The sequence below is a fragment of the Camellia sinensis genome, chromosome 13 (genome assembly GCF_055761805.1).
Source record: "Camellia sinensis isolate YWXY chromosome 13, ASM5576180v1, whole genome shotgun sequence".
Taxonomy (NCBI): domain Eukaryota; kingdom Viridiplantae; phylum Streptophyta; class Magnoliopsida; order Ericales; family Theaceae; genus Camellia; species Camellia sinensis.
Window position 1 is genome coordinate 20,627,340 of NC_138973.1, and position 72,089 is coordinate 20,699,428.

General features: G+C 34.3%; 3 protein-coding genes and 1 long non-coding RNA gene across 8 annotated transcripts; 2 read left to right on the forward strand and 2 right to left on the reverse strand.

The window, feature by feature from the left end:
• The first annotated feature begins 15,402 nt into the window (after nucleotides 1–15,402).
• On the forward strand, nucleotides 15,403–21,281 carry LOC145805240 (subtilisin-like protease Glyma18g48580). The gene is made up of 4 exons (XM_082900330.1): nucleotides 15,403–15,497; nucleotides 16,071–16,165; nucleotides 19,896–19,960; nucleotides 21,039–21,281. Exons 1-4 carry the CDS (start codon nucleotides 15,403–15,405, stop codon nucleotides 21,279–21,281), a joined length of 498 nt encoding a protein of 165 aa, XP_082756456.1.
• Nucleotides 21,282–37,718: 16,437 nt separating this feature from the next.
• LOC114321810 (uncharacterized) lies at nucleotides 37,719–40,007 on the reverse strand. Its single transcript, XR_003650410.2, has 3 exons — nucleotides 39,870–40,007; nucleotides 39,171–39,783; nucleotides 37,719–38,117 (listed from the first exon to the last, which is right to left on the reverse strand). It is a non-coding gene; the product is annotated as an uncharacterized LOC114321810 (long non-coding RNA).
• Nucleotides 37,788–43,780, forward strand: LOC114321807 (phosphoinositide binding protein). The gene is made up of 8 exons (XM_028269038.2): nucleotides 37,788–38,081; nucleotides 38,343–38,408; nucleotides 39,206–39,274; nucleotides 39,354–39,726; nucleotides 39,885–40,040; nucleotides 43,142–43,191; nucleotides 43,299–43,356; nucleotides 43,445–43,780. Exons 1-8 carry the CDS (start codon nucleotides 37,788–37,790, stop codon nucleotides 43,639–43,641), a joined length of 1,263 nt encoding a protein of 420 aa, XP_028124839.2. The 3' UTR covers nucleotides 43,642–43,780.
• Nucleotides 43,713–49,284, reverse strand: LOC114321808 (putative lactoylglutathione lyase, chloroplastic). Of its 5 annotated transcripts, none has more exons than XM_028269042.2 (10): nucleotides 49,057–49,284; nucleotides 46,801–46,892; nucleotides 46,435–46,639; nucleotides 46,197–46,321; nucleotides 45,964–46,028; nucleotides 45,354–45,566; nucleotides 45,186–45,233; nucleotides 44,883–44,990; nucleotides 44,575–44,715; nucleotides 43,713–43,983 (listed from the first exon to the last, which is right to left on the reverse strand). In XM_028269042.2, the coding sequence occupies exons 2-10, from the start codon at nucleotides 46,880–46,882 to the stop codon at nucleotides 43,942–43,944; spliced, it is 1,029 nt and encodes a 342-aa protein (XP_028124843.2). In that variant the 5' UTR covers nucleotides 46,883–46,892; nucleotides 49,057–49,284; the 3' UTR covers nucleotides 43,713–43,941. The 5 variants fall into 5 exon arrangements, with proteins under 5 accessions (XP_028124843.2, XP_082757824.1, XP_082757825.1 ...); XM_082901698.1 differs by having other exon boundaries at nucleotides 46,801–46,926; nucleotides 49,057–49,282; XM_082901699.1 differs by having other exon boundaries at nucleotides 46,801–46,923; nucleotides 49,057–49,258.
• Nucleotides 49,285–72,089: the final 22,805 nt, after the last annotated feature.

Sequence of the window (72,089 nt, forward strand, 5' to 3'; positions counted from 1 at the left end):
CCTCTTCTTCGGCTAAGCTCGAGCCGAGAAGAAAGAAGCATTCTTCATCCCCATCCTGGATGAGGATTTTCTTCAGTGCCTCTTCGTTCTTCTCGGCTGGCTCATTGCCGACGCCTTCTAGGACTTCCACGTCCTCATCTTCAATTTCTGCCTTCTCTGGCTCTCGTATGTTACAGGTAGATTTCATTGCTGTCATGGAGCAATTCTACGCCTACAGCTGATCGCCTCTGACTTCCTCTATCTTATGCTCTGTTGGGAATCGCAATAGTTGATGCAATGTTGAGGGAACTGCCCCCATTGCATGCAACCATGGCCTTCCCAAGATGATGTTATAAGGGGAGGGTATGTCGATGATGGTGAATTCTGTCTTGATCTTCCTGGTGCCAGCCTGCACCTCCAAGCTTACTGTTCCCAGTGGCCATGTCGGCGTTCCATTGAACCCAACCATTGGGCCATTGGATTGTTCCATATCATCTGGGTGAAGGCCGAGCTCCTTGTAACATCGGACGTACATGATGTCGCAAGAGCTGCCTTGATCAATCAGGATGCGTTTCATTTGGCACTCCCCAACCTGGAGGGATACTACCAAGGCATCATTATGTGGATGCTGGACCATCTCTAGGTCGGCTTCAGTAAAGGTTATCATTGGTCCCTAGTACTCTTCTGCCCGATGTCTTTTTTCCCCGACTTGGTAGACATGTTGCAGGTGCTTCGCTTTCTGGGTCTCTCATCGGATTTCATTTTCGTTGACCTTCGAGTGGATTACGTTGATTATCCGGGGTCCTCCTGCCTGCGACTGTTGTGCTTGGGGAGGTGGGGCTGCTGGTGCCTGAGGCAATCTTGCTCGTTCTTCCCTTGTCCTGGTCTCATCGACAAGGTCTCTCAGATGCCCTTATCTCACCAGGTTTTCCAAATATGTTTTCAGGGCTCTACAACCCTGGGTTGTATGCCCATCTTCATTGTGGTAGGCACAATGCGTGCCAATGTTTCTTCCCATGAACTCTCCTGGAGTCCTTTCCGGCGTTCTGAAATAGGGCTGGTTCCGAATTTGATCCAGGACTTTGGGAATTGGGATTTGGAACACAGTTGTTACTGCTTGTGTGGCCCTCAGTTCTGTTTGGTGCCTGCTCGTTCTATTGTTACCTCGGCCTCGCTTCGACCATCCGTTTCCTTTCTCTTGTTTTATCTCCCTGGTTCCCGATGTGTCTTCTTCGGCTCTGGCGTACTTCTCGATTCTCGCCATGAGCTCTTCCATACTCTTTGGCAATGTCTTTGCCAAAGACTTTCATAGTGGACAGTTGTCCTTCAGGTTGTTCTTGAAAGATACGACCGCCACCTCTTGATTATATTCGGGTATTCGATTGAACACCTCATAGTATCTTTTTGCATAGGCCCTAAGGCCTTCATCCTTGTTGATCTTCAAAGCCATCAATGCATCCACCCTTAGTGGCTGTAGCTTGTTTGTCACAAACCTGGTCACAAACATCTCAGCCAGGCCTTCCCAAGTCTTCACGCTTCCCTTCGGTAGTTTGTGGAACCAATCTGATGCAATCTCTCCGAAGGATGAGGGGAACACTTTGCAGAGCAACGACTCGTTCCCACTATACAATGCCATTGAGTTCAAATAGAGTCCAACATGGAAGTTGGGGTCTGACTTACCATCGTATATTTGAAACCTCGGCATACTGAATCTTTTCGGTGCCTCAAACCTGTCTAATTCCACCGAGAATGGTGTCCTTGGCTTATTTGGGGAGGTTACCTCGGCGTAAGCATTCTGTTGCTTCCTTTTGAGGTAATCTCTTAAGTCTTCTTTGCTCCGTCCAGGAGCCCGGCTATCCTTTGACTTTAGTCTTTTCGGTATACTACTCTCGGCCTCGTGGTGAGCCCTTTTCGACCCTTCTCCGTGAGTTGTGTCGAAGCACAATGCCTGCCCCTGAACATGCCGATGTCCTTTGGGTCTGCCTCCCTTGTGTGATGCGTCCTCCGTGATTCTTCTCTTCTTGATTCTCTTTGTTCGACCTCTTTAGAAGGTCGGTGAGAGTGTATTTCGATTCCGTTGTGCTGAGGGGCTATGGGGATTGTTTTCTGCCCTCCCTTCTGGGTGTTGGCCGCTGGAATCGGCGTGTCCTGTAGCGAGTGTGTTGGTTGCATGACGTTATTTTGCATCATGAAATTGACGATCGACTGTAGGTCCGCCAATTTGTTTGCCATATCTCTTACCTCTTCGTCCCTCCGCAGGCACATATCCTTTCATATCTGGAGGTCGTCCTCGTTGTAGTACCTGCTTTGATCAAGTTTCTTTGGTGCGTCGCTAGTCTGGCCTACGTCTTTCGCTCCGTGATTCTGGTCACGAGTTTCTACATTGCATTCGTCTTCTGTGATATCAAGGTCAATAGGTCTCTCACTCCCAGCAGGAGTGTGGTCCCCAACTTTTTCTTTCTGTCCGTTACTGACCATCTATTTTCCTTTCGTTCCCACAGACAGCACCAAATTGTGTGAGTGATTTTCTGACCACACTGTCCGCTTAGTAACCAGTTGGAGAGCACCGGCAGAATAGATGGCACATGGCTGACCTGCAACAGAAAGAGAAGATTCCGGCAGTGGTTCATCCACCCGGGGGCACTCCGACGATCAAGTCAGTATATCTCTCAAAGATAAATCAAGTGCTAAACTCACAAGTTTGAGTATAAAAAACATACCTTAGACCCATGGGGGTGCCTCTCTTTTATAGCCAACATAAACCTAGTCCCAATAGAAGCCTAACTTCTATGGGCTCAAGAATACTGCTAATCTTGGACTCCCAGTAAGATTAGGATAAACTCTCTAAGAGTCTTATCTTAATACAAACTGAAGTCTTCTCTCATCCTAGGACTCTTGCCCCTTATCCGCTTATCTCGGATTCCGATATCTTCGAAGGTAACCTCGGCCTATCCGAGATGACCTCGGCATAACAACCAGGCACGTGGCACCTCGGCTGACACGTCGGCGTCACCTTGGCCACGTGTTGGTACTCAGAAAATATATCCCCACACATTTCATTATTCACTCTTTTCAAATAATTTCCATATACATTCCCTTGCCATATCAAATTACACATCAAATAGTAATTTCACAAGTTTATCACAAGTCACACATATCATCAAAGACCTCAACACACGTCACAACACATTCCACCTTTTGCTGACTTGATACAGCGGGATAGCCGGCACCCAATTCATAGCACATTCCACCTTTTGCCGGCTATTATACGACGGGAAGTGAACTCCCAAAAATCATTTTCTCAAAAATCATGTCTTTTTCCGAAAACCACTTTCAACTTTTTAAAATCATCTCCCACATTTGCCGACTATTATACGGCAGGACGTGGGCACCCAAAACATTTTCGAAAACCATCCGTTTTTTCACTTTTGCTGGTTATAATATGGCAAGACTATATGGACACCCAAAAATCATTTTTCCACTTTTGCCAGCTACAATACGGCAAGACTGTGTGAACACCCAAAAACACTTTTCTCACATTCGTCCAGCGATAAGCCTAGATAGGGCAATTGGGCACCTTGAATTCAAACCACCCCCACATTTATCGGCTATTATACGAACGGTCGTGGGCACCGAAAAACCATTTTTTAATTTTTAAAACCATCCCCCACATTTACCAGCTATTATACGGATGGTCGTGGGCACCGAAAAACTATTTTTCAACTCCCCGCGTGGGTACTAACCCCAACACAACCCAACACAACTCAACTCCACACAACACAATTCAACCAAGCTCAACACAACCCAACTCAACTCAACACAACATAACCCAATACAATTCACATAACACACAACAAAATTCAATACAACCATTTCAATACAAAGCTTGTATCATCCATACCATTAGTAATTTCTTTTCCTCTAAGTTTGGTTTCATATTATAACATAATTTAAAATATCAACATTATGAGTTCAATTGCCACTTTTACACAAATTTCTCAAATTCTTTAAAATTTCAATTAAACTTGTACATATGTAATTTAACACATCAATTTCATGATTTTACTATTAATTGAAGCAAAACCATTAACCATCTTCATGAGCTGAACTAGGATTTTTAAGAGAAATTAAGACTTTTCACAAAAACATATTTTATTCCAACCCTTCTATTACTTTTACACCCAAACTTATGACCCAAGATCATGACCCAACAAATGAACCCAACTCTTTTCAAACCCTAACTCCCAATCTCATGATTCATCACAATATGCATAAAAATATAAATTTTTGTATTTATATAAAGAAAATACCACAAATCTATCCATAAACGGGGGTATTGAAAGAGAACTAGAAACCCCTACCTCTTGAAGCCAAGAGATGACGACCCAAAAATCAATGGCGACGAAGCCACTTACTAATCAGACCAAAAGGAAGCCATTGTCGAGATCTATAATCTTTCTCAAAGGACCAAGATGAAAAGATCACCCTAGGTGAGTAGATCTAAAGATCTAAGTGAAAAAGTTTGAGTTTTAGAGAGAGAGAAGAGAACTCACGGCCTTGAGGAGAAATGAGAAGAAAAAATAATGAGAGAAGAGTAGTTAGGGTTTATTTATAGTAGTAGAAAAGTAGCCCTAAGGTCAATAAAATAATAGGCCCAAAACCCCCTCCAAAATGTAGGGCCCATTTGGACCCATAAATCTGAAAATAAACACGCAAGGGTCGACCCTTGGTGTGGTGGTGTCAACCCTTCAACAAGAAAAGACAATGCTGGCAGCAAGCAAGGTGTCGACCCTTGGACAGGAAGGGTCGACCCTAAATTCCAGCAACTAATACCCAGATTCTACAATATACAAGGGTCGACCCTTCCCAAACTGGTGTCAACCCTTGTGGATAGCAACAAGAGGCAGGTGTCGACACCACCAAGGCTGGTATCGACCCTAAATTCCAGCAACACTTCCAGAAACTTCACCAACAGGTAAGGGTCGACCCTTAGGAAGGCTGGTGTCGACCCCAGAAGAATTTCTAAGTTTCCAAGGAATTTTTTTAACAATAACAAGCAAAAACAAACAAACCCAATGAGTTTAAATCGGATCATACTCCTCCAAAACCAACATTTAACAACTCCAAAGACTCCCAAAAAATGAAAAAAATATAAGGGAATTAAATACACTCTCTAATGGATTAAAGGATGCGGGTGTTATAAAGCTTAACTGCAAATGTGGCGTAATGGGACTGATTGTGAGAGAGCATATTCAGCAATCATGGAAGGACATTTCGACGGTTATCATTGAGAACTATAAATAGTAGAGAAGGCCCCAGAATAATGACCCAGACCCAGATCAAAAAATCAATTTTATTCACTTTGTTTTCCCTTCCAGTTTTTACAGGTTTTTACATTTCTGTACTTCAAATTCCTGTACTGCACTTCATTTATAGGAGTAGTTTCAAATAGCTTGTTGCTGTAAACCTCTATGAGGCTGTGTCAGATCATTGTAAATTTTTCATTTTACTTAATGAAATTCTGAGATTATTTTTCACTTAATTGTTATTTACTAAATTTTCTTAAACAAGCCACCAGTAAAAGTCCTCTTCATTGAGGCTGAGAGAACTAAAATACAATCGTTTGATAATTGGTTGGCAATTAATCTTCTGTAAGGACTGATTGATCCTTATTGACACGCTTAAAATTATAATATTAACCTTCAAAAATCAAAAAAGCCAACAACAATTAAAATATATATTTTTTTGTCGATTTTATTTAACGAAGATATGCATAATTTAAATTGAAAACAAATTAAAGATTAATGTTATGGTTTATTTTATTGCCATAGTCAAATTTTAGAGTCTTTTTTGTAATTTTTTTTAAATAAAAAATTAATTTAATATAAAAAATAAAAATATTCATCATTTTTACATGATTTTATCTTTTTGACAGATAGAAATATATTTTTTTTAAAAATAAAAATATCTTTTAAATGTTTATTTTGTCAAAATAATTTTTATTTTAAAAAAATTGAAAATAGATTCTAAAAATGAAACTTTTAATTAAGAATTTGGTAAGAGAGAAAATTACATTAAAAATAAAATAAAATAAATGTTAAAATTGAAAAAATATATATATTTATAAGAATGCAAATGCCAATCCTAAAAGTTTACACACAAAAAAGTGAGTTATATTATTTTAAAACATAAATGTTGGTAGGTCTTGAACCTTTTTCATTTTGGTGCTAAGAGATGAAAAAACATACCTTTTTCTGGGCTGCATTTACATTGACTGGGCCCGTTTAAAGCGTACCGGCCCATTTTAAGTATTTGGCATAATGTTGGGCCAATTTTTCTGGGGTCGACACTGAATATTTTGGGCCTTAGAGGAATAGTTTATTTTTGGGCTTATTTTGTTAATTTTTGAAGCCTTGAAAGAGCATGATTTAGAGGTGCAAGGCTTTACTCAAGAGCCATATGAGGAAGAAGTTATATGATATTTGCGAAACACCACGTGGCGATGTGCGTACAAAATTGCTATTTTTCAAGTAAAATATAGACAAAGCAATTGTGATAGAGACCCCACACATATATAACTTTCACAATCTTCACTTTCATCTCAATCTCTCACAATGTGAGGTCCACATATATATGAATGAATCCTACACACACATCAAGAGTCAAGATCAAATTAGGGGTCATAAAACCTCCGAAAAATGGGTCCCAAACATTTCTCTAAACCAAGTCTAGATTAAAATACATATAATTGGACTAGCAGTATTTCCAAATTAGAGTATATCCCACGAGTTAGAGTATTTCCAATAGTTGTTGCTATAATACTATTGCTATTGTTATAATTTGGTAATGAATAGTGCTATTTTGCCAAATTATAGCAATGGTGCTCCAATGGTCACTTGTTATTTTGGCAAATCTCAACCAACTTTCCCTTCAAATTTGTAGATGTTGTTTGGATATGAGTTTTTTAGTGATTTTTTTTTTGTTTTTTTTTTTTTTAGTCTTTTGTGACCTTTTTATAACTGTTTCTAAAAAAAATTATGTATTTATATTATTTCCGACTAGACAAATATAAAAAATGAAAAAAAAATTAAATATAATTCACCCTACCAAAAAACATATCACTTATTAAATTTTTTTTTTTTAGACAAACAGAGCACAATGGCTTTTTTCACTTCCAAGAATGATCACCACCATCCACGTATAAACCAACGGTTGAGGTGATTTTTCTAGAATCATCCAACCCATTATCTTCATATTCATTCACTGTCTTCACTCTCCTTCTCACTTTGACTCTCACTCTCCTCTTCTTTTTCTTTTCCATCATCGAAACGCCTCTCTCTCTCTCATACTCTCACTATCCTCTTCTCTTTTCCTCATCCATTATGGAAACGTGTCTCTCTCTCTCTCTCTCTCTCTCTCTCTCTCCCTCTCTTTTTCTCTCTGTGGGTCTTTGAGCTCAAGAGCAATATACTCTCTAATTTGTCATGGTGTTGTCTCTGATCTCTTTCTTTGTCATCAAACCTCTCTGATCTGTTTCTGATATGTCTCTCTCTCTCTCTCTCTCTCTCTCTCTCTCTCTCTTTCTATAGTCAAACCTCTCTGATCTGTCTCTCTCTCTTTCTATTATCAAACCTCTATGATCTGTCTTTGGTCTCTCTCTCTCTCTCTCTCTCTCTCTCTTTGTTGTTAAACCTCTTCGATATATATATATATATATATATATATATATCTCTGTGTCCTTAAACTAGTATACTCTCCGATCTATCTTTCTCTCCTCAAACCGATCACCGAGCTCTAATCTCCAAAACCAGTCTTCTCTCTCTCTCTTAAACCAGTCGGCTGAAGAAGAAGCCCTCGAGGTCGATCCAGGTATTTATCATCTAATTTCGTTTATGAAATTTATATAAATTTGTGAAATTAATTCTGAAATTTGATGTGTGATTTGTTTGTGTGATTCTAAAATTGATTCTGAAATTAAAATTTTTGTGATTTGTTTGTGAGATTTTGAAATTTATTCTGAAATTTGTGTGATTAGGAAAATCTCAAATTTATTTTGAAATTAGTGAAATATATTATGAAATTGTGAAATTTATTCTAAAATTTGTAAATTTGGCAACTCCTTTGAAATTTGGGTTTGATTCTAAATTTAGGAGGTTTTCTACTGTTTGAATTCTATTTTTTCAACTGAATTTGGAGCTAAAAATCTGTTGATATTTGTTGATGTGGTATGTTTGGCAGCTGCTATTCAACCTGCCAAATTTGATAACAGAAATGGCATCTGCTATCTTTGGCAAGTAGAATAGTAGGCCATTGGAGACTTTCTTTTTGTCACTCTTGTCAAATTATAGCTTTCGTTCGACAGCTCTATTGGAGATACTCTTAGAAAGTGCCAAACCCACTTAAGCAGTTGGAAACTAGCAGATCAAGGGTCACTCTTGGCAAAAGATTAAGATTCCCATTAAATTTAGGAAAATACTGGAGACCCTAAACATTTTACTAATATTTTTATCAAATGTCTTATATGAGTATGTGATCCATACCATGTGAGTCTCACACCTATGTGAGACATTTGGTAAAAATATTAATAAAACATTTATGTTGTGTTTGGTTGAAGGATTTGAGAAGGAATTTGAAAAAGAAAGAGAAAATATGTGTGAAATTAGGTGCAATGTAAGTATAATTTATTTATATTTCACATTCTTTTTTTATTTTTCTTTTCAAATTTTTTTCTAAGGCTAGATTTGACGTCCCTTAAAAAAGTCAAAAAGACACTATCGTATTTAAGTCACATCACCTTTCTACCACATCATTTTAAACTCAACTTATATTTCATAAAAAATCAAAAAGTATACTTTTTAAAAATATCTCAAACAACCCCTAAATCTCTCGTTCAAACACAACGTTAGAGTCCTACTATTACTCTTAAATTTAATTACAAAGCACAAGTGGAGTTAGAGACTCCATTAATGATTTATGGTCACATAATTTTGAAGTCCAAAAAATTGGTCTTTGTTTGGGTCGCAAAAGTCTTTTTAAAAGATAATTTGGGCTACGTGAGATTCATCAATTTTCTCAGTAAATGAATGCTATGCTGCTTTAATTCTTGCACGTTGGTTTGGTTTATAATTTTTCTTCTTGCTCAACTGCGGAGCTGTGTGTTCGTGAGGGTCAGAAATAACCAACCCTAAAGTGGGAGCAATTATTTTTATTTATGAATTTTGATAATGCGTGCCCGTAAAATACATGTTATGATATTTTGTCTATTTATATGTTATGGGAGATTGATCAATAAATTTTATATTTTAGAATTATAATTTATACAGTCTTATATTTTTTTTTTTGTGATCAATTTAGTCCTTTTAGATGTGTAATGACTCGTTTGCCCATCACATTAGAGTGTCACATTTAGAAAAATTATACTAAAGAGTTATTTAGTGTCATATCATACCCGCCACGTTAGAGTGCTACATTTGGAAAAAGTACACTAAAGAATTTTTAATTTTTTTTAAAATATCACATCATACTCACTACATTGGAATGTCACATGTCACATGTCACGTTTGAAAAAAGTAAACTACAGAGTTTTTAATTTTTTTTAGTGTCACATCATACCTGTCACGTTATCACATTTGGAAAAAATACATTAATGAGTTTTTTTTTTAGTAAAAGTTTTGGCGTGTCACATCATACCTGCCGTGTTGTTACATTTAGAAAAAGTACATTAAAGAGTTTTTTATTTTTTTGGAATGTCACATCATTGAAAAAAGTATGTTAAGAAATTTTTTTTGGAATAAAAATTTTTGAGTGTCACATCATAACCGTCACGTTGTCACGTTTAGAAAAAGTATATTATTGAGTTTTTAAATTTTTTTTTAGAATATCATATTAATATTTATCACATTAGATTATCACATCATACCTGTTACATTAATAAAAGAGTATAGTTGTTCACCAAAACATTACCAAAATAAAAAATAGGACCATACGGAAAGAAACTCTCCACTAATAGAATTTAACAAATCAATAAAAAAAAAAAAAAGGAACTAATTGGAGTACTTTATTTGTAGGATGGGATTTATTGATAAATATCTCTGGGTCCGTTTGGCAAGTTAGTTTCGAGCTATTTTAGTCATAACAAACAAAACATCACATCCAACCCATAATTATTATACTATTCTCTCACAAAAAAAGTCAAAAAATCAAAAAGTCCTTTCCAAACTAAACTTTTTAGCCCAGGCTAAAATAGTCAAAAAAGTCGCCCAGGCTAAAATAGTCAAAAAAGTCAAAAAGTCAAAAAGCTAACCCACTTCCCAAACAAAGGCTCTATATGTTATGTATAAAAGTAAGTGTAATAAAAGATATACAATATTTTTAAACTTTCTTATCATATGCCCTTAAAATACATGTTAAAAAAAACTATTATTTATTAACACTAACCCATCTCAACCACTAATATATGTAGATTTAACATTAGTCCACATGGATCAATGATTAAGATAGAATTAAAATATGTTTCTGACATGAAATTGTGCTAAAATGGAGTATTGGACTATGTATTAATTCATGTATTAGTAGAGGCACTAGTAGTTAAAACACTAACTAATTTCACTCTTTTTAGTGATTTTATTATTATTTTTTGAATCTGCTAGGTAGCTTGAATGGCTTTTGGCCTGAATGGTTTTTTTTTTTTTTTCCCTGGTCTTCCTTCCTTCCTTCTCTTCTTCGTTTCCCCTACTGAAAAATTAGAGAAAAAAGAAGAAAAAGAATAGATTCATCATGATTACAATTCTCAAAATTATATTCAACAGTAGTTTAACAAAATCTAAATCTAAATCTAAATCTAAATCTAAAATCAAAACCAAATCCAAAACCAAACCCACAGTTTAACAAAAATCAAAATCAAAATCTAAAATCAAAATCAAATCAAAAACCAAACCCACAGTTTATCAAAATCAAAATCAAATCTAAAATCAAAACCAAATCAAAAACCAAACCCACATATTATTTTTTTAATATATTTTTTTTCTATTGGATCTTTGAAACAAAGGCAAAGAAGAGATAAGAAGAGAAAGCATAGAAGAGAGATGAAGAGAAAGAGAAAGAGAAAGAGAGAGAAGAGAGAGGAAGTTCTATTGTGGTCCCAATTTCTCTTCAGATCTTGAAATTATTTTGAGCTTCTTCTCTTTTGTACTCATGTATGTATGAGTACAGTTGAATGAAACAGAGGAGAGGAGAGAGAAGATGAGAGGAGAGGAAACATAGATAGAGATAGAGAGGAGAGAAGAGGAAAAAACTGATAGAGGTGCATTCGGGCCATTCGAGCTCATTTATTTTGAGCTATGGCTCATTTCTCTTATTTTTTTAGGGGCATTAAGTTGAAAAGTCCATTTTATAAAATTATATGGTCATAGATCCAAGCCTTAAAACATTTTTTCCATAAAGACATGAGGAAGCAAAAAGACTAAAATAATCCTGTGTATATATAAGGTATACATATGTGACAACCCTCACCACTGATTAGTGCTAATCTATGATTAATCATGTTAACTGATTGAAATTTTGAACTGATTGATTGAGTGTATTAGTTTAAATGCATGTCTATCTGTTGACTACTAAATTATCTGTTCGTGTATTATGTTTAAACTACATATTGAAGGCCTTATCGGCGGCCGAATCTGAAATTGATTAGTGTTTTGTGCTAATTAGAATTTATGTGATTTTATGGTATATTTAATTGAAATTTGACTTTGTATGTTTAAATTGGATTAAATAATGCTAATTTATAAGAGTTGGACTTATTTACTAAATTGCCATGCTTAGTGGGCCACTTTCTCCAATACCTTGAGGCTTGAGTACACTTAGACATACCTTTTACTCAGCCATTTTGAAGACACAATCGACTAGAGAGAGAGAGAGAGATAGGAGAAATTGAGTTCATCTAGGCATTTAGCTTAGAGACTTGAAGATATTGAAGGTTAATTGCATAATTGAGCCTCTAGACCTGAAATTGAGGAACCTAGGTAAGGATTTCATCATTTTAATCGTGAAACCAAGTTAGTTCTTGCATGGTTCTTGGAAGATTAGAGTTTTAAAGCCAAGAATTGGCTTAATATGTTGAATTGAGTAGGAATTTATGCATGCATGTTCATATTGTTGAATTTTGAAGTTGTTTCATGAGGATTTCTTAATGCATGTTCATATTTTGAGTCTTGATCCATGAACTCACCATGTTTTGAAGTTAAACATTGCATTTGATCTTGTTTTGTAGCATTGGTGTTCCTAGGAACCCATGCATGTGTTGAATTTGCATTGTTCTTCATGTTCATGAAAACCTCTTTGAAAATTGTGTTTAATTGAACTACATTTGGGCTTTGATTTTGCAAATTGATCTTCAAAACATGTCATATTATGAGTTTACAAGTATTTTTCAGAAAATTAGCCCAAAAGGATCGATTTTGGTACATTTAAAGTTGAGTTTTGAGCTTGAGGTTCAAATCTGGAAATTCCAGATTTTGGACTCACGCTCGAGCGGGGAACTCCACGCTTGAGCGAGGAACTACACGCTCGAGCGTATGAACTGGGTTCATGCAATCTGCTCGAGCGGGGAAAGTGACGCTCGAGCGAGAAATGCGTGTATCCAGTACTTTGTATGTGTTTATAGTTTGCTCGAGCGGGGGATTACACGCTCGAGCGAGGACTTGTGTCTCACGCTCTAGCAGGTATCGAGCGCCCATCGAGCGTGAATTTCGTACATACAGTACTTTTACTGTAGTTTACAGTCCGCTCGAGCGGAGGAATCCAAGCTCGAGCGGATCCCTTTTGTCTGCATGTCCGCTAGAGCGGAGAAAGCCATGTTCGAGCGGGACCCCTATTTCAGCAAAATTTTGAAAAGTGTTTAAAAGTGCATCTTTGCATCCTCATTCCATCCTAGGCATTCTTAGGCCTAGTTTAAGACATCTTAATGAGGATATTGATGTAGAACCACACCGAGGCAAATTAGGGATTAAGTTATTATTTCCCAACTGTGTAACTTAGTGTGTGTTCGCTCTGTAACTGTGTAGGGTTGGCATCTGAGAACGCGTACTAGCTTATCTGTAGCCCAGAACTCTGTGAGTAACAATGTTGTAAAGATATGTTTAATTGAGATTATTTTCTGAACAAATGACTGTACTGCTTTATGAAATGACCCTGTTTACTGAATGAATGTTTGTCCTATTTGTGAATTGTATTCGTGGCATCCATAGCAATTTACTATTACTGAACTGTTACTGCTACTATTACAGAGATCTCTGTCGGTTCCCATGTTGGAACCGCTACTGTTTACTGATATGATGACCATCGACTGACTGTTCGGACTGTTAAGACCTACTATACTGTTTGCTATGGGATGTACCACTTATGACTGCTATGATCGAATAATTGATATACTGTTTAAATGACAATTTTAAATACTGAAAGGACATTCATTCTTAACCTCTTTACACAACTGTTATTCACTGGGCTTTAGTTCACTGTTTATATATATATGTAGGTGTCTAGGCACCGGATCGGAGCTAGGAATGTTGGGTTAAACTCCCTTTTTGTCAAGCCAACCACTGTGCCTCACTATGAGGTTCCATGTACCGCCAAGCCAAGGCTGCTTTGGGGCGTTTTAGATTTCCCCCTTTCTGTCTCTGTATTGTATAGACTGTATAGACTCATACTGTACTGTTATGATAGGGATTTGGTCCCTAACCCGAATGTTTGTATATGTATGTATAGTACTGTTTTGTTCTGAATGTGAATATGTTTTAAAAAAGTCTTTTTGCATACAGACTGTCACAGCTCATTGGACATCTTTTAATTATTATTTTGACTTTCGCCAGCCCCTATACTCTGTATTACTGTTTTACTGTTAAGCAAGCCTTCGGTAATCCGGATTACTGGCCGGTTACGGAGCTAAACCCATAGGGGCGGGTTTGGGTCGTGACAACACACTGACATTTCTCAACAAAGTTGCCCCTCTCTCTCTCTTTGTCTCTCCTCTCTCTTATTTTCTCTCACGCCGTCGCCTCCTCCTCCTTTTCCCTTTCACACCGACGCCTCCTCCTCCCTTTCCTTTCACACCGATGCCTCCTTTTCTACCATCACCATTGTGACTTCTGCGACCACCATAACTGCCGCAACCACCTTTGTCATTGCCCCCTCTCTCTCTTATCTTCTCTTTTTCTCTTTGCCTTCCTGTCGATCTTCACCAATCTTCCTTCTGGTCGTAGATCTGAGATCACCACCGTGGTTCGGCAGTAAACAGAGTTCAACACCGTATTAGCGTTACTGCTCCAACAAAGTCCAATCTAGATTTGTCGAGTTAGCATTGGTTGTGTATCCAAGATCTCAGATCTGCCTTGAACATGTTTGTATATATATGTGCATATATATATATAATATTCTTTGTTCTTTTTGTAAAAAAATTCCAACTTGTATTATAAATTTGATGGCCTATTCTGAGGCACACAATTTCATCCAAGTCGTATACCATCAACAAGGTCGACCCTGACTTATTAGGGGCCTAAGGAGAATTTTTTAAATTGAGCCCTTCATATATCATTATCTAAAAAAGAAAAAAAAATTGTTTAGATAAAAGGATAAAAATTTCAACAATGATAGAGACCACTAATTTTGAAACTCTAAAACGATCACTAATGACATGGCACTCAATAAAAAAAGAAAAAAAATACAACACCAAGGCCAAAATATCAAATCATTCATGGTGGGACCCACTGCCACATCATTAGTGGTAGCACTAATTAGTGCTCTCCCTCATTTTCCTAAAAATTTATTTCTATTGCATTACAATTTAACAAAATTTAGATAACAAATATATATATCTATATAATAAGGCACAAAGGTTTTTGAAAATATGTTAGAGACAATTGTCCTACTAGGACATTTTAATGGTCTTGATTCTTTTCTATATTTAGATGGACAGCTGAGGTGAAAACCTTCTCTCTCACCCTACCTGAATTTCCCGTCCAAGAGCCACAAACTTTGCAACCACCCATCCTTATCTTATCTGTCGCACCTTACCTTTCTACATTTTAAATTTCAAAACACACTCATCCACTCCCTACAAAAAAGGAATTTTGGATTAAGAGAAACCAAAAATGTCGTTTTCAAAACTCTCATCCTTTCTTGTTCTATTCATTCTTTTCTTTCTTTTCTTCTAAACGCCGGCTTTTGCAGCCAACTGGTAATTTGGCTTCCTCTAAATTTTGAAACCCAGTATGGTTAAAAAGTTTTACCTCGCAATTCAATGTATATCCTACAATTATATTTTTTATTGTTTCTTTTAATATCCAATTTATGGACAGCTTTTTTTCCCCTTCTTTTTTTCCATCTAATTGATGCTTATTAACATATCAAATACAGTCATATATAGTGTACATGGGAGTGCATTCACATGGACTAGAAGATGCAGAGGCTACTGTTAGCAAGGTGAAAGATTCACATTGCCAGTTTCTTGCATCCTTATTGGGAAGGTATGGAATTTGGTATATTATATCTCTACTTCTGTATATGGGAACAACTATACAAGTCACATTTTTTTTTTCAAATTTAAAAATAATAAAAAAAACAATAATGACTTGGGCCCCATTTTTTTCCCACCCCCTTGACCCGCTTTTCACTTGATTGGTCACTTTCTTTCTTTTTTTTCTTTATTCTTTTTTTTCCCTTCTCCTCCAATCACCACCCGTCACATGTGTGTGTGGGGGGGGGGGTGGAGGTGGTGATTGGAGGGGGTTTCAATCATCACTCTTTTTTTTTTGAATTCTTTATTTTTTTTTTAATGAATTCTTAATTACGTAATTTTTTTTTAAAATATTTTTGGTCAATCTTGTGTAGATGAATTTTTAAATAAAAAAAAATTGAAAATGCCAAAATAATTAATTGTATTTTCTGAATTTTTAAAAAAATTTCAGTTCATCTCATCAACTAAAATCTAAAAATTTAAAACTTTTTAAAAAGTATGAAAAAAAAAGTCACAAAAACAAAAATAAATAATTAAAAAAAAAAACTAAACTAAACATCCCCTTATAATGTTGGTGCAATAGTGAGACGGCCAAAGAGGCAATATTTTACTCTTACTCTCGAGATATCAACAGTTTTGTTGCAACTCTTGAGGACGAGGAAGCAGCAGCAATTGTAAGTATGTACAAACATGATAAACTCTTGATGATGACGACGAGGCAGATGTATTTGGAGGTTTTTTTTTATGATGATGATGGCTTTTGGTGAGAGAGAATGAGTGGCATCAGAGACTTTTTGGGTTGTGTGTTTCTAACCTTAAGATGTGCTTGGTTTTTTTTTTTTTTTTTTTTTTTTAAAGTTCTGTTTGTTCTTTATTTATATAGATTTTTTTTTAATGTAGGGTTTGGATTTAATTTTTTAAAAAGTTTTGGATCTAAAATAATATTTGATCTTCATAAAATCGGTTTTGATTTTAGTTTGATTTATGAAATGGATTTAATTCCTTAATGGAAATGAGTGTTGATTTTTTATGATTTTGAAATAGGGTTTGGAATGGGTGTTGAAAATATATTTGTTTGGTCTAATTTTTCAGACATTATTTTTAGATTGGTTTTCGTTTGTTATTACTCAATTTTTTTTCCCTCCATATTTTAGTCATTTTTTTGGGGGTGCTTTTTAGATATATCAAAATTAGATGCATTTAAAAAGTAAAATACGAAAAAAATTCATTAAAAAAAACAAAAATCCAAATAAAAATGCACAGATTTTTGTTTGAATTTTTTTTATTGTTAGAATTTTTTAATATTTTAGTCAATTTGTTTTACTTTTCAAATATATTTAGATTAGGTGCATTTAAAAAGTACAAAAAAATGAGTAAAATACAAAAAAAAAAATCCAATAAAATAAATGAAAATACCTTTAAAACAATTTTTGAAAAATCAAACCAAACAATTTACACTACAACAAAAATCAATTTTGGCGACGTTTTTTAGCAACCAAATTGAATTTAGTTGCCAATTATATGTTTTTGGCGACAATATATGTGTTGGTTGCCAAAAAATACACTATTAGCAACAAATATCTCAATTGGTCGCCAAAAATGGTTGGCGCCAATTTAATTTTGTGCGCGGGAGCGCTAAAAAAGTTTTGGCGACGAAATTAATATATGGCGACGAAACTGTTTGTCGCCAATTGTGACTTTTTGGCGACAGAATTAAAATAGTTGCTGAAAGATGAGTAATATTTATGGCAGCATAATTATTTTCGTCGCCAATAAATATCTTATCAAAACGACGTCGTTTTGAATTTGTCTTCTTTTTTTTTTTTTAATTTTAAATGATAAACAAGATTGACCTAAAATGAGTCTCCTTCGTCTTCTCATTCCACGACCTGAAGCGGCACAATAGAAGACAAAGAGGTATGTCTTCTCTCCCTCTTCTTCGTCTCTCTTTCCCTCTCCCTCTCCTTCTCCCTCTCACTCTCACTCTCTCACTGTCTCATCTGCCTCTCTTTCTTCTTTATCATCAATTTCATTCTCTTGTTCGGTATTGCAAAACACAACACAACATTGATGTTGGGATTGATTTTTCCCTCACTCTCTCACACTCTCTCATCTTCCTCTTTTTTGTTCTTTGTCATTAATCTAATTTTTCGGACTGATATTCTGATTTTTCGGACTGATATTGTGATTTTCGGGTCTGATATATTCTAATTTTTGGACTGATTTTGGAACTGATTTTCGGGACTGGTATATTCTGATTTTCGAGACTGGTATATTCTGATGCCCTCTTCCAATGATCAATTAAATTGGTTGGTTGCATTGGAAGAGGGCATACCACTCTGGAAATTGGTTGGTTGTAGTCCTATTAAGTGTTTATAATTAGTTCTTTTCTCGTCACATTGTCCAGGAGGTAATAACATTGAGGATCTGGCTTCTATTGATTCACTAAATTATTTTCCTAACTTGATGGTAAGGTTTTGTAATGTGAGCTGTTTGTCATGTTCTTAAACTTTTGATCAATTATTGGATTTGACAAAAATCTGTTTTGCAGTGGTGTAATGTTGAATCATATGAAAATTTAATAATGAATATTGGGTCCAAATTGCTGCCTGCTATATCTACTTGAATTATTCTTTTTAATCCAAGTATTTTGAGTTGTTATGTGTTGCTACAGGACTATGTTATTTATTAATTACAAAACCATGTTTCCAATTCAGAGTAAAGTCTGTGACTAACTTTGTAATGTTTTCAAATCACCTTTTTCTTCTAGCAATCTATATGTTTTTTGATGACCCTTGTTTTGTCTGCTGTAACAAATATTTGCCATGTTAGGTCCATCTGCAGGTTGATTACCCATTTAGTGGACTTCATCTGTTATTTGATTTTTTTCCCTCTTAAAGAAAGAAATGTATGATTTAAGAATGTTGAGTTTTACAACAATACTTGTTGCGGGGGTATGAGGTGCTCTAGAGTTAAGTTGATTGGAAACTTAAAAAATACAGATTTTTTTTTTTGGGGGAATACTTACATCTGGTTAACAATATTTCTTCTTCTTTTATTTATTTGTTTTATATTATATATACAAGCAACTGAGAATCCTGTTATAGGTCCAGTTAAAATTGATTAGGAAAATGATGTAAATTTTGCGACACTGTTATCCTCCATCACACTGTGGCATGACACATTCCATATTATATGCTATTTATTTTTATTATTTTTTGGTTGGTGGTCATTTCATTGATTTAGGCAAAGCTATAGATGAAAGAACTTCTAGAAAGTAAGGGATATTCCATTATTCCTATAATTGAGCACTAAGATATTCTGTAATGTTCACCCATTTCTGACCAAAACCTTAAAACAACTTTACCTAATCAAACGTGAAGGACGTTTGTGGTTGACAATCAGCTATTGCAGCCAGGTACATAAGGTTTTGCCGAAGCCTTGCTTGGTTCTGTAGTGAAGGAAAAAGGTTGTAAAAACCCCCTTACGCAATTATGCAATGATTGTTGGGAGCATCTAGAAAAAAGAACATGAGAGGACAAAAAGGCAAGAAATTTGGTAGTAATGTCATTTCATGACAAAGTTAAGAATCTATTCCAAAACAGAGTCATAGTCATTTAAATTTAAGCTGGGATACATACTCTCCATTTTCACTCAGTTTCCCAGAATTCTGGTTCTCAAGAATCTTCAAAATCAACCATTTGTTCTCGTCCAAATACTGCACATGCAAATCCAGCATGTGACAAAATGCAGAAGTTTGGTAGAGTTAATTAAGTAAAAGTAATATCCTATTTATGAATTTGATAAACAAAAAGATTAATACTATAATGAAAACGTCTAGCTAAACAGTTGATCGGCTAAAACCGTTAGATATTCTGTCTTGTGTACAATCATCACAAAGAATGTGAAGCTAATAATCACTAGCATACTTGCAAAAAGTTTAGGAGCATAGAAATTTTTGACAAAATCAAACATAGATATCTGAGTTTGATTTTGTGAGTAATGAATGCTACACTTGTCACTTTTTTATACCACATTAATGTGCCACTTCATGGTTCTATACTGTATTGAAAATAAACATGAGTGGTGAGCAGTGGCAAAGTAAGAATTTCAACTTAGAAGAGGCACAATTGAATTAAAATCTTGGTAAAAATCGCAATCTAACTTAATTTTTATTTGATGGTAAGACTAAAAATTAATGAGATTGCAAAGATATATTTAAATATAAATTTAGGTTAACTGGTCATTATCAGTATTATTATATTTAAATATAAGTTTAAGTTAATTGATCATTATTTGTATTATTAATAATTTGATCATATAACATTAATTTCATGTCCACTCTCCATTAATTTAATGTATAGTGCGATTTTAATTTAAACTTTGATTTACAATTCAAATGTTATAGGTTATTGGCTAATGCAAAGAGATAAAAAAGCTGCAATCATTTGTTGGGGGCAATTACTACATCAAGTAAGCTTTGACTATATTTTAGGGCATTTTTAATTTATTTATCAAGCTAGTCATTTTAGTTTCTACACCTATGATCTTGAAACTATATAACCTTATTAAATTTAATAAGTTTGGTTGCCAAAAAAATGGGTAGAATTATTCATAGTTTAAATAAGTTGAAACAAAAATTTGATTATCTCAAAGTTTAGGAAAGTTGTTTTGACTTTTGTTTTTATTTTTAGTATGCAATAAATTGCACCAAACACTATATATATTTTAACTAAACATTGTCTATTTAAATTTTAATAAAAAATTCAAAGTGCACAGTGAGACCTATCAAATGTGTAAGTCTCACCCCATATGTGAGTTGTGCCTTATTCTGTGATCAAATTTTATGTATATAAAAGAGTTTAAATCCACTTTTCTGATTAGTTCTGTTTATATAGATAATAATTGTGTATTTCGAAAGCATACTATGTTTGTGGTGATGCTGTAAAAGGGTATCCTTTTGTTGCACCAAATGATAATAACCTCACATTAAAGGCCATTAATTGGTGCATTAGCAAAAGTCTTAGGTTATTAAAGCACCAGAACATGCATTTGGACTTTTTGAGTTCATTGCCCTGTTCCTAGTCACTTTCCAACATTGAATAAATTAATGGTATGTGGTATTTAAAACTGAACATGCATTTGGACTTTTTGAGTTCATTGCCCCGTTCCCTGTGGTACAAATTCTTACATTTTAACCCCTTGTGGACTGTCACTGTGTATTTAAACACGAAAATGTCATCCAAGTGGTTGATTTTCATTATAAGATTCTTGTTTCTAAGGTTAGTGGTAACACAATGCTTGAAATGTACACAAAACTACACAAAGGCATATTGGAGTTCCTACTACATATGGAAGGGCTTATTATAGTTAGTTTTTGGTTAGTGTTGATCAATTCAAAATTTTTGAACTGTGTGGCATGATCGAAGTTATCTAGCCCCATTACTATCAAGTTATCTCTTGCTTTAGCTGAATTTTCAGTGTTTTTTTTTTTGTCTATTAATTGATCATTTTCTCGAGTTAAGTCTCTATGGTTATTTTGTGTTATTAGCTATTCACCCTTCATGAAGTTTCTCCAAATTCTAAATACAAGCCAAGATATAACTCTGGTCAATGTTACATGGACCCTTCAATTCTCCCTAGTGTACCTGTGTTCACACTATGTGACAAGGACAAGGGTGTGGGAGCGTCCAACCCCATAACCAAATTAGATACTTGGAAGAAGAAGCAGCAGCAGCTTACATTTGATAATAAACTACTAATAATTGTCATCTCACCCAAGTGGGAGAGATAAATTCCCTTTGTCCCCTAAATCTCACTTAATTTCCAGTACATTGTCACATAAAAACATCTTATGCCATAACATTATATACTACACAATATACTTAATTTCCAGCAGCAGTTTTCTGATTTATTTCCAAAAATTGAAAGAAGATTTTCCATTGGCTAAAAAAGCTGGAACTAGAGAATATAAGTTTAGTGATGTAATTTCATGCACATACACCATGCACCTACACACTCAACACTCAGACACACAATGTTATCCCTCTCTAAACACAAATTCAATTATTGATTTTTGGTGTTGTCCATGAATCATGACGTGTTTAAACTTTTGAAGAAAAAGTTGGACTTATCATACATGCCCACAGTGGTTAGTTTCCTCCATTACCTAGTGATCTTACTTATACCTACCTTCCTGTAGTTGTGTTCAAGTTGGTCATCTATTGCCCTAATTCAGTTTGAATGTGTAGGTGAACTTTTTTTGAGACCATTTCTGTTGACATGATTTATATACGTACGGAACTCCTGAACTATTTTTCCTTGTGTAATGGTGTTTGGTATGGTTTCTTGTATTTTTAGGTTGTTTTTGTTGCTATAAAACAAATATATGTATATACATATATGTTGGTTTTTATTATCATCCGTGAGTCGAAAATCTGTGTGTGTGTTTCTGACAAGGATGATCTTTGCAAGGGTAAAGCAAACAGCTGATTGAGGGAATGCATTATAGTTTGTCTTGTTTGTTATTTTAAATATTCAATATCTTAGCAATATTCTTAATACATTTAATTTACAGATTTCTTTGATTGGTTACAGACTACCATATCTTAGCCTGGAACCTTGCCTAAAGACTTTTTGTTCAGACTAATAACCTTTTGATTCAGTTGCTTAATTATTTTGCTAGCTAGGTCCAAATGAACCTTGGTAATACTTGTATGATTATATCAGTTTCTCACTTTCTCTAGCTTGTTCTGTTTGCAGATTCTCAATTTAAATAATCTTCTTTTGCTTTTTGGACCAAAGTCACTTCTACTCACTTTTCTGTCTATTAAATTTTACATGTTTCCTTATGCAGAATCTATTCCAATCATGATCCACATAGATTAGGTGAATGGCTGTATTTTCTATACTATGCAGATGGCATTTTGTGTCCTAAAACATATGCAGGCTCCCAATTATTTGCTAGTCAATCATAGAGGGCTTCACTCAAAACACTTTTTTTTTTTTGGTATTAAACTCTTTCTATCATACTATGAGTCTCCCTAGTTGCGATATAGATTAGGAATGTCAATTTGTCCTGCTCTGCTCCTGTCTCAACCTTATATCCCCTATCCCAATAATAGAACGGGGAGGGAATGGGATTTGTTTCTCCCACCTCACTTTCCCCACTTCTGTCCCAATTTTATTAATACCAATGACAGCTGCACAGGTTGCCCCGCATAGCAATGACAACTGCCAGTCAAAACGAAGTTGTTTTCCTTTGTGGAAGACCACCATATAATTTGACTTATAGTTCCTTATACTATACAATGTGATCATGTGTACATGCAGCATCTTTAAATTAAATGTTAAATTAAAAAAATGTATTACAATAATTATAAAAACTTCAACTTTCATTAAACAAATAATTAAAATACATAAACATACTCATCATAGAGAAGTACACACAGGAACATAATCTGAATTTCATGATTCTACCCTTGTAGGCCCTATCCCAATAATAGAACGGGGAGGGAATTGGATCTTCGATTAGAAAATTAGAAGAAAAATTGTAAAATACAAGACTTAAAAGGCCCGTTCGGGGGCCGAAATTGCGAAATGATCACTGAAACCATCGAAACTTGGCACAGACAGCTTGTTCAAGCCGAAATAGACTTGTAGGAACAAATGGGACCTCGATTGAATCTCTGGCTAGAAAATTAGAAGGAATATTGTAAAACACAAGACTTAAAAGGCCCGTTCGGGAGCCGAAATTGCGAAATGACCACCGGAACCACCAAAACTTGGCATGGACGGATTTTTCAAGCCTAAATAGACTTGTAGGAACAAACGAGACCTCGATTGGATTTCCAGTTAAAAAATTAAAAGGAAAAATGTAAAACACAAGACTTAAAAGGCCCGTTCGGGGGCGAAAATTTTGAAATGACAACCGAAACCACCGAAACTTGGCACGGATAGCTTGTTCAAGCCTAAGTAGACTTCTTGGAACAAACGGGACCTCAATTGGATCTCCGGTTAGAAAATTAAAAGGAAAATTGTAAAACACAAGACTTAAAAGGCCCATTCGGGGGCTGAAACTGCGAAATGACCACCGAAACCACCGAAACTTGGCACGGACAGCTTGTTCAAGCCTAAATAGACTTGTAGGAACAAACGGGACCGTGATTGGATTTTCGATTAAAAAATTAGAAAGAAAATTGTAAAACACAAGACTTAAAAGGCCCGTTCGGGGGCCAAAATTTCAAAATGACCACCGAAACCACCAAAACTTGGCACAGGCAGCCTTTTCAAGCCTAAATAGACTTGTAGGAACAAACGGGACCTCTATTGGATCTCCGGTTAGAAAATTAGAAGGAAATTGTAATACACAAGACTTAAAAGGCTCGTTCAGGAGCTGAAATTGCGAAATGACAACCGAAACCACCAAAACTTGGCACGGACAGCTTGTTCAAACCTAAATAGACTTGTAGAAACAAACGGGACCTCGATTGGATTTTCAATTAGAAAATTAGAAGAAAAAATGTAAAACACAATATTTAAAAGGCCCGTTCGGGGGCCAAAATTGTAAAATGACCACTGAAACCACTGAAACTTGGCCCGGGTAGCTTGTTCAAGCCTAAATAGAGTTGTATGAGCAAACAACACCCGATTGGACGTCCCATTACAAAATTAAAATCAAAATTGTGAAGTTCATATCGAGGTTTTTTTTTTTTTTTTTGTCAATCTAATATTGTTTTTTCTCTTTTCATGTGATAGATTGGCAATGGTGGAAAATAGTTTGGGCTGCATCAGAAGATTTGATTTTGTGTTATTGGAAATATTTTGACATAGGATTTTGGTAAATGATTTATGGATTAAATGTTTAGTCTCAAAATATTTGGTGTTGTGTTTTTGCAAATATTTTGACATAGGATTTTAGTAAATGACTTGTTGGTTAGATGTTTAACATCAAAATATTTGGTTGTAATTTTGAAAATGTTTTGACATAGGATTTGGTAAAGTATTTATGGGTTTGATGTTCGTAGTTTGTAAGTACTTTGGTATGCATGTTTTAGATTGCCAGAGAATTGTAATTATGTTTATTGGGATTTTTCATAGCTATTAATTTTGAATTAGTATGAATGTCTTGCACATGTGTATTATTATTTACATTACATTTGTATATATATTGTGTACAGGAAAACAGGTGTTTTGGATTATTTTGAACAGGAAAATTATTAAAATCAAAATTTGTGTACTGAATCTTTAGTGACAGGTGGTATTTTGGTCGCTGTTAATATATTTGGCGATAACATATTGTTTTTGTCGCTAAAAGTTAGTAGTTATTCCAAGAACTTTTAGTAACCAAAATTTACTTGTCGCTAAAAACGTGATTTTTAGCGACCAAATTAGTTTTGTCGTTAAATAGTACTTTTGGCGATGCATTTATTTGTCGCTAAAACTACATAGCCTATCCAAATTTTAACTTTTTAGCAACAAATTGTAATTTTATAGCGACAAAATATATGATTTTTGGCGACAATTTTGCTTGTTGCTAAATGTCTACCTACGGTGACAATTTTTGATTTCGTCGCCAATACTTTTAGTGACAAGCCTTTGGCAACAAGTTGTATTTTTGTCGCCGATTCTTTTGGCAACGGAATTTGTACTTTTGGCGACAAATTTTTGGGCCACCAAATGTGTTTTTTGTTGTAGTGTTATTTTTGTCAAATTAATTTCTATTTTTTCAAAAAAATCAAAAAATAATTTAAAAAATCAAACGAAACCGCTATATCATGTATTATTTTTAATATAAATTCAATAAAATTAATAATTTTAATAAAAAATATTAACTTTGATATTAGAATAATTTGAAGACATTTCATCATAAAATACTAACATTTAATTTTTTAATAAAAATTTAAATAAATTTAATGAGCTAAATTTTTAATACATATAATAGCATTATAGTAGATATTAAAATTTACTCACAAAACTTAAGAAAATTTGAAAAAGTTTTTGAAATGGGTGTTGAACTAAGGGACTCATCGTCACTTTCGCTCTGTGGCTGTCCACTACCTTTGAAAAGGAAAATCTTAACATTATGTCTTAATAATTTTATTTTGATTTATATTTTAATCTCATTATTAATTGCACCGTACCTTCAGGCACGGGCATACACTAGTATATATATATAATAGTTGAATTTCAATTAGTTGAATCGAATTTTTATTTTTTAGCTTACCAATGCTATAAGAACAAAAATTAATTAGGGGTAAGGATGTGAATTTTTTACACAACTCAAGCAATATATAAAATTAGCAAGTTAAGGTTGACTATTTTTCAACATGAATCCAAGTATGACACGACTCAATAATATGAATTATTAGTTATATATTTTAATGTTCACTAAGGGAAGCCATGATAATTTTTTAATCTTTTATTTAACTCCATCTAACTGAATAAAAAAAATATGTAAAATAATAATTAAGGCTAATATCTTTTTTTCATTTAAGATATTTTTTTTGGTTACCTATTTTAAAGTCAATCTAGTAAAAAAATATAGTAATAAGGTACAATTTTTTTTAATTAGAAAAATGCAATTGAATTAAAATCAAACATTCTATGAATAATTTCATTTAGTAGAAATAAATTTTTATAAAATTCAACTTGACGTGGTTAGGCCCACAAAGGTCATAGCCCACTATGAACAACCCAAGCCCATCACTTAGAGCCCAACACATAACCCAACTGATAAGATCCTGAACAGTTGGAAGCCAACGTGGCACGAAGAACCAATGATATTCAGACATGTGGCAGGTAAAGGACAAGCCACATCAGCAGACAAAGATCTGCAAAGTTATTGCCACTGCACATCGTAATAAATGCACTTTTCTTTGATTTGCTAGGCGCGCAGTTCCTCATTGCTAGTCATAGCCTCTTAATGCCGCTCAATGGCGACCGCGTAGGCCCTTTGAGCCTCCCACAACTTCTTCTGCTTGCCAGCCAGCTGGAACTCGAGCGACACAACCTGGCGGCGTTCGTCTTCTAGCTCCAACTTGACCTCGATCAGCTTGGCTTGGGCTCAGTCGGCAACATTGCGGTGAACAATGGCCAACACTTACATCTTTTTAGCTCTTTCAGCTTCCTGCTAACCTCTGGAGCACGCGCTTTACGCAGCCTTCTTCCACCCTACACTCTCCCTTGTGAAGTTTGCAAGTTGAGCCTTGGCCTCATCCGACTTAACCTTTGCAGCCGCCGCCTTTCTTAGCAGAGCCCCAGCTAAGGTGGTTACCTCCATTTGGGCAGAGCATAACCCCCTTAGCAGCTCAGCCTCATTGAACCTGGCCACCGAGCGAACGGTTGCATCATCCACTATCCCTACAAGGCGATCTGCAACTGCCTTGGCTGAGCCTTTTTCTCCCTCCAGACGCCCAGACACCGTGTGGGCGTGGTAGATAGCAGTCGTCAGCCTGGCCCCCCTCCTTGGGGTGCAGGACCCCTCTGGGGCTGTTCCTCTACCCTTGGCTCAGGGCCAGTTGCCCCACCCTCTACTTGAACTTCTTGGGCGATCGACACCACTACGGGGACGACCTTCACGACCTCTGAGGCGACCTCCACCATTCCTGAGGCAACCACCCCTCTTGGGACCTCCCTCACTTCCTCCTCATCTGCCTCCTAGGCCATAGGGGTCTTCTCTGCCGTCATCTCCTTCCTCATCTTCAAGGTAGGCTCCCCTTCACTCATCCCCACCTTTCTTTTCTTATTCCCCGCACTGCCCATCTCCTTGGCCCTTTGCTTCAAAGGATCAATCGGGGGCGGTCGTGGCTCAGATTTACCTAAGTCTTTTTCCTCCAGCAATTTTGGGCGCGGTCGGATCCTCTCCCACGCAATCGGCTTCTGCGATCGGTCTTCTTGCGCCTCCTTGAACTTACTGGCTTGAGCGAGGATGGTCTTATCCTCCGCCTCTTGTGCCTTCCTTCTCGCCTCTAATTCTGCCCGGTCGAGGTCTCCACTGTTCGGTTCAGGACCCAACCCTGCCACAAACAAGGCTGACGGCTGAACAAGCTCGTCCCACTTGGCCCCTTCCTTCTCCCACCATTCATTCACCCTCTTCACCCTCTGCTCCGCTGTTGCCCCTAGTCTTGGCTCCATCAACTTGGTGGGCACTTTCCAAACTGTACGCACCCCAACCCCTCCATTGGCGGACACATAGAACCACCGCGGCCTCCACCCTTTGATCGATGATGGCAGCCCCGCCACCAACCCCTTCCCTGTTGTTGCCTGCAGGGTAACCCAAGTCTCCTGCTGCCCTGACGCCTTGTAGCACACAAAAAACTCGTCCACTGTCATTTCAGCCCCTCGTTCGCCTTCGGCCACGTACTCGCACAAGCCAGCAAGATCTTCTACGCGTTGGGCATTAGCTGGCCTGGGGCTACCTCCAACCAGTTCAATACATCCACCACTATCCGGGGGAGGGGCAATCTTAACCCTTCCTTCAGCGCCTCCTCGTACAGGGCGAACTCCTCCGGTCGAGCATCAGACGCCCTCTCTTTTAATTCCGGCAGCTTCAACTCTACCTCTGCGGGAATCTGGTATTTCTCCCGCATCCCCTCCAACTCTTTCGCGGTAATGATCGACTTATCAGCCTTTGTATGCCAATGATCTGGCTCCACCTGGCTTATCGGCATTGGGGCCGCCATCATGGTGGAAAAATGAGATCGTACCGTTGGCTCTCCTACCCTCTCTATTTGCCTCTCCGCCTTGTACTGCTCTGCTAACTCCACCGCATCGTCATCCCCAAGTGGATCAACCCTGGCGATTCCAATTTCTTCTTGGGCCATCTCTGTGATGTGTCTGCGAATAGCTTCGGATGCGGGCGCAAGGAAATTCAAAAAATGTCATAGAGGTGTATCGTCAGCAACAAAGGAGTTAACACTTGAAATGTTTTGATTTTTTGCAAAGAAGTAGGTAAATCGAATAATACCAAAAGCCCAAGGTTTGCCCGTATTCCAAGGGTCACAATTAATTTTTGCTAGTTTGAAAACTTTTCAAAACATCTGCAAAAACTGTCTTTTCAACACCCATCATGACTTATCGTTTCATTTCTGGCCCAACGCCTAATCTCCCCCCCAACGAGATGCTGCCACGTGTACGATCACGATTCACTGCCACCCCCCCTTAGCTGTCTTTTCCACTTCAAGTCATCACGCGACATGCCGCCTCTTGAGCCTCGCGCCCCCCCACCTCAACCTTCACGGTCGGTCCTCCTCATGGTCGGCCCTCCCACTCGGCCACCCTGCGCAGTCGGTTCTCCTCATTATCGGCCCATCCACTCGGCCACCCTTTGTGGTCGGTCCTCCTCATGGTCGGCCCTCTCCCCTCCACGAGATGCTGCCATGTATACGATCACGATTCACTGTCGCCCCCCATAGCTGTCTTTTCCACTTCAAGTCATCACGTGACATGCCGCCTCTTGAGCCCCGTGCCCCCCACCTCAACCTTCACGGTCGGTCCTCCTCATGGTCGGCCCTCCCACTCGGCCACCCTACGCGGTCGGTTCTCCTCATTATCGGCCCATCCACTCGGCCACCTTTTGCGGTCGGTCCTCCTCATGGTCGGCCCTCCCACTCGACCACCCTTCGCGGTCGGTCCTTTTCATAGTCGGCCCTTCCACTCGACCACCCTTCGCGGTCGGTCCTCCTTATCTTCTCCATTAGTATTCCCTTCGTTGGGCTAAAGCTACACTTGGGAATGGGGGACTACTGACGTGGTTAGGCCCACAAAGGTCATAGACCACTATGAACAACCCAAGTCCAACACATAACCCAACTAATAAGATCCTGAACAGTTGGAAGCCAACATGGCACAAAGAACCAATGATATTCAGACATGTGGCATGTAAAGGATAAGCCACATCAGCAGACAAAGATCTGCAAAGTTATTGCCACTGCACATCGTCATTAATGTAGTCCATCACAGCACTTATTACGACAACACCTCTCCGTCGAAACAACACCCTCTCACCTTGAACAAGGTAAGCTACAACATAGACTTTTGGCCAAGGTGGCAGGTCAGAAGGGACGGCGAAATGATTACCAGAGGATATAAGCAGACGTTGAAGACAAGAAGAAGGTTAAATTTTTCTATCTCCAATTCATATCTCTACATTACACTTCTCTCTCTCTAAATTGCTCGTCGGATGATTCGCTGGGGGACTCCCTGTTCCCCTGTTGAACTTGTGTGCAGGTTCTCTGGTGGGCTTGAACACTCAGTTACCGGTTGAAGAAGCGTGGATTAGTCCGACCCATTCCACCTGGGACCCGTTGTGTAGTAACTGTATCATCACAACTTATGGGAAAAATTTTAATCTCTCCATACACTTGCTAAGTTAATTTTAACTAAAAGTGAAAGTTTTCACATTAAATATCAATCGGACACAAATCAAAATAATACCATACGATAACATGATAATAAATGAATTGAGCTAGTATTGAAGTAATTATGAAATAATACAATATGATACACTCTCTTAATTGGATACCCTAAATTTTATTCAAAATTGAGGGCCTGAGACGATTGCCTTAGTCGCCTCACCCCAGGACCGGCCCTAACCATCTATGTATGAAGAAAAGTTCAACTTATTATATCAATTATCGATAACAGGCTTTTCAACCCCCCCCCCAAAAAAAAAGAACCGGGCTTTTCAAACTTTTAGTCTTAGCGTTATGGTTTTAACAATTATATCAATTAATGTAATCTAAAAAAGTGTATGATGTCAATCAACCACCAAATTGATTTTTCTACAAAGAAACATTTTATTTTCATGAGCTCTTAATGGAGCTACTGTGGTGGAAAAGTGTAGTAGTAAACTTGAAGTGGTTGTTGTTGTTTTTGTTGTTGTTGTTGTCTATGATGACAGTGACGGCGATGATGATGAAACAAATTGCTATATACAAAATAGGTTTTGATTTGATATGGTATTGCAAAAGATAAAAATATATGAAATTTGTTTTTGTTTTTGTTTTTGTTGTTGATGATGATAATGAAACAGATTGCTATAGGCAATATATGATTTGCTTTGGCTTGGTATTGCAATAGATAGTGGTTTTGTTTGGCTCAACAGATAAGATTTTGTTTAGTTTAATATTTCAACAGAAAGAAAAAAATATTTAAAAAATTTCAACAAATAAAAAAAATTGAACAGATAGAAATTTTAATAGATAAAAATAATTTCAACATATAGTGAACAAAAGTCAACAAGTACAAAAAAGTAAACATATAAAAAAAAAGTCAAGGGGTAAAATTAGAAACAAAATATCCTTCAAGACTTCTCATCAAATTATTTTACAAAAAATAAACTTATCACCAACAAAAAATATATACTAAACCTATTGTCTTAGACAATTATTAGAGTGGACTTTTCACCAATTTTTTCTTTTTTAGTGTTTTTTTATTTATTTTTAATTTACTCTTGCAAATTCTACTTGTCTAGAAAAATTCAAAAAAAATAAAAATAAATAACTAATGACAAAAAAAATTCTTCAGTGATTTTTTTTTTAAAAATTATTCTTGTACTTTTAAAATTTTTGGGAGACTTAAGTATTAGTCCTAACAGGTGAATTTATTATCCAATAGATCTTATGATAATTAATGATAATTTTCATTAAACACTATTAAAAACTATTAATAAATATAAATTTCAGTGATAATTTTAAAAAATCATCACAAAAAGTACTAATTTTTAATTTTTAGCGATAGTTTGAAAATTTGTCAAAAAAAAATACTAATTATAAGTTTAGTTACAATTTATAAAAATTATGATAAAAAAATTACTAATTGTTAATATTTAGCGACATATATAAAAAAATCGTCATAAAAAATTATTTTCAGAGACAATTTTATTGAGATTTTGTTTTCAAAAAAATTTAATAAGAATTAAATTTAACTATTAGAATTTATTAATAATTTATTTTAAATTTTTTTAAGCTAAACAAACCTAAACAAATAAAAAAAAAAATTGACATAATCTTTTAAAAAAAAATCTTTAAATTTTAAAAAATTAACTGAATCCCAAACTCCATACGGTGGATGTAGAATGTGGGATGTGGGGACACTTGGAAAGATTGGTGCATCGTTTTGCACCACTAAGGGTCATATCATGATTATAATTAATAGACTTAAACAAAATAATCAGGAGATTCGCTTTGGTGACTTCCACACTGCCTTGAAGTTACAAATCTCCTTCCTCAAATTGGGCGTAAGTTTCCACTTTTAGTACATGCGCTCGCGCGCGCGAGAGTGAGCGGGAGAGATAGTTCATTGCCTAGGTGAGCTACTAATAAAAAAAGGGACAAATTACAAATACCCCTCGAGGTTTGGTAAAAATACAGATTCCCCCTTGAGGTTTGAGAAATTACAAATTGCCCCATGACGGTCAAATTTTCATAACAAATTAGGAGAAATTAGGGGGGAATCTGTATGAAAATAAAAACCTCAGGGGGCAACTTGTTATGGAAATATAAACCTCAGGGGGTGGGATGTAATTTCTCAAACCTCAGGGGGGAATCTGTATTTTCATCAAACCTCAAGGGGGTGTTTGTAATTTGCCCTAAAAAAATTACCTTTTTAAAACCAATTGCAGTCACTCATTATTGGTAAATTTATGAACAGTAGTGCTACAGAGCCCGAATAGGCAGCGGCTCGAATAGCTCAAAAAAAATTTCTCTAATTTTTTTTTTTTTTCTTTTTAGCAGGAGAAAGGAGGAAGACGAAGAAGGGAAGGAGGGGGAGGGGGAGGGGAGGAAGGAATGGAGGGGGCCTAAAAAATGGAGGAGGAGGCGGCGGAGACGACACGATTGGCGGAGGCGACGAGCGGGGCAGAGCCGACGAGGGGCGGAGGCGACGATCAGAGCAGCGACGGCGACGATCAGAGCAGAGCAGCGAGGCGGCGAAGGCGGAGGCGCGGCGATCGGCTATCGGCGACGGCGACGGCGACGGCCTCTCCCTCTCCCAATTTTTCTCTTTCTCTTTCTCTCCTCCCTCACTGCGTATCAGACTGAGGAAGAAGAAAAAAAAAAAAAAATTGAATGGCTGAAACGACGGGGCATTCGAGGCAAAATTTTTCGGGCCACCAAACATTATTCATTTATGAATTAGTTTGGGAAAGCATGGCATATTTGCATATTTTTTCATGCCCAGATGTGATCAACTAGAATGTCTAGTTTTGGACTTAATTTTTAGGAGAAATTGTAAATAAGTGTAACGGTAAAAAATTATTACATTAGAGATGAAATTTTTTATGATGTAATTTTGACACACAAAAAATTTACATCATGCACATAGAGAATTTACAACATATACATAATAAATTGCATTATTATAAAAATATAAATAATTTTTTTCTCTTTCATATTGATTAGATATTTTCCTAATTTCTACTACACTGCCAGTGGATATATTGCCCGTTTTTATCACAAAGCTGACTACATATGTTCAATACACAACCCAGGTGGGTGGGATTGTGGTTAAGACTTGGGATTTAAACCCCAAGGTCACAGGTTCAATTCTCTTCCTCCTGAGTCAATCTTCTGGGCGAAGTACAGTTGATTAGGAAGTTGGATCTTAAGTTGTCTAATCAGTATTTGATGTGGTGTGGGTTCAATACTCTCCCACTGTGCGAGTCTTGACTTAAGTAGAGTTTGTCTTGGGAGGTCGGGGTAAATTCCCAGGTTATAGTCTCCTCGCTCGGAACGGCTAACAGGACCCTGGTGATGTCTTGGACCCTCGGGAGGGTAGGAGTTAGATCTTAAGTTGTCTAATCAGCACTTGATGTGGTGTGGATTTAATACTCCCTCGCTGTGCAAGTCCTGACTTAAGCAGAGCTTGTCTTGGGAGGTCGGGGTAAATTTCCAGGTTATAGTCTCCTCGCTCGGAACGGCTAACAGGACCCTGGTGATGTCTTGGACCTGCGGGAAGGTAGGAAGGATTTTCCTGTAACAAAAAAAAAAAAAACAAAAAACAAAAAAAACATACACAATTTTTTTTCCCATTATTCATTAGTATTACTTACATGTACACTTGTAACATGATAAATTTAAAATTCATTCAACTTCATAATATACCATTTTATGAAAGGTAAATTACAAATACGCCTCATGAAATTTGATGAAAATACGAATCGTCTCCTATGATTTTAGAAATTACGTTCCACCCCTGAGGTTTTTAATTCTAATTAACAGTTTTTAATAATGTTAGAAATATATTTCAATTAATAATTTAAATAATTTTATTATTGTATAGGAGAGTAATTATGAATTTCATTTTTTTAGTTAATTCTGTTAAATAAAAAATATTTATAAGGAGTTATTTATAATTTTTCAAATCATAAAAGACAATCTATACTTTAAACAAACTTCAAGAAATGTATTTGTAATTTATCCTTTTATAAACGAGTAAAATTCTCTTTCTTTGTGGGTGTTTGAGAAATTGCTATTTTAATATGTTATTTTAATTTTTAATTATTTTAGTAGACTAAAATTTTTATGTTTTGAAAAATAATTTAAATTTTTGTAATTGAATATAATATTTATAAGAAAAATAAAATAATTATAAATTTAATATTTCATTTTACCTTATTAACTATTTTAATTTATTAAATTTTAATCTAAATTGGGCTAAAATTTCACTTCCAAACAGTCCCTTTATTTACTTGATTTGAACCATTTTAGAAGTAGATTGGGTCAAGTCAAGTCAAGTCATAAAACTTGACAACTCACAGAAATGTTTGAGAATAACGACAAAAAAAGTAGACCAAAGAAGTTAGCTGCAGTCAGTCATAGGAGACTCCACCACTAGACTGATTCCTGGGTATAGTTTTGATTACAATTCGCACTAGTAAATTATATTATATTATATTATTATTAGATTTCAAAAATAAAATAAATGTTACAAATTTAAAATTCGTAGAATCCATATCATATTTAAAATAATTTTGATTCATAATTATACAATTTTAAATAGAATTAATTATTTAAAAATTTTATTCATAAATATTATAATAGTTCAGGTTATATTCAAAAAATTTTGAATTAATAAGTTATATTAGTAAAATTGATAATATTATTAATTTTTTTTATTTTTAAAATTAAGAAAATTATCAATTTTATATAGTAATATTCTAGATAATTGTTTCATTAACTGATAAAAAAAATAGAGTATGAGATTAAACGTTTTTACCTTTGTACTTATTTGTTTGATTCAACTATTCAATATAATCGAAAACATTATCAAATTTTTTTTTTGAATTTTAAAACTGAAAACATTATCTTTTTTTATTTTTAAATTTTTTTTTTCAGTTTTGCATGTCAATGTTCCTTCATCATTTTCTTTTATAGACACAAAATTTTTAGTTTTGCATAAAACAATAATTCAAATTTTTTTTTTTTCAAAAAAAAAAAGTTATCTCACTCTGTTTGGCTTCATTTTTCAGAATTCACTTTTTAAAAAATTTTACTTTTTTATTTTTTGTATTTTTTGTTTTTATGGATTTTTTTTAATATTTTAAGTATTTTTTTATTTTTAGACATACCTAATATAAATATACTTAAAAAGTATAATATTTGTGAAAAATTCTTTAAAAGATTCACTAAATACCAAAAATACAAAAAGATATATGAAAATTTAGTATATTTTTTGTATTTTTGTGTATTTATTAATTTTTTAAAATATTTTTTCACAAATATTTTACTATTTAGATATATCTAAGTAAAGTACATTTAAAAAGTAAAAAAATTGCTTAAAATTAAAAAAATGTTTACTAAAAACAAAAAACTTAATTTCCGAAAAACTAAAATCAAAACACTGATTAGTTTTTTTTTTTTTTTTTTTTTTTTTGCACTTTATTATTTTTTTTTTAGTTTTTTCAATTTAAAAGTTGATGTTTTAAAATTTTGAAAATCAAAATAAATATCAAATCATTATGTTCGTAACCATAACCAATCACTGTTTCAAAAAAATCTTAATTAAAATTTAATAAAATATAAATTCATAACTTAAGACTTGTGTAAATATTCCTTTTAAATATATAACATTACAAATTTATTAGATACATATATCACCGCTAGACAAATTCTTGGGTATAGTTTTGATTACAATCTCACACTAGTAAATTATAGGATAAATTACAAAAACATCTCTTGAGATTTACTTAAATTATAAATTATTTTTTGTGATTGCAGAAATTACATTATGTCCTTACGATTTCTAATTTCATAACAAATAGATTCTTTTATTAATAAATTATCAAGTTAATTAATAGCTTTTAATAATGTTAAAATTTTATTTCAATTAATAATTCAGATAATTTTATTATTATATAGGTGAACAGTTAGAAATTTCACTTTTTCAATTAATCCTATTAAATAAAAAATTCTGACAGGGAGGTATTTGTAATTTTTCAAACCACAGGGAACAATTCGTATTTTAAGCAAGCCTCAAGGGATGTATTTATAATTTATTCTAAATTATGTTATATTATTATTAGATTCATAAAATTTATTTCAGAATAAAATAAATATTATAAATTCAAAATTAGTGTAATATAAATCAAACTTAAAATAATTTTAATTCATGAATATACTATTTTAAATATATAACATTACAAATGCATGAGGGCCCTCTATCTTGCTTTAAACAGTGGGGTAATGGTAATGGTGACAAAAGGAAACCCTAGTCATCATGAAATCCGCCGCACCATTAAAAACAATCTTTAAAGCACAAAAAGATGAGACAAAACAATGCAAACATTGATGAGTTGGCGACAAAAGTTTATTCAACTTTAATTGGGACCTTTCAGCCCCATTTGAGAAGTGGGTTGACTTTTTAATTTTTTGATTTTTTTGATTATTTTAATTTGGACTAAAAAGTTTAGTTTGGAAATAATTTTTTGACTTTTTAGTTTTTTTAACTTTTTTTGTGAGAGAATAGTGTAATGATTATGAGTGGGATGTGATGCTTTATTTTTTATGACTAAAATAGGCTATTTTATCTTTTATAGTTAAAATAACCAAAAAAAACCCACTTTAATTCTTCCCAAACGGACCCTCAAGTAGCTTAGGATACATACCTATCTTATATTTTAAAGGAATGTAAAACATAAAAATGTAGCTATGTAATGCTTTATTTTGTTTTATTTTGCTAAAACTCCACATATGACTCGCATAATTGTTGCTTTACTAGAATGGGTAAACATATAATATCAATCCTTCTGTTAATTTAACATAAAATCGTGTTTTGTGATTAAAAATGTTTGGTATATTAACAAATATATTAACTTTAAAATAAAAAAAAAACAAAAGAAAAGTTAAGTAAATTTTTTTAATTTTTATTTATTTGTAACTAAGTGTGTAAGCTAACTTAATGAAAGTGAATTTTATCAATTAACTTACCTAAAAAACTAATGTATATTAATGATTGTTTAAGTGATGATGGTGGTGGCGGCCACGATTGTAATAGTGGAAGGAGTGGCGGCAAGATAAAGATGGTGTCATCAACAACAATGGTGGGGTGTTTTTTGTTATATCAAATAAGAAAATGCGAAAGAAAAAATTAAAAAATATATTCACCCAAACAATTATATTTATTAATTTTCTAATCATACTGAGTGAAAGAAATTGATATTATAAAACTAATAAAAATGTTTCAAATTTTAAAATTTTTATTAAATGTCTCATGAATATAAGATCTACATAGAACTCACATTGTGTGAATCTCACACCTATATAAAATGTTTAGTAAAATTTTTAAAATCTCTAACATTACTCTAAGAATAATGTTATATATATCAATTAATATACTAACTAGTGTACCAATTAATGATTTGACATAATTTAATTTTTTTTATATTTATAATTTAATTAATGAGTAAGATCAATAATAATTGATACATATAGCACCCCTTTACTCTAAAAGCAAATCAATTAATTGTATATGCAATCCAAAATCTAGTATAAATATATAGTTCCACTGCCCCTTTCCCTTTCAAGTTCTATCACAAAAACAAACTAGCTAGGGTACCTCACACAACACACCCATATGTAAAATTATACCACACTCATCTTACTCTGCTTCACCATGATCAACTTCTTCTTGCTTACCAACTTGCATGAGAGAGAGAGAGAGAGAGAGAGAGGTGGCAATTAATCTCATGTTCCTGTTCATCTTTCTAACTAGAAGAGTGAACAAAGAGTGAAGTAAGAAAGATTAACATATACACAAAGGCAACAAGATTATCAAGATTCCAATCAAATCAATTACAAACATGAATAGGCTTGAAAACATAGCAGAGGAAGAGGTTCAAGTGAGCTGGCTTCCTGCGGCGGCGACATGTCCACCGCCAGAAACGCCGACGGAGTCGATGGAGTTCCTGGCTAGGTCATGGAGTCTGTCAGCCATGGAACTCTCTAAAGCTCTTTCTCATACTTGTATACGATTGGTCTCTAATCATCATCATCCAGCAGAGAAGTCACCACCACCACCACCACCACCTGTGAGTTCTGTTGGTGCTGTTGATGATCAACCACACCTCCTAATCTCCACAGCTCCAAAGGAACCTGTAAGATTATTCCATGGCTGTCTTTTTCATTATTCCCTGAATCATACATACATGTAGTTAAAACTGGTCTTCTTCTTCTTCTTTTCTTTTCTTTTTTTTTTTTTTTAGTAATAAAATTTTTGTTTCTCATAGAGTCAAACTCAATATAGTCCAAGAAAGAAAGACAAATAAAAGGTCTATATTTTTATTTTTATTTTTTTCTTGAATGGGTAAGTCATATAATGTGAACTTCATGTAATTTTCCATATGTATGTATTACAGCAACTTCAACCTTTACCAAGTGCAGATAGCCCTCCAACATCTCCAAGAGGAAGTGATGACACTAAGGTATTTCCATATACATTTTGTCTTTTGATTACATTTTCTTTCCCTTTCCAATTTTTTTTTTAAATTTCCCAACCAAACAGAGTCTTAGAGAACAAGGAAAATATTAAAAAATTAAAGATTACGAAACATTTTTTACCAAATTCAATATATATATATATTTTTTTTATTAAAATCAATACATTTTTAATATTTTCACCTATTTTCGAGACAATTTTTTTATCTTAATCTCAACCTGAAATAATGTCCCAAAGGCAATTGTGTCGCACAATTTTTCATACTCAAATTACTCTAATAAAGCCATCTTAATTTTTTATTTAAATTTTTTTTCCAACTACTACATTAAATTTTTTTTCTTTTGGATGCTGCTTCCTTTCCTTAGAGTTGTAATTGTAGGATCAAGTCCGAATGGCAAATGCGAAAACATTATTCATGTCCTGCTATTGGAAAAATATTAAACATGCTTGCACACAAAACTTCACTTTTCTCATGGCATGCTTAATTAGCAACAAATTAATTAAAAGGTTTACATATCCAACTCTTAGAAATATTACTTCTGCTAATCATCAGGCTAAATCACTGAAAAGACCTAGTTGAGACATACTAGATTCATAATTAATTTCATTTGAGAACACACGTGTGCAAAAACGAATCAAATCTACTTAATCATGCTTTTAAAAATTCATTTACTTTTTTAAGTTAATCTTTGGTCTAGGAATTGTTGAGAAAATCAAAAATAAAGGAAAATCAAATTACTTATGATACCTTTGATTAGTACTAACAACAGTTACCCTGTGCAGGAATTGTTCCTACTCCATCAAGCTCTCAACCCAGATTTCCTCACTAGTCAGCAGCTGCTAAAAAATGGGGTATCTTTTTCATCTAAAACTCACCACCATCACAATCATTGTCATCATCACACTGAACACTCTTATTGTTGTTCTTCAGCTATACAGGAACATCATGAGGGGAAGAAAAGTGGGAAGATGGCTGAAAGATCAGAAGGAGAGGAAGAAGCAGGAGCTTAGAACCCACAATGCTCAACTTCACGCAGCTGTGTCTGTGGCTGGTGTTGCTGCTGCCGTGGCAGCTCTTGCAGCCTCGTCAGTGACGTCCCCTGAAAAGCCAACTGCCCGACATAAGGCACCTTCCAAAACATCTACTGCAATGGCATCTGCAGCTGCTCTGGTAGCATCGCATTGTATTGAGATTGCAGAGGAAATGGGAGCTGAGCATGACCAGATCTTGGCAGTTGTTGGTTCTGCGATCAATGCAAGGAATAACGGCGATATCATGGCCCTAACTGCTGGAGCAGCTACAGGTATCACTCCCAACTCTAAATACCCATATTTTCTTTCATGGAAAACCTCTAAACAACCTAAAGCAGGCCAAATCAATTGAAGAATTCTAAATAATCCATTTCTGAATTATTTCCTAATATTGATATAGAATTTTAAGTTTTACCGATAACTAATGCAGCCTTGAGAGGGGCTGCCACACTGAAGGCAAGGCTGGAAAAGGGGTATGGAGCTACAAGTATATCCCTGACTGACGAACAGGTTGAAGAAGCAAATGTCTCAATAGCATTGAACTTTGTTTCTAAAGGGGGCGAGCTTCTTAAACGCACCAGGAAAGGTAATTTGCTGCAAAAGGAAAAAAAAAAAAGTAATTAGGAAATAAAGAATCACACAACAGACCAGCATTTATATTTATAACCTGCTAACACTTATATAGGATTACATGGCACTCACCGTTAAGCAAGTGTTAAATAAATTGATGTATATTATTGATTGATATTGTGTTATGTATTACAACTCCTATATATAGAAGAGAAGGTGGTAGTAGGTGTAGTGTAGTGGAGGTGGTAGGTGAAGTGGGTGCTAGTGGAGATGGTAGGTGGAGGAGTAAATTGGTAAATTCTAACAGCCCCCCGCAAACTCAAGGAGGATAGAAACTAACCAACTTGAGTTTGGAGAGAGGAACAAAACAAGAAAATACATAAAAATAAAATAAAAAACAAAGATAGGAGACACTGTATGGTCGTGTCAGACCGTTGGTGAAGACACTGAAAGGTGGTGTCATAACGTGGTAGAGGACACTGGATGGTGGTGTCATAACGTGGTAGAGGACACTGTAGGGTGGTGTCATAACGTGGTAGAGGACACTGTATGGTGGTGTCATAACGGTGTAGAGGACACTGTATGGTGGTGTCATAACGGGGTAGAGGACACTGTATGGTGGTGTCATAACGTTGTAGAGGACACTGTATGGGGGTGTCATAACGTTGTAGAGGACACTGTATGGTGGTGTCATAACGGTGTAGAGGACACTGGATGGCGGTGTCAGACCGATATAGAAGACAGTTTATGGGGTCATGTCGGACCGTTGAAAATGCTAACCGGAATCAAATGTCGGGACAGTTTATGGGGTCTTGTCGGACCGTTGTAAAAGTTGCACCCTCAAAAGGTGTGCCCAATTTTTCAAAAGGCGTGCCATCAAAAGGCGTGCCCAATTCATCAAAAGGTGTGCCGGACATGATGGCGAGGCACGTGGGCGCCTTGGCTTGCGTGCCCGTTTGTCGGCTGGTGGCAAGAGGCGCGCGATGCGCGTGGCTGCCTCGGCTATAAGATGGAGGCTGAGGCTGAGACTGAGGCAGAGAAAAACTGCGAAAAAAAACTCTGAAAAAAAAACTCTTCTTCGTTTTGCTGAGAGAGATAGTCTGTAACACTCTGTTGCCCAGAAAAATGGCCTCGTCCTCGTCTTCCCGTGGACTGCTCACCCTCTTTCCCGACCTCAACGAGTCAACAAGAGAGACAACTGGTGCGGTGGCACTGGAACCTCAACCAAGCGCCCCAGAGTTTACTCCGTTGAACTTTCCGATGCGGTCTGTGGAGCAAAGAATGGCAGTGCAGTCGGATGTGGAGGCCAATCAGTATACTTTGAAGGCATGTGTGGAAAGCATGACGGCGGTCACAAATTTGTCGAACCGGCTGCAGAGCAGGACAAATGAGGTGCAGTATTTAAACTCCCAGCTGGCTCTGCTCCAACGCATGTATAAGGATGCGCGAGCAGAGATAAGCGTGCTAAGGGCAGAAAACAAGGAGCTGAAGCGGAAGGCCACCGTGATGTTCCGATTTGGAGGGCCGCCATATGCGGCAGTGGAGGAGCAGGGAGTAAATGTGCTCGGTGGCGTGGGAAATCCGGAGGCAACACCGGCAAGGGCTGGCCAAGACGGAGGCAAGAAGAAAAGACCGGCGGCAGAGTAGAGAAGAAAATCCTGCCTGTGGATGTGGTTTTTTTTTTTTTTTTTTTTTTTTATGTAAAATTGTGATCGGGGTTGAGCCCCTGATATGAATAAAATGAGTTTGGTGTGCAGTTCGTCTTCTTCCTCTTTGTTTTTTTTTTTTTGTTTTTTTTTTTTAAAAATAAAATAAATAAATAAATAAATAAAATAAAAGAAGAAAAAGGAAAGTGGAGTAACGTGGGTGATGATAATGTTTTGTGAGTGGAGAATAAAGAAAAGAAAAGAAAGGGGTTGTTTGAAGAATAAAAAATAAAAATAAAAAAGTGTCTGCCATGTGCATGCGTGTGATGAGTGCATTTGTTTGTTTGTTTGTTTGTTTTTTTTTTTTTGTTTTTTTTTGTTTTTTTTTTTAATGAACATTTGCAGAGCTGTCCACCGCTCTCCTGGAAACATCTGTGTGTGTCACCCGAAATAAAGAGAGTGGGTGATATTATATTCAGAAAGTGGGCAGTGAGAGGCATGCCCATGTGGGGCAATGGCTTAAGCATGAATGCTGAAATCACCCATCTTGGTGTAAGAATTGGTTTGCAAGCAGGAAGTTCCTGTTGAGTAAACTTCGAATATTTGGGTCGCTTGGAATTTCGTCTGGGTGCTGAAGAATCAGTTGATCCAGCAGCAGCAGCAGCGCCTCCTCCGGAGCTTGAAGACGGGGCATTTGAATTCATTGAAGTAGAGCTTTCTTTGACGGACACAACCCAACCCAACTACTGATGATGATGATTAAAAAAATCACCCAAGAAAGATGGATCAAAAATGAAGAGGATGATGAAGGTATATGCGATCAAAATATTCAAAACACACACGTATGTATTACGAGCCAGGGGAGGATGAGAAGCTATATCACTTATGCTATGAGTCTGCTTCAGGAAAAAAGTTCAACCGAGATTGTATTCAAGGCGATGGGTAGAGCTATCAACAAAACTGTAACTATTGTGGAGTTAATCAAGAGGAGGATTGTTGGATACATCTTCTGTCGGGTACCAGCCGCCTCTACCAGCTGACCAGGTCAAGGCATGGACTGAATTTGATTATGAAGGAGAAGGATCACCTACTGGTCGTGGAAGGGGCTGCGGTGGTATTCCGGATGGGTTTTCCGGCGCTTCTGAGCTTTGAATGGACAGAACAGAGAGGTAAGAGAGAGGTAAGAGAAGTTACAGTCTGGGTATGTGTAGAGGTCCGGCGGGCAGCCAAGGCGAAGCTGCCGCCCGCCGGTGAAGCAGAATGAATAGGTTCTTAACCTTGCTCTGATACCATGTTAAATAAATTGATGTATATTATTGATTGATATTGTGTTATGTATTACAACTCCTATATATAGAAGAGAAGGTGGTAGTAGGTGTAGTGTAGTGGAGGTGGTAGGTGAAGTGGGTGCTAGTGGAGATGGTAGGTGGAGGAGTAAATTGGTAAATTCTAACAGCAAGTTTTGTTGCAGGAGCTCTCCACTGGAAGCAAGTTTCTATCAACATAAATTCAAATTGGCAGGTAAAACACAGAAGATAGACTAGATAAATTATTGTGTATATGTGCATGCATGAATTCATCATTTTCTGCCCAGAGTCAATACTGAATTAAGTTGGGATGGAAAACAGGTGGTAGCTAAAATGAAAAGCAAGCACATGGCGGGAACATTCACAAAGAAAAAGAAGTGTAAGAAAAACCCTCTATACTGTCACAAGACATCTATTTTACCATGTGTAGTTGACATTATCTGAATCAAGCGATGCTGTGCCTGCAGGTATAGTCTCTGGAGTCTTTTGTGACATCCCAGCATGGACCGGAAGAGAGTGGGAGGACAGCAATGAGCAGAGGGCTTATTTTGGGATAAAAACTGGTGACAGGATAATTGAATTTGAGTGCAGAAATAAAGCTGACAAACAATTGTGGGTCGAGGGGATCCAGTATATGTTGAATTGCCGAGCCAACATTATATGATTTCGAGATAAGAAGGATAGAGCCAACTTCTAAACTGGCATAAATCTAGATTCTGATCTTTCCAAACGAAATTAACATGGAATGTGTACCTCATACTTCAAAAACTGGTATTAGTGAAAGGAAAAAAGAAAACCACTAATTTCAGCTGTTCCAGAGTGATTATATTACATCTACAGAATGGCATCAAACACACTTTTCAAAAAATTGATCTGACAGAAGGCGAGATTTCAATAGACAAAATTGTTATGAATTTCTCCACGAATTCAGTCAAAAAGTGAGACAGCTATAATGATACTTTAGTTACTCTAATTCCTTGAGAAAATCAACATTATCAACAAAGACCTGCAGAAAAGAAAGAAGAAAAAAATTAAAATTATGAGGAAATGTAGTCTGACTACATAAGCTGAACAAAAGCCCTCAAACCATTCCCTGCTCACAACACTAAGTGCAAATAACCTCATCTGAAAAAATGTCCAAGCACAAAATTAAAAGTTAAACCTTAGAAGCATTAGCTCATATAGAGATATTTATTTATTTATTTATTTATTTTTTTTGGGGGGGGGGGGGGGGGACAGCTTATATAGAGATATAACAGTTGGTAAACTTGCTTTGCAAACTCATCCAATTAAGTTTATTGAGAAAAAAGATTGAAGTGTTTGTTGGTTATTTTTCAACAAACATGTCAAGTGGACAATAAGTAGGTTTCTAACCTCGTGAAAGTAAAAGATAGTAAGATGCTTATCTTAAAATCTTGAAATAAATGGTAAGATTTCTTGCATTTAATAATTTACATGGAAAACAAATGACAGTAAAAATAAATAAATAAAAATATTCAAAATAAAAAGTGAATTTTCTTGACTTGCGAGAATGTGTGTGAGAGCTGAGATCATAAAAATAGTCACGAAGCTCAGAATTAGCAGTTCAAAACCTTACCGATTTCCAACCATCAGGGTCCAAGCAGGCTGTAATCTTGGTGTTGATGCCTGGCAAAGGCCCAGGTTCCAGGATTATTTTCCCTCCACACAGTTGAATTGCTTCTGCAGTCTTGTAGACATCATTGGTGCCTATTGCAATCTAGAACAATACAATGAACCAGCATTGTTAGACTAATGACATAGAGTAAGCTTGAAAAAGTATCAAAAGAAATTTCACAATCATATGAATGGTTGACGTGAATTTTTGCAAATGCTTCTCAACCTCTTAACTGTGAATAATGATTAGGATAAGGGTAGAAAGTTCACCTGTGCATAAGCATTTCCTTTGTCATATTCTCTGACCCCATAGTTATATGTCAATTCCACCACTGCATTTTTATCTTCAGGACCATAGCCCATCATGGCTATTGTATACTGGAACATAAGCAAAGCCAAACATAAACCCGAGGAATATGTGCAGAGCATACAGGGCAATTCTATATAAACAACTAAAAAAAAAAGAGGAAAAATTAAAAGCATAAAAAGTTTGTCATAGCAAAACTGCTCACATTGAGGATGGTTACCCCCAAAACAGAGTAATTAGTGACCGACGTATTAGTAAGAACTCACCTTGTATTCTGGGTTATCTCTTTTCCTAAGAAGCTCCATGCCATAGGCCTTTAATTCAAGTAAGATAAAGATTCAGAACTTCAACCAATTGATGTATATGAAAGCAAAACATTCAGTAAAAACTGTTTAAATTTCAGTAGTTTAATTACAGAGAAAACAACTACAAACCTTCTTATAGAAATTTATTGCACGGTCAAGGTCTCCCACTCGCAGCATTACTTGACATAGAGGCTCCGGTGTAGGCCCCCTCTCCAAAAGCTCAAAGGTATAACCATCTGGATCTTTAACGAAGGCAATAACGGTATTGCCACCTTTAACAGGACCAGGGTCCCTTGTAACTTTGCCCCCCTTGGCTTTTACAAGATCCACTGTTTTTGCAACCTAAACAAGTATACAGGTACGTAGACAGTGAAAATATGTAAAACTCAGTGTCTAAAGCATACATTATCAATGCAGGCAGATAACTAAAGTACACTCCAAAAGGTGTAAGAGCACAGGAGATCACTGAAACATAATTAAATTTCAAATATGAAAATCCTATTACAAAAAGAACATGTTGGTGGTGGAAACAAGAGACGCCACTTTTGTTAGTTACACTGATAAGTTGGAAACCCCACCTGCAGCATTACACGGCCTGTCCAGCTGACGGCTTCGGAAAACTTATCCTTTTTAGATTGCTTTAGATTGCAAATATGAGAATGGAACATGTCATGCAGTAAAGACTTGATGCGATTATGACCAAAGAAAGCTAATCTCCTTTCAACTACAATGAACTTACATCTTCGACTGCAATACCAAAATGTCCAAAACCAGTTCCAATGTCATACTTGTCCATTCCATAATCTGCATGTGTTATTAAATCCCAAAAACCAATAAGAAATCAGCATATTATGGAGTGTGTTATAGATTTCATTAAGAGACTGGGCACACATGGGCATTTAAAAGAAGTGAATTTGACCATTCAAACTTCCAGCATGTATGGCAAAGACGTTGACTAATTAGATGGCTTACTGTAAGTAAGTTCAACAGTAAAATGGGAATCTTCAGGTCCATATCCAAGAAAAGCATTTGAATATCTCTCCTCCGGTATGTCACGTTTTCTCAACAGCTTCATACCCAAGCACTCAGTATAAAATCTGTAATCACCATAATTATATCAGCACCCAGTATGAACTATGATTTATGTTTCAGGGGGATTGTGAAACAGCAACCCAGTGAAGCAGTATACACTCTATCAAAATATACGTACTTTATTGTCTTATCCAAATCCCCAACACGATAAACAACATGAAGCATTCTTCTCTTGTCATTTTTGACCCACTTGAATGCATTCTCCTCCGTGACAAATGTACTTGGTTGTGCCATATTTGCTGCTGTACTGGCCTCTATAATGGTCCCCTCGGATCTTAGCAATGTAGAAGCTTTTACATCAAATAACGGTGACAGAGGGATAGCTGGATCACCAATTAAAAAGAAAAGAAAACTATAGTAGTAAAAACATTTGGAGAAGATTGGATTCTTTTTAAAGTGAATCTTTGGCTCTAAAAAATTTTTAATTCGAAAGTTAAAAGGCCAAAAAAAGGAACTAGTGTCAAAGCTATTGAAAGCAACACACCTCTAAAAAATAGGAGCAGCAACAAAGCACCATTTCCGAGGAAGAAAAGAGATAAGCAATAGAGTAGTAGGAACCTTCCCATTGGCAATCCCCTTGACATTCAGATTTAACCAGAAAAACACGCTGCTGGTAAAAATTGGAGGCACATGACTTTGGAATGATACCACACTATAGCATTAACAATTAGGTTTCCCATTCATGGCTCTCTTCAAGTTTGCTTAATCAACAAATTGTATAAAATTAGGGCTGACCAAGGTTCCCCCAAGTAAATACTGGGACCAAAAAGATTAATTTTCTGTGAAATATTACTAAAGAGTGGCTTTGTTTGAGTGAAGAAGTAGAGAACAAAACCCTAAGTCGAGAGAAAAGAAAAAAAAAAGAAGAAGAAGAAAAAATCGACTTCACGAAAGGAAAGTGAAAACCAACTAAGTTAATTTACATGGTTCCATTAAGCTCATTTGACTGAACATTCTGTCTCCCTTGGGGCCCTAATCCAAACTTTTATGATTTCATTTCCTCTCCCACATTTCCCAACACCAATACTTTGGTCTCTCAGTGCATGTGTGTTTCTATATAAAAGTGTACATGTATGTATTATGCGTAAATTATAAAAGGTCAGGGAGAGCCACATGTACGCAACCTTGGCTCCATATGCAAGGAGTCTGTTTCTGTAGTTTGAACAAGTGACCCTCAAGTTACAATAGAGCAACCTCACCATTAAGTCAAGGCCCGGACTCTATTATGCATAAGTATATACACATTTTTAAGGCATGTTTGGTGTAAATTTTTTAAAACTGAAAATTCCTAGTAAAATAACAAAAGCTAAAAGTACCCTCTCCAGCAGAATATAATCACTTTTTTAAGCTTATTTAAGATATTTCTGCCCAATAACTACAACAAACACTCTTGACAAAGATTTCTAAATTAAGGGGGGGAAAGACAAATAAATGAGTCCGGCTCCTCTCCAACTCTACTTGAATAAGAGGATCCTCCAATCTTATCTAATAGTGCAACACGTGGCGGCTCAATCCATCCATTGGATAGGATTTTAACATATTAAAAAGATCTAATTTTGAGTCTAAATGCATCCTTTCAGGTTTCAACCTCAATTTTTTTTTTGGCTGGCAGCAAAACCTCAGTCCATTAACTTTTTGAAATTTCACTGAGGCCTCGTTTGGCAAGAGGCTATTTTAGCCAATTAGCCAAAAAGTTACTAAATTAGCCAAAAAGCCAACAACCCATACCAAAAAGTCAAAGATTCTCTTTTCTCTCTACTTTTTGCACATCTTTTCGTAATTAGCCAAAAAGTCATCCCAAACATACAAGTTTTTTTTACCTACCTTTTTAGCCAAATAGCCAAAAAGTTACTAAATTAGCCTGTTCCCAAACGAGGCCTCATCTTTCTTTTTCTTTTTCTTTTTCTTTTTCTTTTTTTAAAATACAAACCCAAATCTGTGATTTTCTTTTCCTCATCTTTTCATCCTTCAAAAATTTATATATGTGGAGAAACAACTCACAATCATGAAGCTAAAATTTGAGAAGCATCTAAGTATTCATGATAGGCCAAATCTTGGTTTACCAATATGATTTGATTTGACAAGTCATTAAAGTGTTGGATCTCCTAATAGAGAAAGGGCCAGAAATTTGTTTGAAACAAATGAGAGATCAAAGAAGTCATCAAAACAAAATCAACCTACCAACCAACACCAAGGATAGTCTGTTTCTGTTTCTGTTTCTTAACAAATCGCTTGTCTTGTCGGCATCTATCTATATATCTATCTATCTATGTCAAGTTTCTGCTTAGCCAAAAACAACAGGAGTGACTGAAAAATGGGTTCATCTAGGGTGAAAAAGAAAGTTATTTATTTAATGTAGAGTGTTTTAATGCTGACCACTCAATGGTAAGACAAATAAATAGCCACGTGCCACTCTACTAAATTGGTATTGGACTCCAAATAAACAAGTCAATAGGCTCGCCCGTACATGAATTTATGCCACATTTGAAAGCTTAATATATAAAACTAAGCGGTTGATTTGGCTAAATTCAAGTTTTTAATTTGTTTCCAAACTAAAAACAGCCAAATTAGATCACTCCAATTTTTCATTTTCCATATTATCCAATCTCAATATCGCACAAAGATTCGTTGCGTTGTGTTGTGTTGTATGTATATATGCATAGACATAATAAGCACACTGTATAATAACAATAATAATAATGTACAGAGTGAAAGGAAAAATTAGGGATTGAATATGTACCAGTGGTGAGGTGAAAGAGAGCGAGTCTTCGAGAAGCGCTATAATCAGGAGACACAGGAAGATGGAGACGAGAAGAAGAAGAAGAAGAAGAAGACAATGAGAGAGAAGGTCCTAGTGAAGGGGACAATGGTGCCGATGAGCAAGCCCCTACTTGAATCCCCGCCATTTTCTCTCTCTCTCTCTCTCTCTCTCTCTCTCAACCGTGTCCTCTGTTATCCTCTCATACATGGATTATCCTCTCACAAGACCCCTTTTTCTGAGACTGGGCCAGCCCAATTTTACAAGGATTAAAATTGTTAGCCCAAATATGTTTGTTCTTGTTAATGGATTCAAAAAAGGTTTTATACCTAACAAATGAGTCATGCATGTTAATTATATCGTACAGGCCCTAGTTAATTGATAAATAGATTGAGTTGGTACCTAGTTATTTTAGTTATTAATTTTTTGAATTTTTGAATTTTTTGTGTGACTATTTTGAAAGGTTGTCAAAACAACCTTAAGGTAATACAAATAATTAAATGGGTGGCGCTAATGCTACGCATGGAAAGTATGGAGTCACGCACGTTTATTGTGCAGTAGTTTGAAATGATACTCTTATCCTCATATGACATCAGTTATAATTTGGCTATTCATTCTTCACACAATTTTCCTAAACTGTCCATTTGTGTGACTTTTTGTTTGCCTAACTATCCAAAATTTCTATTAGTCATTCACTTTTCCTTTCATCCCAATTTGACTTGACAATCATTTTCTGACTCAAAAAAATTGGTCTCTTTCTCACCTCTCAGGTATATATACTCTACTATCTATTTGTATTTAAATATTTAGAATTGATTTAGTTTATTATTATTATTTATTTTATGTGAGTTTTAGAATTTTCTATGAAGATATACTAATGAACTATATAATTTTTAGGCTTACATGATTTACGATTTTTTTTATTTGTTGGGTTCATGAGATGATTAACAGTAAAATGAATTTTTTTTATTTAAAAAAAAAAACATTAATTTGAGCTTACCTTTTAACTCTAAGGTAGTGTTTGGTTAAATAAAAGGAAGGTGGATTGAAATGGAATTATCATTCTTTAGCATCCTTATGAAGTGACTATTTCCTTTCAACCGTGAATGATGATTTCATTTATATAATAATGTATTTTCTATTTTTTTTAGTTAACCGAACATAAGAATGAATATTGATGATCATTATCTTTTTCATTTCATTATAATAAACCAAACATATCGTAAATAGTTGATTTTTAATTATTTATTTATAGAATTATTTTTAATCAATTTTATAACATGAATATGTGACAAATTGGTTGTGTATTTCTTTATAATGTAGATCTTGTAAGGAAGAATCATAAATATTGAACAATCAATTGAGTGTGTCAATGAAAGGTTAAGTGATCAAATTAAACAAGATTGAATAAACATACAAAGTCAGGGAAGGGAAGAAAATGGGCAAAATGAGATACTTGGAAATATTGGTTGGAAATTTCAATCTTGTGAAGAGCTGTTTGATACTGTTCGAGAATTTTTCTCAATGCAAGGGTATGCAATATGTGAACCAAATTTATTTTGAGTGTGACTCACATCATGTTAAGTTCGAATATATACATATTATACAATTTATGTTCAAAACACTTATTAGAATACTTTTTTGGTGTACAAATTTCCTTGCTAGTATTGTTAATCTCCTAACATTGATTTTTTTTTTTAATTTTAAAATTTTCTTTGTCAATGCATATTTAGCAAGTGATTTACAAATAAAAAGTCCGTACATATGAGAACAATGGTGAGTGTTTTAAATAAAAAGAAAACAACAACAACAAATCATTTCATTTTGTATAAAAAAAAAAAATATATATATATATATATATATAAAGCTTTTTTTTTTTTGATACAGATATATATATAAAGCTTTTGTTTGTATATTATTACCATATATATTTTTCATACCATGATTTTTTACCAAGGTTGGACACTTCAAAATAATTGGATGAGTTTTGATTTTTTTTAGTTTAAATGGTTATGTTGTCATGTCAAAATGAGATGAAAAGAAAAGTGAATGATAAAAATTCTGGACAGTTGGGCAAACAAAAAGTCACACAAAAGAACAGTTTAGGAAAATTGTATGAAAAATGAATAGTTAAATTATAATTGATGTAATAGGAGTATAAGAGTGTCATTTTAAGCTACTGCATAATAAATGTGCGTGGTTCTATACTTTCTATACGGGACATTAACGCCACCCTAATTAAACTGATAAGGTTAGCGTTAAGAAGATTTTTACATGAATTCAAAATGATCCGACACTAACAATTTTCTCCCTGTCAACTTTCAACTTCAACCATCCCTCCCTAATGAAATGAATGAGAGAAAAAAGAAAGAGAGAGAATTGGGGTATTTGGGAAGTTGAGTTTTGGTTAAAATAGTTAATAAATACAAAATAAGTTAAAATAATTAATAAAATAAAATGTTATATATAAATTATAATTATTTTATTTTTTTCTCACAACTATATAAATCATAAAATGTTAAAATAATTTTATTTTATTTTATTTTACCGGCGTCTACTTTCCAAGATGTAACGACTAGCACTTGATTTGTAGCACTACAAAATCAAATCTGGCGAACCAAAACTTTGCTGTGACTCTCTCTTTTTCTTTCTAAAAATAAATATAGAAAATAAGAAGATGGAAAGGGAAGAAGAAAGACAAAAATTTCATGAAATGAATTGCTAGATGGCAAACTTTATATAGGATAAAAGGTGGCTTTTCCGAATAGGTTGGGCTGGACAATCCCAACCTCACACTCACGCTTAAGCCCAGCTCGCCCGAACAGACAGACGGCGATGCGCGCAATTTTTGTTTTGGGTCCAATGGGTTTAGGCACACTTTACCCATAATCTCACCCTTCCCCAAACTTGGGTATCCCTTGGGGTCCATCCCAATCATCCACGCCCAAGTCCAGTACCCAGATAGACGGTGGCACATGATTTTTGTTTTTGGTCCAATGGGTTTAACACACTTTACCCATAACCTCGCCCTTTCACAAATTTGGATATTCCTTGGGGGCCAGCCCAAGTATCCCAAGTTAGAGTATATAAATCAAATCCATACAAATCCTTAAGCTTTTCCAATGTGGGACAAACACATTTCACAAATGTGTAAGAAACCACCTAATGCTATTTTTACGAATCCGAAAACGCACGTTGAATTCTTATTCATTCAAAAATAGTTTTGAGCAACCAAATACACGATATTATTCATTACGCGACATTAAACATGAACCCAATTAGTAACGTTAAAAATAACGCTTGGGTCTCATCTTAATTAATGTTCAAAGATAGGAAAAAATAAATTTTTTTCAAAACCATTTTCCAACCATTTCTTACATAATTGAATGTATAATATAAAAATTTGTAAATTATGTCCTCCCAACACAAACCTATGATATAAATTCCATCAGAATACCATGAAAAAATCACAAAGAGTTTAATGAGAACCTTTGACTTGCAAATGCTCATAAAACTATTGTCTAGCAATTCACTGTACCATACATTATTGCACCAATCTTGTTTCGATTTGATTTATATTTAATTCATGGAGTCTAAATCACAATGGATCTACGTATTTAAATTTATATTTAGACTATTTTTTTAGTTTAAATTTCTCTACATCCTCTACCTACATATGCACTGTTGACTTTCTCATAAGATCAATTGTATTAAACAAGATAACTAATTTATCTTTTTGTGATTTCTAAACTAAGAACTAATTTAATAATTAGATAAACCTCAAGACTTGACGTTTATAAGGTGAGGAAAAAAAAAAATACAAGATTGAATGTTATATAAATATTAGCAAATGCTATCAAAAACAAGGACAATCAAACTAATATTAATGCCTAAACTTTAATATAATATTTACTTTTTGGACTATTTTCTTTATTTTCATTTAGAATAAATGCCGATAACCTCCCTCACTAAAGTTTTGCTTACATGAATCAATTTTCAGTATTGTCACAGGAGAGTAAGTTAAAATAAAAAATAATTAATTAAAAAAATGAATAAAAGAAAAACAAGTTCAAAATATAACGAAATCACAAGTTAAAACGTTCTCTTAAAATCTTTTAGTCAATTTTATCACGTGATTCAAGAGATTTGTGAAATTTTTTTTCGTAAATATGACACTGCTGAAAAAAAGAATTGTTAAAATATAATAATTATATTAGCCTTCGTTTCGCACTAACGTTTTTAGCTTATTTTTTTTATATTCGGACTTTTCCAGTTTGGTTTTTTTAGTTTCGTTTGGCTTGATTTTTTTAATTTTTTAATTTTTATAAGAGAAAAAATATAATAATTATAATTTAAATGTAATATTTTATGTCATTAGTTTATGTAGTTAATTTTACCTTTTTATACTTTCTTAATCAAAAATCTAAAATCAAACAAAACTTTAGTATGACTTTGTTTGATAAATGAGTTGGCTCTTTAATTTTTTTTACTATTCGTTTGGGTTAAAAAAAATTATTTAGGTTAGATTTTTTTAATTTTTGAAGTTTTATGAAAATAATAATAATAATTTAAATGTGATATTTAATTTTATTAATTTTTTAATTTAATTTATTTTTTATATTACTTTAATATTTTAACCTTCCAACTCAACCAACCAAATGAGTAGCGTGTTTTGAAAAGTTAGTAAAAAAATTAATCACTATGCTTGGTTACCACTTTTGAAAAACATTTTTCAGAAAATTCTACTTTCTTATTTTTCGTATTTTTTTGTTTTTACTGAATTTTTTTAATATTTTGAGTATTTTTTTTTTAATTTTTAGACATACCTAACATAAATATACCTAAAAACTAAAAAAAAAAAAAAACCTTTTAAAAATTCACTAAATACCAAAAATACAAAAAAAAAATACGAGAATTCAGTACATTTTTTATATTTTTATGTATTTATTAATTTTAAAAAATACTTTTTCACAAATTTTTTACTTTTTAGATACATTTAAGTAAGGTGCATCTAAAAAAATTTAAAAAATGTTTAAAATTTTAAAAATATTCACTAAAAACAAAAAAAAAAAAAACACGAAAACCAAAAAATTCAATTTTCAAAAAACTTAATTCAAAAAATTCAAACCAAACACACTGAATGTTTTTTCCCCTCCTCTACTACTCTATTTTTTCCCCTCTTCTTCCATCACCCATCCACCCTAGGAAGCCTATGGGTTTTGATGTCGTTGAATTCAATAAAGAAAGAGTTTCGTTTGGATTTATGCGTAGTCCAGCTATGTCATTTCGGGTTAATCACAATCAATATAAACTTCTCAATCAAAATCCATCCTCTATTTTTGTTGATTTCCAAAATGATTTACTAAGATGAGAGCATTTTTAAATTTTTCTATGTGGCTGGCTGGTACAGAGAAAAGAAAGGGAGAGAGGGGATGGCGGTTGGTCCTTGTAGCTGGGGAAGACAAAAGACGGTTCGGTGATGGTGGCGGACGTGGCGGTTACTACGGAAGAAAAGGAAACATAATCTCATTTGAAAAAGATAGTGTCAAGTTTAAATATTGGTAGTAGCAGAATCATAAATCTATCCCACATCGTTCATAATCTAATTAGAAAAGAGATAGTGTAAAGTTTATAATATTGGTAGTAGTATAATCGTAAACTTATCCCACATCGTTTAAAAACAACGCATAATGTTTGAATATAAGGGGTGATTGAGACATCTAATAATTGCCGAGCTAAGTAGCATTAGCTTATGATTCAAGCGAGGGCACTAAAGTGGTTGGATGATGGTAAAGTTGATTGATGGCTTCAACGCTTGAACTCAGGCTAGACCAGCGAACCTGTAGGTTCTAGCCAGCTTAGTTGAACTCAGCTAAAACGATTAAACCACCACTAGGTTCTAGCTAGCTTAGTTGAATCTTGTAGGTTGTGGCCAGCTTAGTTGAACTCAGGCTAGACCAGTGAACCTGTGAGTTGTGCCCAACTTAGTTGAACTTAGGCTAGACAGTGAACCTGTAGGTTCTCTGGCTATAGCTTTAATTTAAGTCATTGGACAACCACTTTTTTTTTTTTTTGTAATAGAAAATAAAAAAATAATAATATTGTGATTATCAAGGATGGACTTTTATTTTTCATGTATAAAATAAATAAATTAGTATTGTTATGATCATGGATGGATCTTGAAAATTTGAAAATCTAAATATACTTTCGCAACCTGTGGATCAGTCTTTGGTGATGATTACAAAACATAAAAATGATGATTTTTTCTTTTTCAATCAATAACATTTGGTGGGTTTGGCAACTAACCAAAAAAACTTATTTTTTTTTTCTTTTGAATATTATATTTTTTAAATTTGTGTCAAAGATTTTACATTTTTTGTGTATCTAGTGTAGAATGATCTAAAAATATCACCACTTATTTTCACTTTTATTTTTAATGAATTGTTTTTCATTTTTTTATAACTTATTTGGTCCATGTAGTCGAGTAGACTCTAAAACGCAAAGTTTTTTGAAATTTTTTGAAAAAAGTTCATTAAAAATGAACCCCAGTTCCACTAAATTTTCCCATTAGAAAAGAGATAGTGTAGAGTTTAAACACTGGTTGTAGTAGAATCATAACTCAATCCCACATCGTTCATAATCTCATTAGAAAAGAGATAGTGTAAAATTTCAACATTGGTAGTAGCAAAATCGTAAACTCCTCGCACATTGTTTAAAAACAATCCATAATGTTTGAATATAAGGTGTGATTGATACATCTAATAATTGCCGAGTTGAGTAGCGTCAGCTGGTGACTTAAGCGAGTGCACCAAGGTGGTTGGATGATCATAAATTTGAAAGGTGGGTTCGACGCTTGAACTCTGGGTAGACCAGTGAATGTGTTCGTTTTGGCTAGCCCAAGGGTTTTTTTTTTTTTTTTTACATGTATACAATTAAAAATTAATATTGTGATGACTAATGATGGATTTTTTTCATGTATAAAATAAATAAATTAATATTGTTATGATCAAAGATGGATCCTCGAAATTTGAAAATTTAAATATACTATCCCACCCTTTGGATCTATCCTTGGCGATGATGTTCAACATAAAAATAATGATTTTTTCTATTTCAATCAATAAAATTTGGTGGGTTTTGGCAACCAACTAAAAACTCTATCTTTTTTTTTTCTTTTTTTTTTTTTGTGATTTGCCTCTAAAATTTTACATTTTTTGTGTATCTAGTGTAGAATGATCTAAAAACATCACCAACTTATTTTCACTTTTTTTTTTAGTCAATTATTTTCCATTTTAATTTTATAACTTATTTGGTCTATGCAATCGAGTAAATGCTAAAATGCAAAGTTTTTTTAAAAAAATTTGAAAAAACTTTAGTAAAAATGAAAAAAAAAAATCCAAATACTTACCCCAGTTCCACTAAATTTTCTTTACGAAAAATTACAATTCAATAGTATTTTAAAAAAATAATTACAAATTTTTTAATTTACCATTCTGATCTGATTTTTTTTTTTCTACACTTGCATTACTACATACTTTTAAAATAATTCAAAATATATTCCAAGCACAATAAACATTTAAAAGCTTTGACAAGAGAGGATTTGGTGATGGTGGTGGTGGATGGTGGTTACGGGAGAGAAGGAAACATGATCCCATTAGAAAATAAACAGTGTAAAGTTTAAACACTGGTTGTAGAAGAATCGTAAATCCATCTCACATCGTTCATAATCTCATTAGAATGGAGATAGTATAAAATTTAAACGTTGGTAGTAGTAGAATCATAAACTCATCCCACATCATTTAAAAATAACGAATAATATTTGAATATAAGGTGTGATTGAGACATCTAATAATTGCTGAGCTAAGTAGCTTAGCTTGTGACTCAAGCGAGGGCATTAAAATGGTTGGATGATGGTAAAGTTAAAAGATTAATTCGACACTTGAACTCAGGTTGGACCAGTGAACGTAGGAATGGCAACGGGGCGGGGCGGGGCGGGGCGGGGCGGGGCCGGGGACCACACTCCCCGTCCCCGATCCCCGATAGTGAGAAATTCCCCGGCCCCGGCCCCGGCCCCGGCCCCGATCCCCGACGGGGACCCCATCAGCCCCCCCGCCCCCGCTCCCGATCGGGGATCGGGTTTCCCCATCCCCGACCTATTCATTTTTATTTTTTTTAACACCAAAAAAAAAAAAAATTCAATCTGTTTTATTCAGTTTCAATAATCTATCATCATCATCATCAGCATTAAAAATTTCAATCTGTTGTATAATCTATCATCATCATCAACTTAAAAAAAAAAAAAAAATCCCAAATTCTTCATTACACATATATATCATCATCAACGCATATATATATATATATATATATATCAAAAATCTGGTGACGATTCGATTCGACGAAGATATATATATATCTCAACAAAAATCTCAAATCTCAAAAATCTGAACTTGTTCATGTCACACACACGCATATATATATATATATATATATATATCATCATCATCAACAACAACTTAAAAAAAAAAAAAACCGCGGATCTGTATCTGTTTATCAAGCTGTGTTGCGATGAAGCAGCAGCGGAGGCCGGACAGAGGTGGTGTTGCGACGAGGAAGCCATGGCGACGAAGGCGGTGGTGGAGGATCGGCGGATCTGTTCAGATCTGTTTAGATCTGACCTAGATGATGATGACGGAGGCGGTGGTGGTGGAGGATCGGTTTAGATCTGTTCTAGATGATGAGAGACGTGGTCTGAGGGAGAGAAATTTGAGTGAGGGAGAGGAAGAGAGATATGAGAGACGTGGTCTGAGGGAGTAGAGAGAACGGCAGTGAGAGTGAGAGATTGAGAGAGAGAGCAGCCCCATTGTTGTTGTGTTTGTTTGTGTTGGGATGGTGTCATTAAACCTAAACACACACATATATATACACAGGGGCATATTCGTAATACCACTTCGGGGAGATACGGGGACGGGGACGGGGACGGGCCGAGTCCGGGGCTGTGAATGTTATCCCCGTCCCCGGCCCGAAATGCTTCGGGCATTTAATTTTAAATACCATTCCCGTCCCCACGGGGGTATTTTTCGGGGAAAAACCATTCTGATCGGGGTCGGGGGGTTGGGTCCCCGTCGGGCCGGGGTGAAATTGCCATCCCTAAGTGAACGTGTATGTTCTGGCTAGCCCAAGGTTGTTGAGTTACGTCACTGGACAACCACATTTTCTTTTTAAGATGATCAAAGATTGATGCCCAAAATTTGAAAATCTAAATATACTTTCGCATGTTGAGGATTCGTCCATGGTGATGACTATGCAATATAAAAATAATGGTTTTTCTATTTCAATCAATAAAATTTGGTGGGATTGGCAACTAACTAAAAAAACTTATTTTTTTACTTTTTTTTTTATTTTTTTTGAATATTTTTTTATTTTATTTTTATATTTGCATCAAAAATTTTACATTTTTTTTTTTGTCTAGTGTAGAATGATTTAAAAACATCACCAACTAGATAGAACTCACCAAATGCTGAAACCTTAATTATTCTTGCATGACTCTTTTTTGGGGTAAGTGTTATTTACAGTCTCCATTTTGGGGGCATTATCATGAGCTGAAGAATACATGGGAATTGCCCTATCACTATTGATGGAGAAAATCGAAATTAGAAAAAAAACTAAAAAAATGTGACTTTTTTAGATTTTTTGTTCCCTAATGCAATGCATTGTACACAAAAAAATATATTTTAAGGCAATGAGAGAACTGTCATACCTGCTACAATGTTGACAACAACTCTAGTAGTCTTTGACTGAACATCACAAACTTTATGCCTTTTGTGGTAACTCTTTGAGGAGCTCAAGTCCTTGTTACACCGATGAACTTGGCAAACATGTGGTATGACAAGTTCAGAACATGTCTCTTTCAAAATTTTGAGTTCATTAAGTTCTTGTTACACCTGTGAGCTTAAATCCATTTCAATAGTAATAAAAAATTTTCTTAGGAAACAATAAAAGATATGACATTTTGTTTTATAAACCCACCCTTATCTGATACCTCCCTGCTCTACTCCTTCTCCCTAGTCACCAACATGGAATCCCAAAACAAACTAGGAAAAATCTTGTTTTTTCCCCTCTTCTGCCATCACCTATGCACCCTAGGAAACCCACGGGTTTTGATGTGGCTGATTTCAATCAAGAAAGAGTTTCGTTTGGATTTATACATAGCCCAGATATCAAATTTCGGGTTAATCACAATCGACATAAACTTCTCAATCAAAATCCATCCCCTATTTTTGTTGATTTCCAAAATGATTTACTAAGATGAGAGCATTTTTTAATTTTTCTATGTGGCTGGTTGGGATAGAGAAAGGAAAGGGAGAGAGGGGATGGTCGTTGGTCCTTGTAGGTGGGGAAGACAAAAGACAGTTCAGTGATGGTGGCGGGCGATGGCGGCTACTATGGAAGAGAAGGAAACATAATCTCATTAGAAAAAAGATAATGTCAAGTTTAAATATTGGTAGTAGTAGAATCATAAGTCTATCCCACATCGTTCATAATCTAATTAGAAAAGAGATAGTGTAAAGTTTAAATATTGGTAGCACTATAATCGTAAACTTATCCCACATCGTTTAAAAACAAAGCATAATGTTTGAATATAATGGGTGATTGAGACATCTAATAATTGCCGAGCTAAGTAGCGTTAGCTTATGACTCAAGCGAGGGCACCAAAGTGGTTGGATGATGGTAAAGTTGATAGATGGCTTCAACGCTTGAACTCAGGCTAGACCGAGTAAACCTCTAGGTTCAAGCTAGCTTAGTTGAACCCTGTAGGTTGTGGCCAGCTTAGTTGAACTTAGGCTAGACCAGTGAACCTGTGAGTTGTGCCCAGCTTAGTTGAACTTAGGCTAGACAGTGAACCTGTAGGTTCTCTGGCTATAGCTTTAGTTTAAGTCATTGAACAACCACTTTTTTTTTTTTTTTTTTTTTTTTTTTTTTTGTAATAGAAAATAAAAAAAATAATATTGTGATTATCAAGGATGGACTTTTATTTTTCATGTATAAAATAAATGAATTAGTATTGTTATGATCATGGATGGATCTTAAAAATTTGAAAATCTAAATATACTTTTGCACCCTGTGGATAAGTCCTTGGTGATGATTACAAAACATAAACCTAATGATTTTTTCTATTGCAATCAATAACATTTTGTGGGTTTGGCAACTAACCAAAAAAACTCATTTTTTTTTCTTTTGAATATTATATTTTTTAAATTTGTGTCAAAGATTTTACATTTTTTGTGTATCTAGTGTAGAATGATCTAAAAACATCACCAACTTATTTTAACTTTTATTTTTAATGAATTGTTTTTCATTTTTTTATAACTTATTTGGTCCATGCAGTCGAGTAGGCTCTAAAACGCAAAGTTTTTTGAAATTTTTTGAAAAAAGTTCATTAAAAATGAACCCCAGTTCCACTAAATTTTCCCATTAGAAAAGAGATAGTGTAGAGTTTAAACACTGGTTGTAGTAGAATCATAACTCAATCCCATATCGTTCATAATCTCATTAGAAAAGAGATAGTGTAGAGTTTAAACACTGGTTGTAGTAGAATCATAACTCAATCCCACATCGTTCATAATCTCATTAGAAAAGAGATAGTGTAAAATTTCAACATTGGTAGTAGCAAAATCGTAACCCCCTTGCACATTGTTTAAAAACAACCCATAATGTTTGAATATAAGGTGTGATTGAGACATCTAATAATTGCCGATCTGAGTAGCGTTAGTTGGTGACTTAAGCGAGTGCACCAAGGTGGTTGGATGACGGTAAAGTTGAAAGGTGGGTTCGACGCTTGAACTCTAGGTAAACTAGTGAACATATTCGTTCTGGCTAGCCCAAGGGATTTTTTTTTTTTTACATGTATACAATAAAAAATTAATATTGTGATGACCAAGGATGGATTTTTTTCATGTATAAAATAAATAAATTAATATTGTTATGATCAAGGATGGATCCCTGAAATTTGAAAATCTAAATATACTATCCCACCCTTTGGATCTATCCTTGGTGATGAAGTTCAACATAAAAATTGTGACACCCTAAATGTTTAATTAAATACCACATAAATATTTATAGTTATATATAATTATGATTGCATGTGATGATAAATTATTAAATAAATACATATATAAATCTAAATTGGCGTTGAATTATCAAATATAAGATTAATTAGGAATTATTATTTAAGGCTAAATTAACACAAATATAAAATTTATAATACAAATTAGAGTTAAAGATAGTAAATAAATAATAACTTAATACCAAAACAAATAAAGAAATGAATAAAAAGAAAAGGAAATGAAAAAAAAAATTAAGACACAAGTTGCCCAGCAGGGTTGTCAACCTCGGCTCAAAAAGAATAAATAATAAAAGCCTAAGCCAATATTGGCCCAAGCTAAACAAAAGCCCAAGCATATATAAATATATATTGGAGAGATTAGACTTATCCAAATCTGTGAATTGATTCACAATTAAGGCACAAATCTTCTAGCATCATAATGCCTCCATAGGGAGAGGCTACGTGTCATACATCACTGGGCTCAGAAAACAGTATATAAATGGACTAATAGTGTTGTGATTAAGAGAAAAACGGAAGAAAAAAAAAACAAAAGGAAAGGGTGGGAAACCGAGAGAAGTATATAAGTTGAGAGTAAGGAAAGGAAGTTCTGATAGTAAAGTAAGGCTAAGGGTTATAATTAAGGTGAGTTATATTATATCTTGATTTACCATTATATGTTTTATGATTGTTTTGAGTTACCATAACTTATTTTATACAAGTTATATTTATTAAGTTATATAAATAAAAGTTATGTTTATAAACATTTCAGTTACGTGGATTACTTTCTAAACTCTATTTACTTAAAAGGAAATCCATGAATATGTTTGTTTAAATTTTAGTATATATTTGACTATAACCTTATAAACAATTATGTTTTGTAAGTATCACCACGGGAGTCCCATGCCTTGGGGGATTTAAATAGCCACTTGCCTCTGTTTGACCATTTTGTGGTCCTCTGTTTGTCATGGATCCATTGACCTCTGTTCTGACTGTCACTTCTGTAACTTCTGTTCTGTTCTGTTCTGTTTTATACCGTGGTTATGATTATTTATTTCCATGATTTTCTGTATTCTGCCACTTTAAATAAATTGTCATTTTAAATTAAAATATGCAAATGTTTTAGCCTAACTAATTATCCATAGTTGTTTTACGCTCTTGCCATAATATTTCTCACTCTGTTGTGTGCTTATAGCTGTTAACCTTTTAGGTGACGAGATGTAAGGGAAATCCATTACCCCACGAAATGGAACCTGCTCATGGACTGTTGTTAAACTACTATTTTATCTTTCTTTTTAAAATATTTTTGCTTCCTTTTGTCTTTATTCGGGGCTGATCACTGAATAATAAAATAATGAAAGCCCTAGAAATGTATTTCTTTTTTTTAAGTAAAATGTAGTAAAATTTCTGTTTAATTATTTTTATTTACGCTTGCGCAACTTAATTTGCTACGAATAAGAATAAGTTAGTAAGTCACGATTCCAACTCTAAGCCCCTAGGGTTGGGTCGTGACAAAAATAATGGTTTTTTCTATTTCAATCAATAGAATTTGGTGGGTTTTGGCAACCAACTACAAACTCTATCTTTTTTTTTTTTTTTTTTTTTGAATGTTATTTTTTATTTCTTGATTTGCCTCTAAAATTTTACATTTTTTGTGTATCTAGTGTAGAATGATCTAAAAACATCACAAACTTATTTTCACTTTTTCTTTAGTCAATTATTTTCCATTTTAATTTTATAACTTATTTGGTCTATGCAATCGAGTAGATGCTAAAATGCACAGTTTTTAAAAAAAAAAAATTGAAAAAACTTTAGTAAAAATGAAACCAAAAAAAAAAAATTCCAAATACTTACCGCAGTTCCACTCAATTTTCTTTACGAAAAATTACAATTCAATAGTATTTTAAAAAAATAATTACAAATTTTTTAATTTACCACTCTGATCTGATTTTTTTTTTAACACTTGCATTACTACATACCTTTAAAATAATTCAAAATATATTCCAAACACAATAAACATTTAAAAGCTTTGAGAAGAAAGGATGTGATGATGGTGGCAGTGGATGGTGGTTACGAGAGAGAAGGAAACATGATCTCATTAGAAAATAGATAGTGTAAAGTTTAAACACTGGTTGTAAAAGAATCGTAAATCCATCCCACATCGTTCATAATCTCATTAGAATAGAGATAGTATAAAATTTAAACGTTGGTAGTAGTAGAATCATAAACTCATCCCACATCATTTAAAAATAATGAATAATAATTGAATATAAGGTGCGATTGAGACATCTAATATTTGCCGAGCTATGTAGCTTTAGCTTGTGACTCAAGCGAGGGCATTAAAATGGTTGGATGATGGTAAAGTTGAAAGATCGATTCAACACTTGAACTCAGGTTGGACAGTGAACGTGTATGTTCTGGTTAGCCCAAGGTTGTTGAGTTACGTCACCGGACAACCACATTTTCTTTTTAAGATGATCAAAGATGGATGCCCAAAATTTGAAAATCTAAATATACTTTCGCATGTTGGGGATCCGTCCATATGTTCTGGCTAGCCCAAGGTTGCTGAGTTTACGTCGCCGGACAACCACATTTTCTTTTTAAGATGATCAAAGATGGATGCCCAAAATTTGAAAATCTAAATATACTTTCGCATGTTGGGGATCTGTCCATGGTGATGACTATGCAACATAAAAATGATGGTTTTTTAATTTCAATCAATAAAATTTGGTGGGATTGGCAACCAACTAAAAAAACTTATTTTTTTATTTATTATTTATTTTTTTATTTTATTTTTATATTTGCATAAAAAATTTTACATTTTTTTTTTCTGTCTAGTTTAAAATGATTTAAAAACATCACCAACCAGATAGAACTCACCCAATGCTGAAACCTTAATTATTCTTGCATGACTCTTTTTTGGGGTAAGTGATATTTACAGTCACCATTTTGGGGGCATTATCATGAGCTGAAGAATACATGGGAATTGCCACGTCACTATTGATGGAGAAAACCGAAATTAGAAAAAAAAATGTGACTATTTTAGATTTTTTGTTTCCTAATGCAATGCATTGTAAACAAAACAATATATTATAAGGCAATGAGAGAGGGAGTTTGATGTGGTTGATTTCAATCAAGAATTAGTTTCGTTTGGATTTATGCGCAGCCCAGATATCAAATTTCGGGTTAATGACAATCAACATAAACTTCTCAATCAAAATCCATTCCCTATTTTTGTTTATTTCCAAAATGATTTTCTAAGATGGGAGCATTTTTAAATTTTTCTATGTGGCTGGCTGGGACAGAGAAAGGAAAGGGAGAGAAGGGATGACAGTTGGTCCTTGTAGGTGGGGAAGACAAAAGACGGTTCGATGATGGTGGCGGACGATGGCGGCTACTACGGAAGAGAAGGAAACATAATCTCATTAGAAAAAAGATAGTGTAAAGTTTAAATATTGGTAGTAATAGAATCGTAAATCTATCCCACATCGTTCATAATCTTATTAGAAAAGAGATAATGTAAAGTTTAAATATTGGTAGTACTATAATCGTAAACTTATCCCACATCATTTAAAAACAACGCATAATGTTTGAATATAAGGGGTGATTGAGACATCTAATAATTGCCGAGCTAAGTAGCGTTAGCTTATGACTCAAGCGAGGGCACCAAAGTGGTTGGATGATGGTAAAGTTGATAGAAGGCTTCAACGCTTGAACTCAGGCTAGACCAGCGAACCTGTAGGTTCTAGCTAGCTTAGTTGAACTCAGGCTAAAACGATTAAACCACTAGGTTCTAGCTAGCTTGGTTGAACTCAGGCTAGACCGAGTAAACCTCTAGGTTCAAGCTAGCTTAGTTGAACCTTGTAGGCTGTGGCCAGCTTAGTTGAACTCAGGCTAGACCAGTGAACCTGTGAGTTGCGCCCAGCTTAGTTGAACTTAGGCTAGATAGTGAACTTGTAGGTTCTCTGGCTATAGCTTTAGTTTAAGTCATTGGACAACCTCTTTTTTTTTGTAATAGAAAATAAAAAAAATAATATTGTGATTATCAATGATGGACTTTTATTTTTCATGCATAAAATAAATAAATTAGTATTGTTATGATCATGGATGGATCTTGAAAATTTGAAAATCTAAATATACTTTCGCACCCTGTGGATCGGTCCTTGGTGATGATTACAAAACATAAAAATAATGATTTTTTCTATTTCAATCAATAACATTTGGTGGGTTTGGCAACTAACCAAAAAAACTCTTTTTTTTTTTTTTCTTTTGAATATTATATTTTTTAAATTTGTGTCAAAGATTTTACATTTTTTGTTTATCTAGTGTACAATGATCTAAAAATATCACCAACTTATTTTCACTTTTATTTTTAATGAATTGTTTTTCATTTTTTTATAACTTATTTGGTCCATCTAGTCGAGTAGACTCTAAAACGCAAAGTTTTTTGAAATTTTTTGAAAAAAGTTCATTAAAAATGAACCCCAGTTCCACTAAATTTTCTCATTAGAAAAGAGATAGTATAGAGTTTAAACACTGGTTGTAGTAGAATCATAACTCAATCCCACATCATTTATAATCTCATTAGAAAAGCGATAGTATAAAATTTCAACATTGGTTATAGCAAAATCGTAAAACTCTCGCACATTGTTTAAAAACAACCCATAACGTTTGAATATAAGGTGCGATGAGACATCTAATAATTGTCGAGCTGAGTAGTGTTAGCTGGTGACTTAAGCGAGTGCACCAAGGTGGTTTGATGATGGTAAAGTTGAAAGGTGGGTTCGACGCTTGAACTCTAGGTAGACCAGTGAACGTGTTCGTTCTGGCTAGCCCACGGATTTTTTTTTTAACATGTATACAATAAAAAATTAATATTGTGATGACCAAGGATGGATTTTTTTCATGTATAAAATAAATAAATTAATATTGTTATGATCAAGGATGGATCCCCGAAATTTGAAAATCTAAATATACTTTCCCACCTTTTGGATCTATCCTTGGTGATGATGTTCAACATAAAAATAATAGTTTTTTCTATTTCAATCAATAAAATTTGGTGGGTTTTGGCAACCAACTAAAAACTCTATCTTTTTTATTTTTTTTTTATTTTTTGAATGTTATTTTTTTTTTTTAATTTGCCTCTAAAATTTTACATTTTTTGTGTATCTAGTGTAGAATGATCCAAAAATATCACCAACTTCTTTTCATTTTTTTTAGTCAATTATTTTCCATTTTAATTTTATAACTTATTTGGTCTATGCAATCGAGTAGATGCTAAAATGCAAAGTTTTTAAAAAAAAATTTGAAAAAACTTTAGTAAAAATGAAAAAAAAAAAATCCAAATACTTGCCCCAGTTCCACTAAATTTTCTTTACGTAAAATTACAATTCAATAGTATTTTCAAAAAATAATTACAAATTTTTTAATTTACCACTCTGATCTGATTTTTTTTTTCTACACTTGCATTACTACATACCTTCAAAATAATTCAAAATAAATTCCAAGCATAATAAACATTTAAAAGCTTTGACAAGAGAGGATTTGGTGACGGTGGTGGTGGATGGTGGTTACGGGAGAGAAGGAAACATAATCTCATTAGAAAATAGATAGTGTCACGTTTAAATACTGGTTGTAGAAGAATCGTAAATCCATCCCGCATTGTTCATAATCTCATTAGAATAGAGATAGTATAAAATTTAAACGCTGGTAGTAGTAGAATCATAAACTCATCCCACATCATTTAAAAATAATGCATAATATTTGAATATAAGTGGTGATTGAGACATCTAATAATTGCCGAGCTAAGTAGCGTTAGCTTGTGACTCAAGCGAGGGCACCAAAGTGGTTGGATGATGGTAAAGTTGATAGATGGCTTCAACGCTTGAACTCAGGCTAGCCCAGCGAACCTGTAGGTTCTAGCTAGCTTAGTTGAACTCAGGCTAGAATGATTAAACCACTAGGTACTAGCTAGCTTGGTTGAACTCAGGCTAGACCGAGTAAACCTCTAGGTTCAAGCTAGCTTAGTTAAACCCTGTAGGTTGTGGCCAGTTTAGTTGAACTCAGGCTAGACCAGTGAACCTGTGAGTTGTGCCCAGCTTAGTTGAACTTAGGCTAGACAGTGAACCTGTAGGTTCTCTGGCTATAACTTTAGTTTAAGTCATTGGACAACCACATTTTTTTTTAAATAGAAAATAAAAAAAATAATATTGTGATTATCAAGGATGGACTTTTATTTTTCATGTATAAAATAAATAAATTAGTATTGTTATGATCATGGATGGATCTTGAAAATTTGAAAATCTATTTCCAAGTTTGTTTTGGAATTTCGTGTTGGTGACTGGGGAGAAGAAGTAGGGCAGAGAGGTATTAGATAAGGGTGGGTTTATAAAACAAAATGTCATATCTTTTATTGTTTCCTAAGAATTTTTTTTTTATTACTATTGAAATGGATTTAAGCTCAAGGGTGTAACAAGGACTTAATGAACACAAAATTTTGAAAGGAACACGTTCTAAACTTGTCATACCACATGTTTGCCAAGTTCACCGGTGTAACAAGGGCTTAAGCTTCTCAAAGAGTTACCACAAAAGGCATAAAATTTGTGATGTTCAGGCAATGACTGCTAGAGTTATTGTCAACAGTGTAGCAGGTATGACAGTTCTCTCATTGCCTTATAATATATTGTTTTGTTTACATGCATTGCATTAGGGTATAAAAAATCTAAAAAAGTCACTTTTTTTTTTTTCTTTCTAATTTCGGTTTTCTCCATCAATAGCGACGGGGCAATTCCCATGTATTCTTCAGCTCATGATAATGCCCCCAAAATGGTAACTGTAAATTTCACTTACCCCAAAAAAGAGTCATGCAAGAATAATTAAGGTTTCAGCATTGGGTGAATTCTATCTAGTTGGTGATGTTTTTAAATCATTCTACACTAGACAGAAAAAAATGTAAAATTTTTGATGCAAATATAAAAATAAAATAAAAAAATATTCAAAAAAATTAAAAAAAAATAATTTTTTTAGTTAGTTGCCAATCCCACCAAATTTTATTGATTGAAATAGAAAAACCATCATTTTTATGTTGCATAGTCATCACCATGGACGGATCCCCAACGTGCGAAAGTATATTTAGATTTTCAAGTTTTGGGCATCCATCTTTGACCATCTTAAAAAGAAAATGTGGTTGTCCGGTGACTTAACTCAGAAACCTTGGGCTAGTCAGAACATACACGTTCACTGGTCCAACCTGAGTTCAAGTGTCGAATCCATCTTTCAACTTTACCATGTTCCAACAACTTTGATGCCCTCGCTTGAGTCACAAGCTAAAGCTACTTAGCTCAGCAATTATTAGATGTCTCAATCACACCTTATATTCAAATATTATGCGTTATTTTTAAATGATGTGGGATGAGTCTATGATTCTACTACTACCAACGTTTAAATTTTATACTATCTCTATTCTAATGAGATTATGAATGATGTGGGATGGATTTACAATTCTTCTACAACCAGTGTTTAAACTTTACACTATCTATTTTCTAATGCGATTATGTTTGCTTCTCTCCCGTAACCACGATCCACCGCCACCATCACCAAATCCTCTCTTGTCAAAGCTTTTAAATGTTTATTGTGCTTGGAATATATTTTCAATTATTTTAAAGGTATGTAGTAATGCTAGTGTAGAAAAAAAAAATCAGATTAGAGTGGTAAGTTAAAAAATTTGTAATTGTTTTTTGAAAATACTATTGAATTGTAATTTTTGGTAAAGAAAATTTAGAAGAACTGGGGTAAGTATTTGGAATTTTTTCTTTTTTTTGTTTCACTTTTACTAAAGTTTTTTCAAATTTTTTTTAAAAAAACTTTGCATTTTAGCATCTACTCAATTGCATAGACCAAATAAGTTATAAAATTAAAATGGCAAATAATTGACTAAAAAAAAAAGTGAATATAAGTTGGTGATGTTTTTAGATCATTCTACATTAGATCATTCTACATTAGATACACAAAAAATGTAAAATTGTAGAGGCAAATTAAAAAAAAAAAATAACATTAAAAAAAAAGAAAAAAAAAAAGATAGAGTTTCTAGTTTGTTGCCAAAACCCACCAAATTTTATTGATTGAAATAGAAACAACCATTATTTTTATGTTGAACATCATCACCAAGGATAGATCCAAAGGATGGGAAAGTATATTTAGATTTTCAAATTTCAGGGATCCATCCTTAATCATAACAATATTAATTTATTTATTTTATACATGAAAAAAATCTTGGTCATCACAATATTAATTTTTTATTGTATACATGTTAAAAAAAAACCTTTGGGCTAGCCAGAACGAACACGTTCACTGGTCTACCCAGAGTTCAAGCGTCGAAACTACCTTTCAACTTTATCATTATTCAACCACCTTGGTGCACTCGCTTAAGTCACCAGCTAACGCTACTCAGCTCGGCAATTATTAGATGTCTCAATCATACCATTTATTCAAACATTATGGGTCATTTTTAAACAATGTGCGAGGGGTTTACGATTTTGCTATTATCAATGTTGAAATTTTACACTATCTCTTTTCTAATGAGATTATGAACGATGTGGGATTGAGATATGATTCTACTACAATAAGTTTTTAAACTCTACACTATCTCTTTTCTAATGAAAAAAATTTAGTGGAACTGGGGTTCATTTTTAATGAACTTTTTTCAAAAAATGTCAAAAAACTTTGCGTTTTAGAGTCTACTCGACTACATGGACCAAATAAGTTATAAGAAAAATGAAAAACAATTCATTAAAACTAAAAGTGAAAATAAATTGGTGATGTTTGTAGATCATTCTACACTAGATACACAAAAAATGTAAAATCTTTGGCACAAATTTAAAAAATATAATATTCAAAAGAAAAAAAAAAGTGTTTTTTTGGTTACTTGCCAAACCCAACAAATGTTATTGATTTAAATAGAAAAAATCATCATTTTTATGTTTTGTAATCATCACCAAGGACTGATTCGCAGGATGCGAAAGTATATTTAGATTTTTAAATTTTCAAGATTCATCCATGATCATAACAATACTAATTTATTTATTTTATACATGAAAAATAAAAGTTCATCCTTGATAATCACAATATTATATTTTTTATTTTCTATTACAAAAAATATGTGGTTGTCCAATGACTTAAACTAAAGCTATAGCTAGAGAACCTACAGGTTCACTGTCTAGCCTAAGTTCAACTAAGCCGGGCACAACTCACAGGTTCATTGGTCTAGCCTGAGTTCAACTAAGCTGGCCATAACCTACAGGGTTCAACTAAGTTAGCTTGAACCTAGAGGTTTACTCGGTCTAGCCTGAGTTCAACCAAGCTAGCTAGAACCTAGTGGTTTAATCGTTTTAGCCTGAGTTCAACTAAGCTAGCTAGAACCTACAGGTTCGCTAGTCTAGCCTGAGTTCAAGCGTTGAAGCCATCTATCAACTTTACCATCATCCAACCACTTTGGTGCCCTCGCTTGAGTCATAAGCTAACGCTACTTAGCTCGGCAATTATTAAATGTCTCAATCACTCCTTATATTCTAACATTATGCGTTGTCTTTAAACGATGTGGGATAAGTTTACGGTTATACTACTACCAATATTTAACACTATCTCTTTTCTAATTAGATACGAACGATGCGGGATAGATTTACGATTCTACTACTACTATCAATATTTAAACTTTACACTATCTTTTTCCTAATGAGATTATGTTTCCTTCTCTTCCATAGTAGCCGCCATCGTCCGCCACCATCACCGAACCGTCTTTTGTCTTCCCCAGCTACAAGGACCAACTGCCATCCCCTCTCTCCCTTTCCTTTCTTTGTCCCAACCAGCCATATAGAAAAATTTAAAAATGCTCTCATCTAAGTAAATCATTTTGGAAATCAACAAAAATAGAGGATGGATTTTGATTGAAAAGTTTATGTTGATTGTGATTAACCCGAAATGACATATCTGGGCTGCGCATAAATCCAAACGAAACTCTTTCTTCATTGAATTCAACCTCATCAAAACTCGTGGGTTTCCTAGGGTGGGTGGGTGATGGCAGGAGAGGGGAAAAAACAGAGTAGTAGAAGAGGGAAAAAAACATTAGTTTTTTACCAACTTTTCAAAACATCCTACTCATTTGGTTGGTTAAGTTGGAAGGTTAAAATATTAAAGTAATTAAAAAAAATTAAATTAAAAAATTAATAAAATTAAATATCACATTTAAATTATTATTACTTTTTTTCATAAAAATTCAAAAATAAAAAAAATCTAACCGAAATAATTTTTTTAACCCATACGAATAGAAAAAAAAATTAAAGAGCCAACTCATTTATCAAACAAAAGCCATACTAAAGTTTTGTTTGATTTTAAATTTTTGATTAAAAAAAGTATAAAAAGATAAAATTAACTACATAAATTAATGAGATTAAATAACATATTTAAATCATAATTATTATATTTTTCGCTCATAAAAATTAAAAAATTAAAAAAATCATGCCAAACGAAACTGCAAACTGAAAAAGTCCTAATATAAAAAAATAAGCTAAAAACGTGAGTGCGAAACGAAGGCTAATATAAAAAATGCTTCTATCGTTGACTTAGCCGATGCATCTCCGTCACATGTCATTCTACAGTGATCCGTCAAATCAACTAGTGGCATATTTTAACAATTCTTTTTTTCAACGGTGTCATATTTACGTAATTTTTTTTCACAAATCTTTTGAATCACATGATAAAATTGACTAAAAGATTTTAAGAGAAACTTCTGATTTCGTTATATTTTGAACTTGTTTTTCTTTTATTCATTTTTTTAATTAATTATTTTTTATTTTAACTTACTCTCCTGTGACAATACTGAAAATTGATTCATGTAAGCAAAACTTTAGTGAGGGAGGTTATC

Coding starts and splice junctions, on each gene's coding strand:
- LOC114321807 (XM_028269038.2), top strand. CDS start 37,788: ATGAATAGGCTTGAAAACATAGCAGAGGAAGAGGTTCAAGTGAGCTGG. Junction 38,082..38,342: donor CCACAGCTCCAAAGGAACCT/GTAAGATTATTC, acceptor TATGTATTACAG/CAACTTCAACCTTTACCAAG. Junction 43,192..43,298: donor ACATAAATTCAAATTGGCAG/GTAAAACACAGA, acceptor GATGGAAAACAG/GTGGTAGCTAAAATGAAAAG.
- LOC114321808 (XM_028269040.2), bottom strand. CDS start 49,222: ATGGCGGGGATTCAAGTAGGGGCTTGCTCATCGGCACCATTGTCCCCT. Junction 46,640..49,056: donor TCTCTTTCACCTCACCACTG/GTACATATTCAA, acceptor TTGGTGATCCAG/CTATCCCTCTGTCACCGTTA. Junction 45,234..45,353: donor CAATAAATTTCTATAAGAAG/GTTTGTAGTTGT, acceptor CTTGAATTAAAG/GCCTATGGCATGGAGCTTCT.
- LOC145805240 (XM_082900330.1), top strand. CDS start 15,403: ATGGGAGTGCATTCACATGGACTAGAAGATGCAGAGGCTACTGTTAGC. Junction 16,166..19,895: donor GGAAGCAGCAGCAATTGTAA/GTATGTACAAAC, acceptor CAAATGTTATAG/GTTATTGGCTAATGCAAAGA. Junction 19,961..21,038: donor GGGGGCAATTACTACATCAA/GTAAGCTTTGAC, acceptor TTGTGTTATTAG/CTATTCACCCTTCATGAAGT.